General features: G+C 42.4%; 1 long non-coding RNA gene across 6 annotated transcripts; it reads right to left on the minus strand.

Annotated features, from left to right (window-relative positions):
• Nucleotides 1–25,787: 25,787 nt before the first annotated feature.
• On the minus strand, nucleotides 25,788–59,615 carry LOC125633482 (uncharacterized). Of its 6 annotated transcripts, XR_012667845.1 has the most exons (7): nucleotides 52,269–52,528; nucleotides 41,969–42,037; nucleotides 40,498–40,586; nucleotides 32,510–32,617; nucleotides 31,285–31,353; nucleotides 30,642–30,760; nucleotides 25,788–27,115 (listed from the first exon to the last, which is right to left on the minus strand). It is a non-coding gene; the product is annotated as an uncharacterized LOC125633482 (long non-coding RNA). The 6 variants fall into 6 exon arrangements; XR_012667846.1 differs by lacking the exon at nucleotides 32,510–32,617; XR_012667843.1 differs by lacking the exon at nucleotides 30,642–30,760.
• Between the last annotated feature and the right edge of the window lie 9,014 nt (nucleotides 59,616–68,629).

Below are 68,629 nucleotides of genomic sequence, written 5' to 3' on the forward strand. Positions count from 1 at the left end.
GGCAAAGATTATCCAACAGGTTCTAGGAATGTATTGGAGACAATTTTTTATTTCAGATGGTGGAGAAAGCTACTAGGGGAGAGGCTGTTCTAGATTTTGATTTTGACAAATAGGGAGGAACTGGTTGAGAATTTGAAAGTCGAAGTCAGTTTGGGTGAAAGTGATCATGAAATGGTAGAGTTCATGATTCTAAGGAATGGTAGGAGGGAGAACAGCAAAATAAAGACAATAGATTTCAAGAAGGCAGACTTTAGCAAAATCAGGGAGTTGGTAGGTAATATTCCATGGGAAGCAAGTCTAAGGGGAAAAAACAATTGAAGACAATTGGCAGTTTTTCAGAGAGACATTATTAAGAGCACAAGAGCATACTATCCCACTGCGTAGGAAAGATAGGAAGTATGGCAAGAGACATCCCTGACTTAATCAGGAGATCTTCTATGATCTAAAAATAAAGAGTCCTACAAAAAGTGGAAACTAGTTCAAATTACAAAGGATGAATATAAACAAATAAAACAAGAATGTAGGGACAAAATTAGGAAGTCCAAGGCACAAAATGAGATCAAACTAGCTAGAGACATAAAGGATAACAAGAAAACATTCTACAAATACATTAGAAGCAAGAGGAAGACCAAAGGACAGGGTAGGCCTGTTACTCAATGAGTGGGGGGGTGGTAAATAATAACAGAAAATGTGGAAATTGTTTCAGTTTTCACCAAGAAGGTTGGTTGTGATTGGACGTCTAACATAGTGAATGTCAATGAAAATGAAGTAGGATCAGAGGCTAAGATAGGAAAAGAACAAGATAAAAATTACTTAGACAAATTAAAACAATGAGAAGTCCTTGTGGCACCTTAGAGAATAATACATTTATTTGTGCATAAGCTTTCTCGGGGTATAACCCACTTCATCAGATGCTACCCCTCTTAGATAAATGAGATGTCTTCCAGTCACCAGGACCTGATGAAATGCATCCTAGAATACTCAAGGAGCTGACTGAGGAGATAAGGACAATCCGAGGAATTACAGACCAGTCAGCTTAATTTCTGTACCCAGAAAGATAATGGAGCAAATAATTAAGCAATCAATTTGCAAACATCTAGAAGATAATAAGGTGATTAGTAACAGTCAGCATAGATTTATCAAGAACAAATCGTGTCAAACCAACCTGATAGCTTTTACTGACAGGGTAACAAGCCTTGTGAATAGTGGGGAAGCGGTAGACGTGGTATATCTTGACTTTAGTAAAGCTTTTGATACCGTCTCGTATGACCTTCTCATAAACAAACTAGGGAAATGCAACCTAGATGGAGTTACTATAAGGTGGGTGTAAAACTGATTGGAAAACCATTCCCAGAGAGTAGTTATCAGTGGTTCACAGCCATGCTGGTAGGGAGTGGGGTCCTACAGGGATCAGTTCTGGGTCTGGTTCTGTTCAATGTCTTCATCAGTGATTTAGATAATGGTATAGAAAGTACACTTATAAAGTTTGCAGACGATACCAAGCTAGGAGGGGTTGCAAGTGCTTTGGAGGATATGATTAAAATGCAAATTGAGCTGGACAAATTGGAGAAATGGTCTGAAGTAAATAGGATGAAATTCAATAAGAACAAATGCAAAGAACTCCACTTAGGAAGGAACAATCAATTGAACACATACAAAATGGGAAATGACTGCCTAGGAAGGAGTACTGCAGAGCGGGATCTGGGAGTCATAATGGACCATAAGCTAAATATGAGTCAACAGTGTAACACTATTGCAAAAAAAGCAAACATCATTCTGGGACATAGTAGCAGGAGTGTTGTAAACAAGACAAGAGAGGTAATTCTTCCACTCTGCACTGATTAGGCCTCAACTGGAGTATTGTGTCCAGTTCTGGGTGCCACATTTCAGGAAAGATGTGGACAAATTGGAGGAAGTTCAGAGAAGAGCAACAAAAATGATTAAAGGTCTAGAAAGCATGACCTATGAGTGAGGATTGAAAAAAGTTGGGTTTGTTCAGTCTAGAAAAGAGAAGACTGAAAGGGGACATCATAACAGTTTTCAAGTACATAAAAGGTTGTTACAAGAAGGAGGAAGAAACATTGTTTTTCTTAACCTCTGAGGATAGGACAAGAAGCAATGGGCTTAAATTGCAGCAAGGGAGGTTTAGGTTGAACATTAGGAAAAAATTCCTAACTGTCAGGGTGGTTAAGCACTGGAATAAATTGCCTAGGGAGGTTGAGGAATCTCCATCATTGGAGATTTTTAAGAGCAGTTTAGACAAACACCTGTCAGGAATGGTCTGGATAATACTTAATGCTGCCATGAATGCTGGGGATTGGACTAGATGACCTCCTAAGGTCCCTTCTCGTTCTATGATTCTATGATAATCCTGCTATAGAAAGGATTGTTCCAAAAGAAATCTATTAAAATCTGTTAAATTTCATTGGTCTGTAGAATAAATTTTATATAGCCCTATTATATTATTTGACTGTTTTCATCCCTTTTAAATTCCATAGGACTTTTCCATAAGGGTCAGTGTAAAGCAGCTGTGTCCTTAAAGTCTATAATTGTCACTGGCTCCTTCACAGAGGACACATGGGTGGGTAGGAAGAGACTTCTTCCATCCTCTGTCCCCTGGCATGCACACACACAGACCAGCTGTAATCTGGCCCTACACAGCATACCTCTAGATTATACCTGACTAGCAAAGGGGAAAGCATATTACTTTCCGAGTCCAGGAGTGCTGTTCTGTGGTCTGTAATTGTTTCTCCTGAAGATTAGTGATCTCCTTTCCTCTTAACTCCATAGAAAGAGCTTGACCTCACAAATCTTTATTCATCTATGGAGTCTGGCTTAGTTCAGACAGATTCTGTATTCAAAGCTTGTTCGGGTTACTTGGATGAGTGAAGCTTTGCAGACTCAAACCCCTAAGAAGGAGGAAGGAAGGAAAACTTACAATGAAGAGAGAAATAATAAAGCAATAAATAATAAACTGTACCAGGTTCAGTGGGATTACTCATAGCTTCAGTCATGGCTTTGCTAGAAACTCTGAGTAAGGACCATTGTGTAGCTTCTCTGCTCCACAAGCGGAACAGAGTGTGAGTCAGAGAGTCAAAATCTGGTTCCCCTCTTGCTCTAGGGAGGAAGTTATCTGTACCAGCTCTAGATAACTGGGGCAGATTCCTTCCCTCAGTGTACTGGAGCAACTGTGCCAACCAGCCTGTTGGAGAAGTGAACCCAGGCTCCACCCATGCTCTGTCCACTAGCATAGGGAGGGGAGTAGTTGCCCGCAGCTTCTGCTTTCCCTGCCCACACTGCTACCCATGATACAGGTAGCCTGTGCAGAGGAATAAGGGAGTGTCCTATGCCCCCTTACTTCCCTGCATGTCTGAGCAGGAGTTTTGGTCGCACTGCATATGAACAGCAGTTTGCAGTGTCCCGGCATGCACATTGGATCTGGCTACTAGCAATATGCACTGTTTTCAACTGAGGAGGGCCTGAGTGGGCAGACCAAACTGTAGGTCCTAATCAGTTTAAAATATTTTTAAAATAAATATCAGTCCTGATCCAAAACTCATTGAAGTTGATAAAAAGAGGCTCTTAAATCCAAATCCTCACAGGTATTTGAGGTATTAAAATCAGTGGAAGTTAGAAGTCTAAACCCCTTTTGGGCTCTGGGCCTTAGTGCTTTTGAAAGGTGACCCTGGAGTGATGGCCCTGAAGACTAATGCCCTCTATTTATATGAAGAGCAGATGCAGAGCATCAGCCACTTAACAGATACGGAACTACTTTTAATGACTTTTACAGTACATTGTATAATGTTTCTTGCTTTGTGAATATACTAGCAAACCACAAAGACAGACAACACATTGTTAAGTAGTTTCCCCATTTTGTACACAATGCAGGAATTTCAATGCTCCCTTGCCATACAATCTACAGTAGCCTATAATAAAATCTGATCATTATTAGTTTTATACTAACATGGTCTGCATGTGTAAAAGCAAAAATGCAGCTAGAAGCTTATGTGCTGCGTGGCTTATTTATAAGGAACATTTAGATTAGTACACTGGGAACCTTTTGCCTGGAGTTTGGGTAGTCTCAGGCCAGTGTACAGATTCACACTCTATGGAAAAACACGTCTTTATGATTGTATAAGAAGTGTGTGTATGTTGCTTTTGGAACGTACACAGAGCTTGGATATCAAACAGTGTCAATTCTTCCCTCCTGTTCACTGATGATCTGTGTTGAGAGTGCAGCAGAACAGTGTGAAGATGGCATTCTGGGAGGAAGCATGACACTCTAGTAGCTAGGCTTGTCACAAAAAACATTTTGCCCTTTTATGACAATAGTATTAATGTTTTGCTGTTTACTTTTTTGTAGAGAAGCTTGGGACATACAGAGATCTCCCATAATTTCAACACCTCCTGTGTTTCAGTTTTCTCTTCTTTCCCCCTGCCCTTTTTATCTTTTGGGATTTCTCTAAAGGGCATTTTCTTGGAGGTTTACTTTTCCTACCTATAGGATCTTTACCACTGATGAGGGACTCGTGGTTAGTTGATATTGTTGTGTTTCAATAATCCACTGTACCCTGGATGAATGGCTTAAACCTTTGTGAAGGTGTAATTGATTGTACTTGACAGTACTATTATTTAGTTGAAGATATTGCTTATGATGGTCATTTGGATCCTATCAAAGGTTCCCGATGTCATTTACGTTAAACATCAGAATGGACCTTGAAACTAGTACATTACGTCTGTCAGCAGGGAGGGAGAGGATAGTGTTTGTAGAAGGTGGTAGCATTATAAGATCATAGAATCATAGAATCATAGAATATAAGGGTTGGAAGGGACCCCAGAAGGTCATCTAGTCCAACCCCCTGCTCGAAGCAGGACCAATTCCAGTTAAATCATCCCAGCCAGGGCTTTGTCAAGCCTGACCTTAAAAACCTCTAAGGAAGGAGATTCTACCACCTCCCTAGATACTACTGTATGCTCCAGGTAGATTCTTTCGGTTATGATTGCCAGAAGGAGTCTGGCCACAAAGGGGCGAAAGCAGAGACGGGAGCACACACATTGTTAGGAAAAAGGTGAAACTCATTCCCTACAGTGAAGTGAAAAAGGATACTGCCTCTCTGTATTGTCCCCCCAGGGCCCCTGCCTGAATAACAGCAGCCATTCTTTTAGTAGCATACTCTAAATAACCCTCAGGATAACATCTGCTCTAACCAAGATTAAGGAAAGACTTTTAGATTGAGCTAGTCACAACTTGTTCTTTGCATAGCTTCATGCCAGAAAGTCCTCACTGCATGCTTGATAGAATATCCCTCAAACTGGGAATCTTGGTTCAGAAATGCTTTCGCTATCCCAGAAATGTAACGTTTGACATGCTCTCCTGGCATTTCTGGACCACTGGCAGTGAGAGCTGACGTTCAGAATGAGCCTCTTTTTGAACTCCTTAGAGCTTTTATTGATAGGACACTTCTTTGCTTTTATATAAGTCACTGCACCAAGTGTGCTGTGTCCTGAAAACCTGGACCTGCTGTATGTGTGGCTGAAGCCTCTATTAAAATGGGGGGACATTGTAAATACAGTAATTTAAATTCCATTATTCTAAACCCAGCCAGAGACAGAATCTGTATGTTACCTATATCTGAATGGTGCAGGTCTTTTTCATCCAAACTCCTAACATCATACCACTGTGCATAAATAAATAAATAAAAAATACTTAATCAGTTGTGAAGTGGCCTTTATGATTATGTTCAGGCTGGCAATAATGTGCCCCCCAAAGGGAATGAGACCACCGGCCTAGCTTAAGTCTTTGGTTACTAAGCTTTTGCCTGTAGCAATGCTATATTTTGTAAGCACTGTTAACTCACCACTTGGCACCACAAGGTTAGGGCAGTGGCAAGTTGTCCAATAATGTAACTTGTTTGTTAATGCTAATAGACATTTGTAAAACTACCACACGCTCTGGGCCTTCAAGTTGAAGTGTAAGATAGTTGCTAGGGTTGTGAAACGTATGATGTAAAACTTGGGATGTTTTGGTTATAATATATCTCATTTAATTTCACTGTCATCACCCGCACTGGTATATAATACCTGCTACATGTAGAGTAACATATTGCAGATGGTTTCAAAATAATATTGGGCTATGGACAAACCAAAAGGTCTCTTGTGCTCAGGGTCTGGTTATTTTCAATTCAAAGCAACTAGTCAACAAAAGTTTCTGTATGTATGTAGTTTAAAGGAGCTGGATTCCTCTGTGCTGACTCATGCTTACACTACCCACCTAACAACTTACCACTGAGAACTTTACAAGAGAATCTAGCTGTTTTAATACCCTCAGGATTGAAGAACAAAGAGCAAAAAGATAAAACTAGTTATAACTATTCATTAGTTTTTGGTACTTCAGATAATTTGTGTAATAGCTTCAGGGATTTAATTGAATCACTCTTCCCACCTTGTCTTAATTTTAATTGCTGCATAATTTTTTTACCAACCTGGGCAAAGGGACTATATGAAAATATGACATATGACTGTGTACATTTAGCTAAGCTTTAGGACTCTTCTGACCTACAGGCAATTAACTGCTGCCTCCCAGCACTCAAACAACCAATTAAAGAGTTAACAAAATGACCTCCAAATCACCTACATGTTCAGGTTTTTGGACTGCAATGAATATTTCACTTCAACTGATATAATTTTTGACTGACCGATTTAGTAAATCTATGTCGGCTAAAATTCTAGCACTGTGCCTCTAAACGCAAAGAATCAGATGTGATGAGGTTCTCTCATTGTCATTAAAGATGAACCCACCTTAGCCCTTTGCCTAACAAGACAATCACGCAGCAGTCAATGCAAGACATGATCCCAGCTTGTCATCAGGGAAAAATTGGCTTGTTAGGTCAATGAGGATTGTACAAAATTCATCTCAAGGATGTAAGATATCCATCCAAGTGGCAACAAGTCAGGCGCTAAAAATGAAACCAAATCAAACCAGCCACAACAACAAAAAGCCATAGGGTTGAGTTTTTTAAAACTCAAGTTTTACTAGTAGCCTCCTTCTGAAACTCGTAGGCATTAGAATAAGATTATAATCAGAAATGGAAACACTTGCCATGAGGCTAGTATTTGCTTTTAGACAACAGCTCATTAAAAATCAGAAACACCCATATTAGAAATGACCCTGAGATAAATAACTTCCAATGAAAAAAGAAAAGGAGGACTTGTGGCACCTTAGAGACTAACTAATTTATTTGAGCATGAGCTTTCGTGAGCTACAGCTCACTTCATCGGATGCATTCAGTGGAAAATACAGTGGGGAGATTTATATACATAGAGAACATGAAACAATAGGTGTTACCATACACACTGTAAAGAGAGTGATCACTTAAAGTGAGCTATTACGAGCAGGAGAGCGGGGGCGGGGAGGGGGAGCCTTTTGTAGTGATAATCAAGATGGGTCATTTCCAGCAGTTGACAAGAACCTCTGAGGAACAGTGGGGGCTGGAGGGGATAAACATGGGGAAATAGTTTTACTTTGTGTAATGACATATCCACTCCCAGTCTTTATTCAAGCCTAAGTTAATTGTATCCAGTTTGCAAATTAATTCCAATTCAGCAGTCTCTCGTTGGAGTCTGTTTTTGAAGTTTTTTTAAGTATTGCCACTTTTAGGTCTGTAATCAAGTGACCAGAGAGATTGAAGTGTTCTCCAACTGGCTTTTGAATGTTATAATTCTTAACATCTGATTTGTGTCCATTTATTCTTTTACGTAGAGACTGTCCAGTTTGACCAATGTACGTGGCAGAGGGGCATTGCTGGCACATGATGGCATATATCACATTGGTAGATGTGCAGGTGAACGAGCCTCTGATTTTGTGGCTGATGTGATTAGGCCCTATGATGGTCCCCTGAATAGATATGTGGACACAATTGGCAACGGGCTTTGTTGCAAGGATAGGTTCCTGGGTTAGTGGTTCTGGTGTGTGGTTGCTGGTGAGTATTTGCTTCAGGTTGGGGGGCTGTCTGTAAGCAAGGACTGGCCTGTCTCCCAAGATCTGTGAGAGCGATGGGTCATCCTTCAGGATAGGTTGTAGATCCTTGATGATGAGTTGGAGAGGTTTTAGTTGGGGGCTGAAGGTGATGGCTAATGGCATTCTGTTATTTTCTTTGTTGGGCCTGTCCTGTAGTAGGTGACTTCTGGGTCCTCTTCTGGGTCTGTCAATCTGTTTCTTCACTTCAGCAGGTGGGTACTGTAGTTGTAAGAATGCTTGATAGAGATCTTGTAGGTGTTTGTCTCTGTCTGAGGGGTTGGAGCAAATGCGGTTGTATTGTAGAGCTTGGCTGTAGACAATGGATCGTGTGGTGTGGTCTGGATGAAAGCTGGAGGCATGTAGGTAGGAATAGCGGTCAGTAGGTTTCCGGTATAGGGTGGTGTTTATGTGACCATCGTTTATTAGCACCATAGTGTCCAGGAAGTGGATCTCTTATGTGGACTGGTCCAGGCTGAGGTTGATGGTGGGATGGAAATTGTTGAAATTGTGGTGGAATTCCTCAAGGACTTCTTTGCCATGGGTCCAGATGATGAACATGTCATCAATGTAGCGCAGATAGAGTAGGGGCATTAGGGGACGAGAGCTGAGGAAGTGTTGTTCTCAGTCAGCCATAAAAATGTTGGCATACTGTGGGGCCATGCAGGTACCCATAGCAGTGCCGCTGATTTGAAGGTATACATTGTCCCCAAATGTAAAATAGTTATGGGTGAGGACAAAGTCACAAAGTTCAGCCACCAGGTTTGCCATGACATTATCGGGGATACTGTTCCTGGTGGCTTATAGTTCATCTTTGTGTGGAATATTGGTGTAGAGGGCTTCTACATCCATAGTGGCCAGGATGGTGTTTTCAGGAAGGATGGATTGTAGTTTCCTCAGGAAGTCAGTGGTGTCTCGAAGATAGCTGGGAGTGCTGGTAGCGTAGGGCCTGAGGATGGAGTCTACATAGCCAGACAATCCTGCTGTCAGGGTGCCAATGCCTGAGATGATGGGGCGTCCAGGATTTCCAGGTTTATGGATCTTGGGTAGCAGATAGAATACCCCAGGTCAGGGTTCCAGGGGTGTGTCTGTGCGGATTTGTTCTTGTGCTTTTTCAGGGAGTTTCTTGAGCAAATGCTGTAGTTTCTTTTAGTAATCCTCAGTAGGATCAGAGGATAATGGCCTGTAGAATGTGGAGTTAGAGAGCTGCCTAGCAGCCTCTTGTTCCTATTCCGACCTATTCATGATGACGACAGCACCTCCTTTGTCACCCCTTTTGATAATGATGTCAGAGTTGTTTCTGAGGCTGTGGGTGGCATTGTGTTCTGCACGACTGAGGTTATGGGGCAAGTGATGCTGCTTTTCCACAATTTCAGCCCGTGCACGTCGGCAGAAGCACTCTGTGTAGAAGTCCAGTCTGTTGTTTCGACCTTCAGGAGGAGTCCACCCAGAATCCTTCTTTTTGTAGTCTTGGTAGGAAGCTCTCTGTGGGTTAGTATGTTGTTCAGAGGTGTGTTGGAAATATTCCTTGAGTCGGAGGAGTCAAAAATAGCATTCTAGATCACCACAGAAAAGTTTTTGTAAGGTCCAATGAAAAGTATGTTTGAATGTGGTTTTTGCACAGAAATAATACATACTCTGTAGGAGAGGGAGGTGAGGTCTCGTAATCTGACCAGGAAATCCTGAGTTCCAATCCCACCTCTGACAATAAATTTGTGGTTTTGTAATCTCTCTTCCTCTTTTTCCCCCACCTGGCAAATGGGCATAACAATAGTCCCTTACATACATCACAGGAAGGCTGGAATGCTCAGAAAGTGCTTTGAAGATGAATGAATTGCCTGTAATCAACGACCAATGTCTTAAGCACTGGGTATTCTACCATAGTTAGCAACATTCTGCTAGTGGTAAATGCTACTCAGCAAACTCAGGCTTAGGGCATTTTACAAATCAGTTATCAGTCTCTTGTAGGAAGGGTGTGGCCAGTAAAAGATGCTGGATCAGTACCCTAAGACACAGAATCAAGATTTGTAGGGCCAGATCCTCGGCTAGCAACAATTTGTGTTAACTCATTGAAGCCTATGCAGCTATGCCACTTGACACCACTAAGGATCTGGCCCACAGTTTTAGTACTTGACAAAATCTTCCATAGTGTGAATTGGGAGAAACTTTCTATTGCTTTATTGTTTTTCTTGGTCACAAAGAGGAAAATTCAGCCCTGGTTTATATCCTGTGAAATGCGATTGACTTCAATAGGAGTGGAGAGTGTGACAATCAGGACAGCATCTTCCTGCTTTGCGGTGTGAGGGGTAGCAGTTCCATCACAGGATTCTGAATGTACAGCACCCCATTGCACACAAACGAAACAAACAAAAAACGTGGTGGATGCAATTAGAGGCGAAGGACGGGGCTGCCTGGTTCTGAATGGTATTTCTTCTTCACCCTTTGTAGTTTCATTGCTAAGACAAGGCCCATAGGGCATCTTGGCCTAACAGCTTTACTATAAAAATATGGGGTAATTTGAAGTGAATGACATCACAGCAATAAATGAACTGGACAGTCCAGTGACTTAAGGCTACTTGTCTTCCCTGTCTCCCACGTGGGAGACCAGTGTCTGGCAGCAGCAACCTCAGTTCTCCCTGCTTTCCAGGTCAGTGGAGGCAGGGAGCATCGCAGAGGTGACACTCTTGGCCTCAAAGGGGCTGGAGAAATCAATATTTGCAGCACTAAGGGCACTTCATAGTAGAGACAAAGGAGTGGCCAGACAGGGGGAAAAGAGGTAGCCAGGAATGGCCAGGTGGGCAAAAACGCCCCTCTGTCTTCCTGGATCGGCTTGCTACCCAGTCCGGTAAAGGGGAGGAGGGGAGAGATACTGCTTTGATGCCTGAGCCTTCCTTGATGCAAGAAGTGAATGTGGAAACTAAAATAATGATGGAGAGCAGGGATCGCATTGAGTTGTTTATGTATTTGTGATGATGTGCATGCGAATACATGTGATTATGTAAAAGTGTGACTGTGTGTAATATAGCATTAACACCAATTCATAAGCTGCATGGCTTTATGAGTTGCTATAGTTAAACATAAGAAAAAAGAAAATCAAGCTAGATTTTTGCCCCTTTATTCTTCTCAAATATGATGCAGTTTTCAGATGCCTGGTCCTTTTTTTGGGAATAATTCTAAAACCATCATTCAAATATCCTTTGAGTTAAATACATGATATACATACTATGAATACATATAATCACAGCACAGTGTTTTGTGGAAGTTCTGGAAATAGCATTGGAAAGAGCTGATCGTGAATTTCCATCTGAGGATTTGCATTTTGTTAGCATGTGTGAACAAACTCCATTCACTCATCTTATAATGGAGGCTATGCTGACATCTTTGGAGTGTTGAATCATTCCTTGTCATCACATGAGTAATGGTCCCTACAATGGTATATTCTGCGACTGGTGCCAAGGAAAGGTGCTTAGGCCCATTGGATTAAATTGTTTATTTGGGAATTCAGTTCTGATGAAAAGTTTCCACATCCATGCAGTGTCAAAAACCCGGTCTATTCATGCTGCAGTCACGTGCTGGGCCAAGGAAGGGTAAGACTCAGCGAAAGAGAGGTATTAAACTACCACTTGGTCTTCCTAGCCTTCTTTCACCAGTCACCTAGAACTGACATTTATGCCTTAGTTGGTGCAGGTTTGTGTGTTTGGGTTTTCCCCCCCTCTCCATAGATCATGAGAGTTATTCATGAATAACCCTCCTTTATTAACTCCAGGCCGCATCTTGTAATATTAACTCTTGTCCCTATGATCCACCCCCCGACATGCCGTGCAGAGGAGAAATGGAGGAAAGGGAGGTAATCATAGAGAAGATCAGCGAAAGTCAGCGAGGTGGAGAGTTGCAACGTCTATAGAAACCAACTTTCCCTCCACACACTCCCCTGTGCTGAACATTAAGCAAATTATGTGTGACCATGACTGCTGCCAAATGAGAGCGTGGCCAATAGTCTGGTGGAAAGAGGGAACATGGAGGGGGTAGATTTCAGGGAAGAACACTCTTAAGTAGCATGTTCCCCTAGGAAACCAGCCAATATTGCATTAGTTCTGTCACGTGGCCCAGACCACATGATGCCAAGACAAATTTCTCAAAACTCAGCTCAGGTTTGCAAAGCTTGGTGAAATTTTCAGTGATTCTCGCCTGACTTAAGGTAGAATGAGACCAGGCTGTGTTTTGCCTTGTTTTGGGTTTTGTTACCAGAGCTCTAGTCTAAGCTTTTTATATGACTGTGAGTTTCATTTGTATTCTCACTCATTGGAGTGAACCAATTGTTACGTTCATTCATAAGGCTCTCCAGTTAACATTCCTCTCTGGTTTTGAATAATATGGTTGCTTCGTATGAGGAAAGTTCAGGAGAGAAAAGGGAGGACCAAGAGTCCCCCAAGCCAAACTATTGGCATACTTTTCTGAGTACTTTTGCTTATATCTCATGTGCTACAGCAATGATCCAGCTTCACAGTGGTGTACTGGAGAAACAGAAACTCCATTTACAGGGAACCTTCTAGTTTCTATCTCCCATGATTTGAATATTTCAAAAGCCCAACAGGTAAAAAATTAAATCACAGTTTCTAGGATCATGGTCCTGAAACAAAATCCACTGAAGTCAATTCAGTCTTTCCACTGGACCCTACTGGCCTTTGGATCAGGCTCCATGTCCTGAGTTTCAGACTCCAAATATTCAGGAGTCAATGATGAGCCTCCTATCACACCCACATGGGGGGGGGGGGGGTATGAGGGACAAGGCACCACCAAGCTCCCCTGTGTGGATTACTCCCTCAGCCTGTCTTTGTATGGGGGACAGAGCAGCTGTCACAAGGGCATTACTCCCTTTCCCACATAGGCAGACCTAGAGTAGGCAGATAGGAATAGGGAGGGGGCAAAGCCCCTTGACTCCCCTCCAATCAATGCACCAACCAGCTCTGCTGAGCAGAGATGATCTGGGAGGTGAATTGAACCATGTGGCTGACACAGAATACTCACCCTTGAACAAGGGAGAAGCAAGAACTGTAATGTGACTCTGGGCCAGAATGCTATCCCTTGTCTACTCCAAGGGCAGCACAACTATGTCTTCTTCAGGGGCTATGGTAGCTTCACAATCCAGTCCATCATGTTTAGTGCCATAGGGACTTCTGGTTTCTGCACACCAATTACACCAATTTTTTCATTAAGTTCTTAAAAATGTACCAGATTGGAAGATCGTCACACTTCACGGTACTAGAAATGAAGACAGAAGGCCTGATTCTCCTCTCACTCACACTGGTTTAACATCAGTGACTTCATGGACTTGTTCCTGTTTTACACTGGTGTAACTGAGAAGAGAATGAAGCTCAAAGAGCTTCCCGTGCTAAAAGCTAATCATCCTGACCTATACTCACAGATATATATATATATATATATATATAATGCCCTTTTAAATTAGAACTTAATACATTTAAAAAGTTTAAAATAGCATCATTTATTTATTTTTTAAATCACAAGCTAATGCTGGTGAGTGGGTTCTTTATTTCCTTTTGCTGTTATTCATCATTAACCCTTTCAGCCTCGATGCATACTTTTTCTCATGGAAATCAGAGCTTTAAAAAGGTTCTAGGGACCTGAGAAACCCTAGCCTGGAAAAAGGTTCATCGTTTCCTTTCATCCCATGTTAGATACAGGAGGCCCGATGGATCAGCTTTTTCTTCAGGAAAGCCAGGATTAAAGAGGTCAGGTCATTAGTGTGAGAATGCCTTTAAGAACAGTGTGGGAACACAAGGTTTCCTTATTAGCACATTAATGTACTGAACCTGAAGCTCATTTAAACAAGGTGGGGACGGCTGACTTTTCCCCATTCCACTCCAAGACTGCTGTGTCCTTAGAGCTGTTTGATCTGCCAAGTTACAAATCTCAGACACCTTGTGTTACTTGAAATCTCATAAAATAGAACAAATAGGACATTAGGATTTACTGACCACTGTAAAGATTTCTCTTAAGCAAGGATTTTATAGCAGAAAAGCCTTAACTCCAGATTATAGAAGGTGAAAATGTGCTGGATGTGAGTCCGCTTGACTTGCAAATGTCTTAGCATGTAAATAGCCATTATTCATAGATACTGTACTGAACTTGTAGCATCAGCCATATTGCATTGTCCTCCCTGTGTCCCATCCATAACCCTCTCAATCCCAGTTGAGATGTACACTGTACTTAGTGCTCACTACACCTTCCTACAGAAAAGTCTATTTTAGGGAAAATATTCCTTGCCAAACAACAGAATTTCTCCTGTTTCACCAATTCCTTGGCCCACAATTCCAGCTACTGGGTCAATTCCCTCCCTTACCCTCCTCCTGCTGTTTTTCAAAGAAAAGATTGACAAGAACTTCTGTGACCTCCCTACATCCCGCCTCCTCAATTCTTCTCACCCCTTCATCCAAACCCATCCTCCTTCTTTGTCACTGACCCTCAAATTTCTTATTTGCTCTAACTCTTATACCTTTACCTTTGTCCCTACCACCTTCTGACTGCTAATCTCCTCAGTCCCATCTCTGAGCCCCTCCATTGCCATTCTTCTTAACCTTTCACTTTCCTAGGCTTTGCTCAACTCAAAATACAAACATTTTCACTTTAGTTCATCCTCAGAAGCATCACATTCTTGACCCACCTGATTTTCCTACCCCATCTCTGTTCTTCCTCTTACTTCTTAAACAATTGAATACACTGTTTATAGACATTGCCTTAAACTCGCTGTCCTCCATTCCAGATTATCTTCAGTTTGGCTTTTGCCTTCTCCACTCTACCAGAACTGCTCCTACTAATGTTTCAAAAGTCTTTTCATAGGTCAGATTCTAAGGCCCGTGCTCCACCCTCATCCTTCTTGACCTCTCTTTTGTTTTTGTTACTTGGCATTAGAGTGTGCCTCTCTTCTCCTGGTTCTTGTATGTTATCTCTCTGATGGCTTCTTCAGCATTTCTTTCATAAGGACACCCTCCTCCCCCTCCCATTCTTTGTGGTGGTCCGGCAGGGCTCCACCACTGGCCACCTCATCTCCCCTCTTTACACCTTCTCTGTGGATGACCTCACACAGAATTAGCTATCACCTTTACATCAGTTACTCACATTTCTGCCTTTCCCTTCCTCACTTGCTCCTTCCACTGAGCCCTGTGTCTTTGCCTTTCTGTTGGACATCTCCATCTGCTTGTCTAACTGTCTATTCAAGCATTACATGGCCAGCACTGAAATCCTGATCTTTCCTCCCCACATTCTCTATCCCTGTTGCCACTACCACCCTTTCTCCATCACACAAGCCCATAACCTGGAGGTATTCTTTCAGTTGTCCTTCTTTCTGTCCCACACATCCAGACTGTGTCGCAATCCTGTTGATTCTTCCTCCATAATAATTTTAAGATCTCTTCTCTTCTTTCTGTCTACTCAACTATAGCTCTTGTATTAAGCTCTCTGCCTTGATTAAAGTAGCCTAAGGAAAAGAAAGCTAACACACCAATACTAAAAAAGGCTGATGTACTCGCTAAGATTCCAGTGGCTGGGAACCACTGAACTTCATGATGTTGTTGGGTTTGGGGTTTTTGAAATCAGCTTCAGAGCATATGGTAAGAGAATGAGATGCATCATCTGGGAGATGTGAAAAAAGAGCACAAAAATGGTACTGTAAATGGCATAAACTGTATGTGTAATCCTACTCTGTTGCGGATGCAACCAGAACAGCTCTCTGCTGTGCTTCACAGACCTTATCCCTCTAAGGGCTGAAGGAGGCTCTGCTTAAGGTTGGAATGGAAGAATTTGAGTTCTAGCTCCTTGGTCATCATGGAGTTTCATGTGGCCATCACATGCATCATAATGACAAACATGAAGTTCTTAGGTGACCCTGGTATATTTTAATCAGACCCTTGACACTTACAAGCAAATTTGGCTCAAGTATTTACTATCTGACACCTCTGTGGGTAAAAAGTCAAGGATGTTCTAGATCAGCGGTTCTCAAAGCTGGTCTGCCGCTTGTTTAAGGAAAGCCCCTGGCAGGCTGGACCGGTTTGTTTACCTGCCACATCCACAGGCTCAGCCAATCACGGCTCCCACTGGCCGCAGTTCACTGCTCCAGGCCAATGGGGGCTGCAGGAAGGGTGGCCAGTATGTCCCTTGGCCCGCGCCGCTTCCCGCAGCCCCCATTGGCCTGGAGCGGTGAACCACGGCCAGTGGGAGCCCTTGATCGGCTGAACCTGCAGACAGGGCAGGTAAACAAACCAGTCCGGCCTGCCAGGAGCTTTCCCTGAACAAGCAGCGGACTAGCTTTGAGAACTGCTGATCTAGATCACGTGAGAAAGTGTTCTATACTACAGTTGTAAAAACAAGCTACTGTTTCTTTTCAGATTGACAAAAATCATCCTGATCTTCCTCAATAATCTTTTAAGAATGAAACAGTCAGACTTGGCCATCCCGCACACATATTATATATGTCATATCTCTGAGACATGTAAATGGCATACTATTGAGCAAGGGGATGAAATGATTAACAGGACCGCATGCTACATCAGAAGACGCACCGCAGTGTCTCCCAAACAGTCAAAGGGAGAAGGTTCTGATGATATCAAAGTTGTCAGGCAAAGCTGATTTCTTCATAGAGGCATCTTTTTTAAAGTTAATTATATCCCAGAGCAGTAAACATATCCTGTAACACATATAGCACTGCTGCTCATGCATTAAGGGCCTGAACAAACTATGATTTAACTCTTGCAATGTATAAAAGCCATATCATATTTCTCTGTAACACAAGAATAAATTCATCCTCTGTCTTCTGAAATCTTACAATGAAAATAAAGTTTTCATCTGCAGATGTAAACCCTAACGCTATGTTTTAGGGTACCTGCCAGAGCATTTTCCATCATTAAATGACTATGACAAATGTAAACAGCAAAATGTATCAAGGTTAACACAAATGCCCTGCACATAATTTTATACCATCAGGAATGCAATGGAGAAATTTTCCCCAGGAACTGAGTTTGATAGCAAGCAAGACTTTGGCACGCCTCTGTCCAACAGGACCACTGAGTAAGATAGTTTCATTTAGATGGGATTTGGTACTTGACTCCAAGATACATATCATAGTGCACATTTATACCCATTGCATTTTAAGCCTAGCTTTAGCCAATGTGAACTGTCCTCTGGAAGCTTGAGATCGTTAGCTTCCCGCTATGCAAATTGGCTTAGCTCCACTGAAGTCAATGGAGCTACAGCAATTTACATCACCTGAGAATCTAGACCATCTTTTTAGCACCTTGTTCCATCTATCCATGAGACTGTAGTATCTCCTAGACCATTGCTTGCACTGCTTTTTCCATTGTTGCCCACCAACAAGAAAAAATAAATAAAGAGAGACTGTTTCATCAGTGAAAAGCCGAGTGATGAGGAGAGGGGAGAAATAACAGAGTGAGAAAGGAAAACAGGAGATAAAAGAAACCAGCAGGCCCAAGCCTATGAAACAAAAGAAACGGTGTGTTTTGTATAACAGCACTGCTATTGACTGCCTAGATTCTTCAGTCCTACACAGTTGTCTTCCCTTTGTGTATTGTCTTTGCTTTAGAAAAGCTTTATAAGCATTTTTCAATTCTAAGATTGCTAGCCTTGTGGCCTTGTTGCCCTGTTAATATGCTAGTGAGGACATTACCACAACTGGTCCTGCTCTCTTCAATATTGCTATACTAGTACAATAGCATTAGCATCGACCCCCTCCACTATGTATCGTTGAAAATATATGCAGGTGTAAATAGTATCTCAGTATCTTATAGATAAATGATTTGGAAAGAAATATCTATTCTTATCATGAGGAAAGATCTACAACTCACTCTTAGTCTTTCATCACTTGGAGGAAATATACTGCAACTTACTTTTCTCTGCATGTGTATTTCTCTCTCTGTCTCACCCTTTATCAATCCACTAGTATTTACCCAAACACACAGTTCATATGCTGCCCAAGCCAGCCCTCTGATTTCAGTGTGGGAGTCTTGTCGTCTCTTTCCTGATCTGGAGGCTATATATAAAAGAGGGGGAGGATTCAGCTAGTTTCCAGATTTTAAACTACCTTTAGCTGCCCACCGCTGAAATTCCATTCTGATATGAACTGTGTCACGTTCTCCTGCATGATGTGATGCTGTGCTTTTAAATTTGGTATCATATTGTCTCTGCTTCCAAAGAGGGATGGGCCTCAGCCACAAAGTCCAAACCTGGAGCTGAACTCCCCCAAAGTTTGTGGGCGTTCACATCTGGGGCTTTATTCAGACTCATTTTGATTTCCAAGTTGTTAATGTTCACTGATTATGTAACAATCTCCCAAAATCCCCACTGGAAGAACCTATACCCTGGTAGAAGAGACTAACACCAGCTGAAAGTTCCAATTCAGTCATCACCTCAACAGTTTCCAATCTAGTATCAGGCTTAAAATGTGAAAATACATTTCTCACTTCCCATTCCATGAGGTAATTAACCTTTTGTCACCCATTTCCCTCAGAGCATATTTCAGTACTCTCCCAAACACGCCCACACAGATACAGCCAAATCAGAATCTGTAACTGCACTAGGATCAAATTCCAGTGTTGATAGTCATCCATCCATTCACAAACAACAAATACATAGGTTCCTCCATGCACAAATATGAGAGCTGTTTTTTCAAGAGCTTTGCATTATGAAGCCAAGGTCCAGCCTTCCATCTGGGACACTTTGTGCCCTTTAAAAAGTACCTAAATTACATCCACTCTGCACGGGGCTCAAACAACAATTCAAGGGAAGCATCAGAGGGGGAAGCATATGATTGTTAATTCGGCATTGTGAGGAGAGAAAAAAAGAATAAGCATTTAATATTGTGGCCTGGAAAGGGTTTGCCAGAATTCAAGGTTTTATGTAAAAGTAGCTGCATGTCCACATCAGTTAGCTTCTCTTGGAAACTTAAAAAAATAATAATATTTTTGATAGCTTTACCCTGCACTGCCCAGCTACATTAAGATAACAGTAAACTACATTCTTATGGTTGTCATAACATTTAGCTCTGTGCTGTTTGCAATGTGAGTAATCTATTAAGATATATAAGGTGCAAAATGCCGCTTTTATGTCTCGGAGTGCCTGCAATCAGCTGTAACAACCAAGTGCAATTACTGCCAGCATGGAGCACGAGCTGCTTCCTGCCACTGTCTCAGACGACCAGAGGGCCTGTGCCAGTGACCCCTGGCAGCCTTGGCCAGTGCTACTGGGGCTGCTGAGAGTTGCCTTCCTCCCGCTGCACTTCCCCCCTCCTTCCCTTTCCCAGCCTGTCATCAATCTTACTAAAATGACAGCAGACAGATGTTAGCCTTTGCAAAGATCAAATGAAATCTATGGCTTTAGGGCTGTTCACCAAGGAGCAGGGTAGTCTACACCAGACACGGGCACCAGCAGTCACCTCCTCCGCATCAACCCTCCTAGAATCAATTTGGCAGCCATCACAGTCATCTCTCCACGGGCAACGGGAGTCCTGAAATAGATTTTGACTAACTTGAATGCGTTAGCTGCTCCAAAGAGATATTTCTGTAGACGGATTGCTCATCCTAAACTTTTAGGGCTGGCATTACTTTCCCCAGCCTCATACTCCTTCTTCCCCCATTGTGTTTTTTGCAGACCCTCTGAAAAACAACCAGTCAATAGGAGTTAATTTGGATTCAGGCTGGTTGGACCTTACCCGTTCAGTATCCTGAATGCTGTTAGTGAGAGAAAGATTACTCCATGGCATAAATATGCTGTATGTGCCCTTGTCTCATGCAATTTCTTTACTTCGATGTGTAGGAATATTGATCCCCAGTAGAAATGTTTAACTAATCTGGTAAATGTCAAGCCATATGATGTACGTTGTAAGGATTTCATCAGTGCTTTTTAACTCCTTCTGAAAGTCTCTCTCTTTTCATTTGTCCTTTGTTGCTGACCAGGTAGAGACTATTACGAAAAGTGTGAATGGTATCATTGGTATTTGCTGTACCTGGCAGCTGATGTTCCCAGGTTATATAAGCGGCACTAGTCAGAAATGCAAAGTTTGAGGCGCTCTTTTATGAAGAGTTAAGGGATATTCTGAGTGTAGTTTCTACATGCAGCGACCTGCAGAAAAAGATTCCTGTATATTTTTTATAACAAACTGTCCACCCCAACAATATACAAAGTACCCAGGGGGCTCCTATGCCCCTTATCACATCCTTTGATTAATCAAGCCTTAACAACAAATAAACAGCAGTTCCCCAATACTTTCAACTAAAGAAATGTTTTGGTACAGTAAGTATCTACAGTATCTCTCAGAAAGATAGAAAGCAATTTACAGTAAGCGATATCAAGAAAGAATAAACCATTATGCTTGTGCCAATGCTTATTCATGGTTTTATAACAAGACATATCTGTTTTCTTCATATAAATCTTGACTCTATATTTAGAGTTTGCAAATAATGACTCCAGCATTTGGCTGCCTGCCACGTCTGATAGAAAACTAGGATAGCTGCAGCACAAGACTATAATGTTAAGAAAAGGTCCGCTTGAACTCCATGTACTCCCAACAAAGTGAGAGCAGAATCTATTTAGTTGTATTAGTAACAACTGATGTGGATGGACGAACGAGGTCAGAGACTGTAAGAACCCTTCTGAAGTTCAGTTCAATCTTACACTGACTTCAAAATCCTTTTAATTAAAACAATATGCTTACTTAAGTACCCCACCCCCTTCCTGACCCTCAATGGGCCACCAGCCACTGTTATATCCAGCTATCTATAGGCCTGGCAGTCTCTGTTGGACATGGCTGCTGTCTTCTTGTCGTATGAGCTCCAGGACTCATCTAGGGTCTATTGACAGAGTCTCCGAGGGCAATGTATTCTGGGATACCTATTACCTACAAAACATTTTAACAGAAAAAACAACCAGATTCTATCACCATTACACCTATCCCTAGGACATTTAAAGTAGGAAGCTGGTTGGGGGGCAGGAGGGGGAGCTGTAGGTGAGGGAAAGGATAAAGATCTGGCTGGCTTGGAATGAGGAGAGAGAATAAAGAATGCAGTGAAAGGGGTACGCAAGGAAAAGCAGGGAGTTGACAGTGTTCAGATAAATTTGGCTCAGCATCCAAACTTCTAGGGAGAAGCTATATTTCCTGCATTGAACCTCTGAACTTTCTGAGACTCTTACAAGTGATTTACCTATAAAGAGGACTGGAAAAAAAGAGAATTGAAATAAACAATTCTCTGCTATTCAAACAACCATTCCCGCCCACACCCCGAGGGTCAAATGTTCAGCCACAGGGACACAGAAAGAAAGAAAGAAAGAAAGAAAGAAAGAAAGAAAGAAAGAAAGAAAGATCTTTACACAAATGCATTAGACCTAGTTTTCATTAATATAGCAAAAGTATATCAACCGTTAGTACAAAGTGCCTTTCCCAGATACCTGCCAACTCCCTAATTCCAAAATATTTATTGTTACATTATATTAAACATTTCATCATTAAGGACATCGACAAGTAATAGTACTACAGCTACTAGTGTAGCAATCTGAGCTTTGTTTTATGTGTGAGCATTTTGGAAGAGAGAGACAAGACTAAGTGGTAAACAAATTGGAAGAAGAAGAAGAAGAAGAAGAAGAAGATATTAATAATTAACAAGAAGCAATTGTCCAAAGACTTTTGCTGTGAAAGTAATGAGATGAATGTATCAACTAGGTCACTCTGTGTGTGTGTGTGTTTGTGTGTGTGTGTGTGTATACACAAATATATATATATACTTGTGCTAATGTGTTTCTAATAACAGCATTATCTGGCTACATAGACTGCTCATCTCTGAGCAACCTCTCAGTATTCAGGAAGTTGTTGACAAGAACTTTTGCAATAGCCTGTGCAATTTTGTGTTATTTCCTCTAACTGAACCAATAAGACCCTCACTTGTGCACACATGACCTTTGCACTGAAGTCTAATTTGAAATTAGGATAGTCTGAAAGTAAGAGATAGGGAGAGGCATTTTAGTTTAACATGCAGAATTATTTCCATAGTAATGTGAAATTAAGACCAATTTCAGTGCTAAGATCCTTTCAGCCCTCAAACCAATCTGCTGTCAAAGGGATCTTTGAAAGAACAGCAGAGAGACAATAAAGTATTGTGATTTTCAAAAAAAGTTAAATAAGCTCATCTTTGTCTCTGTGCTGAGTGTTTCAAGGCTTGTAATAAAGATGAAACCTATGACTTTCAGTCCTTGATGTCTCACCCACTAGGACATTCAGAAGTCTCTTTGGAAAACTTATATAAGAGCATACAATATGTCATTTCAGTTTCATGCTTCTTTGTGGTTCCTACATTTTTCTGGCCTGGCACTGGAGGCTGCAATATTTAAGCCATAAGGGGTAGCTTGGGGGTTGGATAAGACAAGCTGGTTAGTGGGAGAGGAAGGTTTGGGGAAAGAGGAGAAAGGGTTGTTTTATGGTGAAAGAGAGACAGAGATAGAGACTTGGATGGATGGATAGATAGCTGGATAGGTGTATAATATTATGGGTGCAACCATGGAAGACTGGTTAAGATCCAAATGAAAATCTGACCGATAATCTTTTCTTAATCTTTTAGTTGGACCCGTGGCTTGTCCTATTGATGCCTAATAACCTGAAGATACAGGCGTGGCCTAGTGGTCTGACCACAGTTCAGGAACAAAGTCCTCCTGAAGTGTAATCCTTGCTCTGACACTGTTCAGTGTGTGGCTGTGGGCAAGTCATGGAGGGCTCTGTGCCCTTCTGAACACAGTCCACATGAGCCCATCCCAAAGGAGAAGAAAACAGTGGTGTCCCTTTTCCCTGGTCACACCCCTTATGCCTGGTGGCCAGGAGGAAAAAATAACAAAGAGCCACTGTGCTGGCTTTATACCACCTGCTGTGAAAGAGGCAGCTGGGAAAAGGATAAGGATCTGGAGGGCAGTTAAGCCAATAACATGGCCCTTTCACACTTCTGGAGCTCCATAAGGGGACATTGAGATTCTGACCTGGCGCATTACTTTTCCCTAAACAGTAATGGTCATAGATATCTGATCCTGTAGTTGCTCCATACATGGAACTCCCTGTGACATCAACAGGAGCTGCTCACAAGTGTGTCTGCAGCAAAAGGCCCAGGAATTGCTGACTGAAAAATAAATTTAAAGAAAAAAACCCTTTAACATGGGTAAAACAGAACAGGAAAGAAAACCAAAACAATCCCAAATATCATATTGTTCCCTGTATTTACACATGCATATATTGTCAGGCTGACACGTTACAGTAATGTGAACAGTTCACTGTGTTTTGGCAGATGATTTTGTCATAATGACTAAAGTCTGGTCATTTTTCTCTGCAAATTATGACATTGTGAATCTTGTGTTTAAATTCTAATACTCTTCTATTTTGTTGCTTTTCTTGTTTGAATGATTAGAAAATTAGGAAATGATTCTTTTTAAAGAGATACTCACAGCATGTGAACAGCATTTGTGTCATATTCCATGAATTCTGAAGCCACTGAAAACATGAACAATATGTCAGCTTGTTCCTGTCTTTGCGAGAGAATTCAAGGTCAAGCTGACCAGTGAACTCCAAAATTTAAACAGACTAAGTCAGCCCTCATGTATAGCACTGAAACTGCCTTTAGGAAATATTTTAACCCTCTGCTGGGCCCCTTGACAGTACACTGAGTATCATGGCTTTTAAGGCAACCCTGTTGCTGTCAATAATATATGGACATACTGCATATGTCCACGGTGCCTAAACAAGTGTTCCTTCTTTCGATGCATATTATCCATCTGAGGCCCTCAAGGGGTTAATACATGCCATTCCAAAGTTCAGGGAAGGGACAATAAGAACTGAACAGCGGGAATTTCAGAATGTTAATAGCCTGTTCTCTTCCGATTGGCCCAGAACGAATGCAGGGTACAGTAAATTGTCCTTGTCAGCTTAGCTCACATGATGATATGCTTTATTTCTAGACATGCCTTGAATCTGTCCCTTGAATTTATGTTCAGAAAATAAACACTTCCAGACGGCAATAAAGCATTCAGTTGTAGCTGGCTGTTGCACAGTCTCAAACCAACCGCAGCTCTTTCCTTCAGAGTTTCTAGAGCTTGCACAATCTCAGTTCCGCGCATGTATTTCCTTCACTTAACTCTTACTTTAGCAAGTACCCCACACTATTCCAGGGAATGTTCCACCTTATCCCAACACTGTAGATCAAGAGACTTTAAGTGAACTTCCATTTGAGCATTATCCTGACACACTACATCAGACAATAGGGTCCATGCAAACCAAGGCACCTGACCCTTCTTTTCTGTACAATAAACCATGCTGGATCAGTGAAGGAGAGGGGAAAGTAGCAGCAAATTGCAAAAATAAAGATATCAGTGATTCAGGATATGAATTTTTCCATCATAAAAATTAAATTAAACAGCTGTTACCTTTTTGTCTGATGGGCTAAGGGAACAACTGGAGGCTGGCTGATTTACTGATTAGGTAGCGTGTATGCAATAATCTCCAGATGTTACTGATATACACCCAGATAGTGCTGCAATGTTTCTTGCACCTAGTAATTTTTATGGCCATACTCTCTCTCTCCACCACAGTTCTTCTGGATATCACTAGTGTATAACTCTGTGTATCTACAGAACCAAAGAACTTGACAAAAATCAACAGGAAATGTGCATAAGAGGCAAGAAAAGAGCAATGCAAATAAAAGGTTCAGTTTATTAAACATGCAAATGTGTGGGTATTAAAATGCCTTTTCCACCCCAAAGGCACCAAAAGAAGAAATGTTAAATGGTATCCACAAAGTTCAGGGCTGGATACTACCTGGAAAACGCCTGTTGAAATGAGTTTGGTGCTATTCATTTTGAGCCAATTCAGCAAAGCATTTAAACTCATACATAAATCCATACCCATTCACCAATACACTGAAACATGATGATGGGGCGATCACTCGTTACCATTGGATGCAGCCAATGAAGTGAGCTGTAGCTCACGAAAGCTTATGCTCAAATATGCTTGTTAGTCTCTAAGGTGCCACAAGTACTCCTTTTCTTTTTGCGAATACAGACTAACACAGCTGCTATTCTGAAACCTGTCAAAAGGAAATTAAGTATGTCCTTATAGTTAAGCATGTACTTATGAGATTTGCAGAATCATGGCCTTAGTAAATATGTTGTTAGAATGTTTACTGGTCTGCAGGGCTGATACCATGTTTCTTCATCAGCATTTCTGACCTGACTCAGAAATGTTACTTGAAGGTACTCATGGGTACATTGTAAGTGTAAGCAGTGTCAGGATGAGCTCCACCCTGACATCTGGTGGTGAGGTGTGGCAAGTTGTGGAAAAGAACTTCAGGGGCCGATCTCATTTGCATAGGCACACCCACCACGCCTAGAATGAGACCGTAGCTGCCCAAATGGTCACTTTGGCTGCTGTGGGATCCCCAGTGTCTCTGTTATTGGGGCAGGAAGAATAAATTGTTATTACCCTGATTATGGGAACTGTGCTTGGAACTGTATGTGGCCTTTTGTTATGATGGAGGGATTCACCATCAACTAAGTAGCACTCGCTAGGCAAGGGTCATGGGTTCCAAAACTGTGTGAATGGAGAGAGGCTGGGGACAAGTAGTAATACTTGGTGGCATGGGCCCCTTGGTGTGGGCCTTACATGCTAATTGCACTTCCTCCTCTCTCCACTGTGGAATATCAGAGCTAATTTTGATTTCATTAGAAGTCTAGTTATAGGCTGCTGAGCTCACTTTGGGCTGACAGTGCACCAGCACTGGGGCTCCCCTACTACAAGCTGAATTCACCTAAGAGCTGAAATCACTGAGTGTTGTGTTAAGTAGTGGGGGGAGCCTGAAGATATATTGTGGAGCAGTTTGCGGGACGGCTGGTGAAGCAGTTTGACGCGGAGCAGTGTGTGGCTGGCAGGAGCTGCTTGTGGGCCGTGGAGCTGAGCGAAGGAGTTTGTGGGGCGGCTGGCGGAGCGGAGCGCAGCTGAGCGAAGGAGTTCGTGGGGCGGCTGGCGGAGCGGAGCGCAGCTGAGCGAAAGAGTTTGTGGGGCGGCTGGCGGAGCGCCGCTATGGAGCTATGGGGCGGTCAGCTTCAGATCATGTAAGGTGCCTCTTACCCCCATCCCATTTCCACCCAGGTTGGGAGGTAAAGCTCTGCAGATAAAATTTCGAACTCTGGGGCTGCCCTGACCAGGGACAGAGACTTTTGGGGCATTGGACTTTTGGGACTTTGGGTGATTTGAGGTTGCTGGACTCAAGAACCAAAGGGAAAAGGGCATGCCCCAATTTGCCTGGGGTGGGTTTGTTTTTTTTTTGCTCATGGGTTGTGTTATGAATCCTGTTGGTGGTGTTTCCCCAACATAATGCCACATTGTTTCTCTCTGTTATTAAAAGGCTTTTGCTACACTCAGACTATGTGCTTGCGAGAGGGGAAGTATTGCCTCTTGGAGGCGCCCAGCGGGGGTGGTATATATTTGTCCCAGGTCACTGGGTGGGGGCTCGAGCCGGTTTGCATTGTGTTATTGGAATGGATCCCCTAGATATTGAACCCGGCCCTTGTTGCTGCCAACTCTGACGGGCAGAAGGGTTACATAAGCTAAATATCTACCTACCAATCCACCTAAAAGTATTCCTCAAATAACTGTACCTTCAAAACAGGTCAAATTTCTATCATACTGGGATAAAACCTTGTGAAAATAATTCATGATATTTCAGTTCCATCAGATCCAAAGCCTAATCTCGTTAAGGTTTTGAACCAAATCCTAGCTTAATTTTGCTCTCACATCCAGATATCAACCCTCCAGTTTAATTTTTATTATAAAGTAATTATTGCTTAAAGCAGGGTGCCCAAAAGAAGTGCCTCCAGAAATAAACTACCTCATTGTGACTGGGATGCCATTATGGTCTCATTCCAACCAGCGTAATGTCCTCTGGAAGTGGGAATTCTGGGGATGATGCACTGGAATTTGGCAGGTTCCAGTAGTTTGTAATGGTTTTTCCTGTAAGTAAGGTATTTGTGGGGTACTCCCTGCATCCATTGCTTCTAAAATAGCGAGAAAGAGAAAAACACATTGAGAGATAAGTTATGGCAGGGATCGGCATACTTTTGGCATGTGGCCCATCAGGGAAACTTGCTGGCAGGCTGGGATGGTCTGTTTACCTGTGGCACCCACAGGTTTGGCCAATCGCAGCTCCCGCTGGCTGTGGTTCACCATTCCAGGCCAATCGGGGCCTCAGGAAGTAGCGGCCAGCACATCCCTTGGCCTGCATCACTTCCCGCAGCCCCCATTGGCCTGGAACAGTGAACCAGCCACGTGAGTACTGGGGTATGGGAGAGTGCAGAGGTTCAGTGCCTGAGTGAAAGCAGAAGAAGCAGGCATAGTGCCTCCAAAGCCTTTCACGGGAGTGTACTCAGAAGCAGCAGGTATTACACCCTGAAGCAGCATGTGCTGCCCACAGTGCCCGCTTGTGAGTGCTAGTGTACTCACTCAGTGTGTGCCTCATATCCCTGGCACATATCCCCAGTCCACAGAGGATATGTGCCAGGAACAATAACACTTGGAGAGTATTAGCAGTTTGTACTTTTAGCTCTGGAGGGTACCAGTTCAATCCCCACCCAGTGCATCAACCTAGATGGCAGCCATCACACACAGATCATAGAATCATAGAATATCAGGGCTGGAAGGGACCTCAGGAGGTCATCTAGTCCAACCCCCTGCTCGAAGCAGGACCAAATCCCAGTTAAATCATCCCAGCCAGGGCTTTGTCAAGCCTGACCTTAAAAACCTCTAAGGAAGGAGATTCCACCACCTCCCTAGGTAACGCATTCCAGTGCTTCACCACCCTCCTAGTGAAAAAGCTTTTCCTAATATCCAACCTAAACCTCCCCTGCTGCAACTTGACACCATTACTCCTTGTTCTGTCATCTGCTACCTGCTAGTCTAGAGCCATCCTCTTTGGAACCCCCTTTCAGGTAGTTGAAAGCAACTATCAAATCCCCCCTCATTCTTCTCTTCTGCAGACTAAATAATCCCAGTTCCCTCAGCCTCTCCTAATAAATCATGTGCTCCAAACCCCCTAATCATTTTTGTTGCCCTCTGCTAGACTCTTTCCAATGTTTCCACATCCTTCTTGTAGTGTGGGGCCCAAAACTGGACACAGTACTCCAGATGAGGCCTCATCAATGCCAAATAGAGGGCAATGATCGTGTCCCTCAATCTGCTGGCAACGCTCCTACTTATACAGCCCAAAATGCTGTTAGCCTTCTTGGCAACAAGGGCACACTGTTGACTCATATCCAGCTTCTCGTCCACTGTAACCCCTAGGTCCTTTTCTGCAGAACTGCTGCCTAGCCCCTTGGTCCCTAATCTGTAGCAGTGCATGGGATTCTCCCGTCCTAAGTGCAGGACTCTGCACTTGTCCTAGTTGAAACTCATCAGATTTCTTTTGGCCGAAACCTCTAATTTGTCTAGGTCCCTCTGTATCCTATCCCTACCCTCCAGCGTCTCTACCACTCCTCCCAGTTTAGTGTCATCTGAAAACTTGCTGAGGGTGCAATCCACGCCATCCTCCAGATCATTAATGAAGATGTGAGAGGGAAAGCAGGGGGAGATGTGCCATGCCCTCAGCCCTCTCAATCATGCCCCTTTTAGTGCATGCAGGAGCAGAAGGAGTGCTGGCTCCCTTCACTTGTACTCAGAAAGCACTCATTTCAGATCTCTGGGGCTGTCTACAGCATGGGTACAATGGAGGCAAGAGGTTCCCTACATTCCATGCGCCCATACAGAGAAAACCCCAGACCCGTACGTGGTTTATTTATACTTTCAAAGGGTTTTGATAAGGGCCATCCCAAGAGGCTATTAAGGAAAATTTGGCAACCAATATTCTGCCATAGATTACAAACTGGTTAAGAGATAAGAAGATAAAACTAGGAATACATGACCAATTATCAGATTGGAATAAAGTTAATAGTATTGTGGTTCACGAATGAACTGAAAAAGGTGGTGGCATAGTAAGGTGGCAAAATCTGCTGACTGACAGAAGTGAATTGTTTCTATTGGACAACACTAAGAAGGATCACTAGAAGGACCTAACCGAGTGAGACACCTGGGGAATACGATGGCAGGTGGAATTCATTGAAAAGAATTTCCAGGTAATACACATAGGGAAAAAAAAGTAAACCACTTATACTTGCTGCTGGGCATCTGAATTAGTCGTAGCTTTTAAGGACATTATCTAGGTATTAATGGGTATGTCTACACTTCAATTAAAAACCTGCAGCTGGCCCATGCCAGCTACTTGGGCTCATGAGGCTCAGGCTAAGAGGCTGTTTAAGTGCAGTGTAGATGTTCAGGCTCGGGCTGGAGCCCAGGCTCTAGGACTCTGAGAGATGGGAGGGTCCCAGAGCTTGGGCTGCAGCATGAGCCCGGGCTGCAGCCTGAGCCCCAACATCACCAGCAACGAAAATACTACAGGCCAAATTAGGCCCTCAGTTATACCTGTTCAACCATTTTGTTTTCAAATTACGCTCTGTGTGACATCTGTGCAATGCCATAGTCTTCAGCAGGTTTGCACAGGTACAACTGATTAGAAGCAAACATCTGTTAACGATGTACAAGAAAGGACAATACCCTGGTCCCTCTCTGTAACAAGTGTCAGCTTTGAGCAAAAATCAATAAAAAAAATGTCTTGTTATCAAAGTAAGCAGATGTGACTCTGTTGCACAAAGAGAATGGATCTGTTGAGTAAGAAGATGTCATTTTTAAATAGGGCCCAACTGTGCAACCCTTCATTGCTGAGGACCGACTCATGCAGTTAGCCCCACCAATATCAATGGAGCTACTCATGTGAGTAAGAGCTGCACAACAGGGCCCATACTGTCCTTTCAGAGTGCTACTCCATAATAAGGTGCACTGTGGAGGGCATGGAAAATATTACAGTGTCCATGTATAAATCAACGGTAGCTCCTCAGCTTGAATACCAAGGATGGTACTCACAACTATTTGCCTTCAGGAAAGATTCAGATCTCCAAATGGGAATATAGCCCCCGCTCACCACTCACTGGGCCTAATTATTTCTCAGTACCTGGCTCCTGGATGGTTCAGGAAACCACTGAGTGCCAGGAAATGAGCTATCTCTAGCACTTCTGGGGGCCAGAGAAGCCGCTGCCAGGAGAATGGAAGAGAGCTGGAGAAAGGATGTGGAGCTGATTAGCACTCCTGTCTCTATCATTTTAGGTGGAGTATTCCTTATGTTGGCCCCAATTCAGTTCTAGGGGACTATTCATGTGCCTTACTTTAGGCATGTGCTTAACAAACTCACTGAATCGGGGCCTTTAAGAGGCTGATTTTATCAAAACAATTGTAAATATTTAAGAATATGACTAGATGGGGTTGAATAATATTTGATAAACAATTTCTTTCCTTCATCCTCCCCACCCCCAGCTCCATGTCTGATACACCACAAGCAGGGAGAATGTAGGAAGTGTTTTCTTTGCTAGCATGGCGTGTTTTATAAAGCATGTAGAATCCTACAGGAAGCAAAAGGGTATTTACATGAAAGATACCCACCTCCTCTTTTCCCCTTCTACTTCTCATTCACTCTCTTTCCCTTCCCACCTTCTTGTTCCCGTCTCTTCTTCCCTTACTCCTCCTATTCAGGGACTCCAAAGGACTAATTCAGCACTGCACTGGCAGAGATAATTTAAAACAATGAGTATATTTTCAGGTAGGGGAGAGTTTTAAGGGTGGAGTATTGTGCACATTTTACAGAAGATAGGGACTTTACCTTCACTAGATACACGCTCCATCATTAGCCACCATTGGCCCATCCTATCTCATCAAATTGAATTCCATATTTTCAGCATAGCTCCACCATATTTCTAACATAGCCCATTTAAAACATATATTGTTCAAAATGTGCATTGTACTTCAGTCAGAGCAGTTTATAGAGCGCATGCCTTAAACTCCTTTGGTTTCTTGATGTAGCCTGATTACCATAATCAAACATCCCTACACATGTGTAACAGATAAGTAAAATTCTTTACATTCTTCAGTCCTCACTTTATTTTATTCTTTCTTCCCTCCTTTTGACTATTCAGTTCCTGAGGGTTCAGGACCAGAAGCACTGGAAATTGAAACCCTCTGTTTACCCACACAAGCAGAAACAGTCAAAGCTTCCTTACCACGCTGCAGAAATGACCTGAACACTGACCTGAAGGGACCACCCTCTTGAGAGATGAAAAGTCATTCCGTCTCCATGCAAGATCTGCTCAGGGGATCTCTTGAAGAGAGTGAGAAAGATTGCAAATCATCCAAACCGTGCCACATTATGTGTGAAGGTTTTGTAATGCAGACTACTGTCCACTAGGGATTAAATTAAGAACATCAAACCCAAAACACAGAGAATCTCATTTTATACTTAAACTCTAGTTGTAATGTTTTATTCAGTTCATTACAACAGCCTCCTCTCTCCAACATATCTACCCACTACAAAATATAGGAAGAAATTGTGTAATTTTTGAAGATGACCCTATACATCTACCAAGAAAGACTCTTGCTTTTAATTCACTAGCCAGCACACATTATGGAATCACAAATTCCTATCTGAGTGATGCAGTCATTCCTATTAATACAAAAAACAAACTACAGTCACTGTATTCATACACTATTTTTGCTATCTAAACATGCACGAAACACTTAAGTTAAAGGTCAGACATAAGCACTTGACACCAGGATGCTCAGGCTTAAGTTTGAAACACTAGTATTAACTAACCTTATTGTGCTCAGATATTTTAAGTTACACATTACTGCATGCCACAGCACTCACTGCTTCAAGTCCTGAGAGAGGACTGTTTTGGCTGAAATAACTAGACACAATCGGATGGCTTATATTTCAGGCTTATCTTTAAAGTAAAGTACATTTTATTTCCTAGTTACAGTAACATAGACTCTCAACTTTATTTTAATATAGTTTTTACCATGTGTATTTCCTCTAGTTTAGTTTTTGGAGTATTCTTCATGTTATTAAAAACAAACAACAACTCAAAGGTGCCGGAGCGGGGAAGGGGCTAAAATCCCGCGTGGGAGGGTTGCATGTTGTTTGCCTGGTTGTCTTTGATGGGTCTAACAGAGCTATAACAATGTATCAGGCAAATTCTCAGGGCTCAGTTACCCTTGTGCAGCGAGAGGTGCACGGTAGGTAGTATACTTGGCCAGGAGCAGAACTTCCTGCATTTTTACAAAGGTGCAAAAAGAAACAAAGGGTTATCTCAGCTTGCCTGATCACTTTTTCTATGGGGTGCTCCAAGCCCCTCTTTTGTGCTAGGTGCGGCTAGCATCAGCATTCTAGCTGCCTTCTGTGCAGTTATATAAGGGAGGAAGGGGACTCTCCCCCTCCAGCATACCCCTGCAGGGGCAGTCACAGTTTTCCCATTCACCTGTTTTTATAATGTGAGCATCTTTGTGGCTTCTAAATATATGGACCATTTCCCTGACAAGACACTTTTGGAGCTTCCTTTAAATCATTGTTTTCAGGCCTGTAGACACTGGGTGGAAAAGAGAAGAGAAGGGATTACTGTTAATAGCTATCACAGTCTGTCATCCCTATCCACCTTAAAGTACATGGGAAAGTCATGCGGTCTAGTAGAGCCGGGAAATGGGAGTCAGGAAACTTGGGATATACTCCTGACTCTACCAATAGCTCCTTTGTGTCCTTGGATTTAACCTCTCAATGTCTCCACTTCCTCATCAGTAACAGGGGATAAAATCACAGCACACAGGCAGTGGGTAAAGTACTTGATGATCCTCAGATCAGAGATGCTGTGTCTCTGGTGGGAAGAACACCTGGCAATGGAGTAGTGGCACAGTGCATCTGCAACCCCTGCTGTGACAGAGGCACTGGACATGGCCACTGGTGAACTAACAGTGAGTGAGGCTCTGCTGGCTGGGGAGAGATAACACCCAGCATGCCTGAAAAATAGATGGATTCAACATGTCTCCCCAGCAACATGCACCAGCTTGGGTGAACCAATGGATACTGTTCTGAGGGTCCATGAATCGTGGTGGGAAGGAGTAAGCAGAGGAGAAACTGAGGCAATTCAACATGTCCACCTTCCTCCCCAAAATATTCAGCCACAGTTGAGTTACAACGTTTTTGTTAAAAAAACAAAGCAAAAAACAAAGCTTAGGAAGACACTGGATTTCCATTTGTGCAGCTACTTCCCAGAATGGTGAAAGGGTCTGACTGTTATCCCCCAACCCCCACAAATTTTGTTTAAACAACTGAAAAATCCTGGGCTGAGACTGCATACCCCAAAGTACAGTATAGAGCAAGCATTTATGGTTGGGTTTTGATTAGTTGAAAAGAGGGGTTCAGAAAAGTGACTGCAAGAGACCTTTTACATGCACTATAGAACCATGCAAAACTTTTCGTCATACAGTTTGCATCAAATTATAAAAAATCCCTTGACGCCTTCAGTACCTTTTCATTCTCACACTGTAAACCAGGGGTGGGCTAACTATGGCCCACAGGCTGGAGCCAGCCCCTCTGGGCTTTGGATCCGGCCCGCGGGATTGCCCCCCGTGGTGCCGCAGGCCCCGCGCTGGCCCCACGTCCCTGGGAACAGGGAACCGCGGCCAATGGGAGCTTTGAGGGAGGTACCTGGAGGCGTGGCAAGGGCAGTGCATGGAGCCCTGTGCTCCCCCTCCCCCAGGGGCCGTGCAGGGATGTGGTGCCGGTGGCTTCCCGGAGCGGTGCTGCGTGGGGCTAGGGCAGGCATGCAGGAAGCCTGCCCTGGCCCTGGTGCGTGCTGCTGCCACCCCGGAGCAATTTTAGGTAAGCGGCACCGGGCCGGAGCCCGAACCACTCCTGCCCCCTCCCCCCCAACTCCCTGCCCTAAGCTCCCTGCCTGCACCTTGCGCACCTCCTGCACCCCAACTCCCTGCCCAGAGCCCCCTGCTGCACTCGGCACCCCTCCTGAACCCCAACCCCCTTCCCTGAGCCCCCTCTAACACCCCACACTGCTCCTCTGCCCCAATCCCTTGCCCTGAGCCCATTCCTGCACAGCCCCGTCCCACACCCCGCACTCCCTCCCGCAACCCAGCCCCCTGCCCTGGCCCTTTCCCCACCCAGATGTGGCTCTCAGCCCAAAACGTTTGCCCACCCCTGCTGTAAACTATTACAGGGAGGTCTTTTTTCCCTCTTTCCTTTATTTTTAGTCTTTGCTACTAAAATTATGTATATATTATTATATATATTTATTAATATTATATATATATTATTATTAATCTTATCTTATCTTATTAATCTTATGATACACAAAGTGAGGGCTAGTTCTAGCATGAGGCCAATTTCATTGCATCTTTGTGTAGCATGCTCTAAAATCATTTGCCTCCGTTTGTTATATACATGTGTTACACTACTTAGCACAGCAGAATTAACTAAAGACAGTGTGCCAGGTGCTACCCTCACTTCTACCGGTGTAACTCTAGAGCAACTACTTTGAAATCAATGGTGTGACAGAATGGAGAATTTAGCCCAGAACATGGTTACATTGGAATAATTTTCCTTTTGGTGGTGTGCACAGTATGTATCTCATGGTTTCCTTAAAGTGCCACATTTTTTGCAGACTCTAAAGAGCATAGACAGTTAGAAGCAGCAGAACCCACAAAAACTCACTCATGCCCATTACTCCCACAAAATTCTGTATTCAGGCAGGGAAACAAGCACTTCCCTAACACACATCCAATTACCCACTTTTACCCACTGTCCCATGTTGGTAGGCTATGTAGAACAGGGCCATCTCAGTGAGAGCACCAGGAGGCACTGAGTATAATCCCAGACACACAGGGTTAGAACACCCACTGCCTCACCCTTTCAGGGTAGTAGCCATGCTGCTCACTTCCTGCATCTGACCAGTGGGCAAGCCATGACCCTGCCTCCTCTTCAGTCCCTTTTGTGCCCAAGGAGGCCCAACAAGGCCCTGCTGTCAGCAGAGCATAGAGTGTGGGAAAGTGGAGCTGGAACAGCATCATGGTAGGATGGTCTTTGTGAAGGTGCTTGGTGGTCCCTGAAAGACCAGGTTTCTATTCTTGGCTCTGTCACTGATTTCCTGTGTGACCTTGAGCAAGGCCTCAATTCCCCAGCTGTCACAAGGGGATAATAATAACCAGTTTGACAATAATGAGGGCAATAAAGAAATATTTGGAAAGAGAATGAAAGTCTAATGCTAAAAAGAGATTCAAAGGATGGGGAAGGAGAATTTCTGGTGCCCTCCCCCTGCTCCCCTTCCCCCTCTCCCCCCCGCCCCGATCAAACATGGTGCATGGTACAATCTGGCCTATAGTTTTTATTAGTAAACTGGTACTGGTGTACAGATCACAGAACTTTGATTTCCTGCAGACCCTGTAAAAAGTAATTATTTTTAAGTATTCATAATTCAAAAGCATTTCCTCCATATTTAATAAGTGTATAAACAGTTTCTAATAATTGCAAGCCCAGTAGAATGTAGCTGCGGTACCTTTTATTTTGTATGACGCTTTGATACCAACCAAACACATGCCCTACTAAAGCAGGCTTTAATCTATTGATCTACCAACCTACATATCCACACAACTATTTACTACACATGGGATACATTTCTGAGTGCCATCAACTTCAGTTGAAGTTAGTTAGCCCAGGCCTGAAAGGTCCTGAGTATCTTGAACTCACACTGCAGTCAATGGCTGTTGAGGGCCCTCAGAAGCTCATAGTAGCTGCTCAGCATCTTGCAGTATCAAGGCTTCATTCTCTTTCCAAATATTTCCCTAGGTACTTATATGAAACTCAGTAACATAGTATTTGAGTGCTTCATAAACAATGAATTTAGCCTTATTCAACCTTTGTGAGGTAAGCATGCATTATTAAGCACTATTATACCCATTTTAGAGATGGGAAACTGAAGCACAGAAAGACTGAGAGACTTGTCCAAGGTCACAGAGGCAGTGGTGGTAAAGTCAAGAATAAAACCATGATTTCTTGAGGAGCAAACCAATGCATTCACCACAAGACTATCCTTCTCCTTCTGCAGTTCATTTGCTTTTGTTAATTTATCTTAGGAAACAAAAACAGTATTCTGAGGAGTATCTGAAAGTAGAACACTGATGATCAAGTAGAACACTGATCAATGGCTTGATGTCCAGTTGGCAGCCAGTATCAAGCGGAGTACCCCAGGGGTCGGTCCTGGGGCCGGTTTTGTTCAACATCTTGATTAATGATCTGGATGATGGGATGTATTGCACCCTCAGCAAGTTCACAGATGACACTAAGCTGCGGGGAGAGGTAGATACACTGAAGGTTAGGGATAGGGTTCAGGATGACCTAGACAAATTGGAGGATTGGGCCAAAAGAAATCTGATGAGGTTCAACAATGACACTTGCAGAGTCCTGCACTTAGAATGGAATAATCCCATGCACCACTACAGGCTGGGGACAGACTGGCTAAATTGCAGTTCTGCAGAAAAGGATCTGGGGATTACAGTGGGTGAGAAGCTGGATTGAGTCAGCAGTGTGCCCTTGTTGCCAAGAAGGCTAACAACATATTGGGCTGCATTAGTAGGAGCATTGATTATTCCTCTCTATTCGGCACTGTTGAGGCCACATCTGGAGTATTCTGTCCAGTTTTGGGCCTCCCACTACAGAAAGGATGTGGACAAATTGGAGAGAGTCCAGCAGAGGGCAACCGAAATGATCAGAGGGCTGGGGCACATGACTTATGAGGAGAGGATGGGGGAACCGGGCTTGTTTAGTCTGCAGAAGAGAAGAGTGAGGGGGGATTTGATAGCAGCCTTCAACTATAAATATATCAGAGGGATAAATACCAGAGAGGGAGAGGAATTATTTAAGCTCATTACCAAGAACAAATAGATATAAACTGGCCATTGGGAAGTTTAGACTTGAAATTAGACAAAGGTTTCTAACCATCAAAGGAGTGAAGTTTTGGAATAGCCTTCCAAGGGAAGCAGTGGGGGCAAAAGCTCTATCTGGCTTTAAGATTAAATTCGATAAGTTTATGGAGGAGATGGTAAGATGGGATAACATGATTTTGGTAATTAATTGATCTTTAAATATTCATGATAAATAGGTCCAATAGCCTGTGATTGGATGTTAGATGGGGTGGGATCTGAGTTACCCAGGAAAGAATTTTCTGTAGTATCTGGCTGGTGAATCTTGCCCATATGCTCAGGATTTAGCTGATCGCCATATTTGGGGTCAGGAAGGAATTTTCCTCCAGGGCAGATTGGAAGAGGCCCTGGAGGTTTTTCGCCTTCCTCTGTAGCATGGGGCACGGGTCACTTGCTGGAGGTTCTCTGCTCCTTGAAGTCTTTAAACCACAATTTGAGGACGTCAATAGCTCAGACATAGGTGAGAGGTTTTTCGCAGGAGTGGGTGGGTGAGATTCTGTGGCCTGTGTTGTGCAGGAGGTCAGATTAGATGATCATAATGGTCCCTTCTGACCTTAGTATCTATGAATCTATGAATCTACCTGAAAGGGGGTTCCAAAGAGGATGGAGCTCAGCTGTTCTCAGTGGTGACAGATGACAGAACAAGGAGCAGTGGTCACAAGTTGCAGTGGGAGAGGTCTAGGTTGGATATTGGGAAACACTATTTCACTAGAAGGGTGGTGAAGTACTGGAATGGGTTACCTAGGGAGGTGGTGGAAGCTCCATCCTTAGAGGTTTTTAAGGCCTGGCTTGACAAATCCTTGGCTGGGATGATTTAGTTGGTGTTCGTCCTTCTTTGAGCAGGGGGTTGGATTAGATGACCTCCTGAGGTCTCTTCCAACCCTAAACTTCTATGATTCTATGAAAGCCTCTGCAATAAGATCATTTGAATGGCAGTATCCAGAGCCTCATTGGCTAAGGTGAGTAAAATATATTGAAAGAGCAGAATGTTATTGTTTTATATCAGCGTTTCTCAAAAGGGGGTCTCAAGGCTACTGTAGAGGGGTCACGAGATCACAAAAAATATTGCCAGGGGGAAGTGGTAGAGGAGTACAGTAGCTGCCGGTCTCTGGCTGCCCAACTCTGAAGGTAGCACTGTCCCCAGCAGCAGTGCAGAAGTAAGGGTGGCAATACTCCTATGAGTATGCACAGTAATTTGCTATCACTCCTTTTTATGGGGGGAGGTCACAGTCTGAAATATTTTCAAAGGGGAGCCCAGCCAAAAAAGTTTGAGAACCCCTGGTTTATATAAACGTGCACACTCACCAAGCATAGTCCCTGAAAAATCTACATGTTATTGTAGTAGGTGAAACAACATCTTCTACAACATGATATGATGCCATTAATGCTTATACTTGTATCATCCTCAGTACTGATTTATTGTGACCTTGTAAGGCAGTAAAATCCTGGAATTTCATATGGCTATGGAGCCAATCCTGAATTTGGGCCTTGTACAAGGCCCACTGGAGTCCATGGGAAACTTTCCATTGACTTTTGTGGGTTTTGCATTAGGCCTTTTTTTTGAACATTTGAAACTCCCATGTAGAGACATATGGATCAGACCTTCATATAACAAGCACCCGAAGACAATGGTCACCATTGAAAAGTCAGCATTTGCCAGTGGATACCACACAGCGACCAGTGATTTCTGATTCTAGCTACAGGGATAATTGTATCTCAGCTATTTCTTTGTGGTAACTGTTGACAAGTGGTAACTTTTTGTGGAGATGACTCTTGTCATAAATATAAAGGGAAGGGTAAACACCTTAAAATCCCTCCTGGCCAGAGGAAAAACCCTTTCACCTGTAAAGGATTAAGAAGCTAGGATAACCTCGCTAGCATCTGACCAAAATGACCAATGAGGAGACAAGATACTTTCAAAGCTGGAGGGGGGGAAACAAAGGTTCTCTCTGTCTGTGTGATGCTTTTGCCGGGAACAGAAAAGGAATGGAGTCTTAGAACTTAGTAAGTAATCTAGCTAGATATACGTTAGATTCTGTTTGTTTAAATGGCTGATAAAATAGCTGTGCTGAATGGAATGGATATTCCTGTTTTTTGTGTCTTTTTGTAACTTAAGGTTTTGCCTAGAGGGATTCTCTATGTTTTGAATTTGATTACCCTGTAAGGTATTTACCATCCTGATTTTACAGAGGTGATTCTTTTACTTTTCTTCAATTAAAATTCTTCTTTTAAGAACCTGATTGCTTTTTCATTGTTCTTAAGATCCAAGGGTTTGGGTCTGTCTTCACCTATGCAAATTGGTGAGGATTTTTATCAAGCCTTCCCAAGGAAAGGGGGTGTAGGGTTTGGAGAGGATTTTGTGGGGAAAGACGTTTCCAAGCAGGCTCTTTCCCAGTTATATATCTGTTAGACATTTGGTGGTGGCAGTGATAAAGTCCAAGGAAAAAAGGAAAACAGTTTGTACCTTGGGGAAGTTTTAACCTAAGCTGGTAAAAATAGCTTAGGAGGTTTTCATGAAGGTCCCCACATCTGTACCCTAGAGTTCAGAGTGGGGAAGGAATCTTGACAACTCTGATGTAGGTTACTTGGATCCTCTTTCTTTTCACTTAGAGAAAGGGGTGAAACCTTTCCATTTATTTACTTATTTTTACTAGAAAGTGAAGAATTTGTTTCGCCAGCTTTTAGACCTGCAGATATCTTTACAAAAATTCCAGGTAGACACACTGTTGGTGAAAATCCCATTAAACTAAAAACAAACTCACACTAATTTCTTCCTTCACTATGCATAAAGTCTCATCAGGTTTTAAAGAGTACCGTGTATATTTTGCCTTAGAAGCCTGTTTTTCCTAGCACACACACACTCTACTTCTTGCCTTTTTGAGTGTCCTTCTGTTGGCCTTAATGTAAAGCATGGTCAAAACCAAATTCTTTGAGACAAACACTTCTGGTTTTGGGGTGTGTTCACCACAACACAAACCAACATCACCATTTGGCAAATGACACCAATCTTTACGACAAGGCAAACTAAACCTCTGGATCTGAATTCCCCTGAAAGTCATGGTATTTGAAATTAGGGTCTGTAAACGGACACATATTTTTTTGGTTTGAGCCCCTCAGTAATCTAATGATGGTGTACCCCTTATAGCCAATCTCCTATTTCCTGTTTATTGCGGCCACTACAAGTCCCCAGGGCTCACATAGACTACGTGGGACTCTATGCCTTGCTCATCAGGACTGAGTAGCAATAAGGCTGCATTGTTTGCTTGTTTCTATTCAAACTAAACTTTACTGAGAGATCAGAGCAACTCCTGCCTGGCCCGTCAGAACTACTAAGTTATAGACTGGAGGAGAAAGAAGGGAATGGCACATTTGACCACATGGCACTCCCAGTCTCTGAATTTCTTTGTTACTCTGTACAGGCCCGTGTCTTGTAGCCTAAAGGAGGCCGAGGGTTTCACAAAGTTTAAAAATAAAGCACCCTCACCATGTTGCCTTTTCACTTTATGTGCAGAATGTTTTGCACAGCTCTAGGTGCTGGTGCGCCTCTAATCAGCCAGTCATGCATCTGGAATCCTACAGAGAGAAATAAACAATTCTTCAAAAAGAATCCAGTCAGTCCTTTTCCTTCTCTCTCTCTCTTTCTTTTTCACGATAATCCTCAGTCTGGCCTGGATGTTACAGCTTCAGAGCTGAGGACTGTCATCTGTGGTCTGCCACTCTCATAGCCATGCCATGAATGACACTTTAGTTCTGTGTTAATTGCCCTGCTGCAGCTCAGCTATCAGCCAGCCCCGTCTCAGATTTACTGATTGCAGACGCAACCTGAGCGAGTGAGCAAGCATGCAGCGGTCAGGGCTCAGAGAGGCCAAGTTCAAGGGCACACACTGGTACAGATGTATAAACAAGGGAATGGTATGTAAGCAATAAAGACACAAAGGTTAGGATCAGGGCTAGCAGTACAATAAACAGCTGTGATAACCCAGTTTGTTGATAGATAAAGAATTTACTGTAAAACCCTCAATGTGCAGGATACATTTTTTAACGCTTTAAGGGATGCATAATTTTTGACCCTCCTTTATTTTGTCTTCCACGTGCTCTGCAACTATCTATGAGCATCTTTAAATATATTTTTAATATATGTATAAATCAAGCTTGGGAAGTGCACGGCCATCACGCCAGCTAGAATTCTTTCCCATCAACGCCACTCCCCTGAAAATAATGCAACACCATTTATTCTGCAGGAGATTAAGATTGCTGCTGCAACAAATTCAGAGAGGCAGGTATTCTAGTCCTTAATACTTCTGTTTCCTATTAAAACCCCCATGTTTCAAGTAGGGAACTAATTTTTCCCAATTTAATTTTAATAAAATAAGAAGAGTAAGTAAAATTTTATCAGGGCTCCTGTAAATTTTGCCTGGTGTATATTTTGCTAAATTTACTTTTAAAATATATTCCAGGCAGTATCCAAGCATTTTGTAAAATTACTATTGTGGTTCTTAAGTGTCCTATGAGGCTCCCATCAGAAGTACAATATATTGTACTGTAACTATTGATCCAAATGGCTACATTTCTAAAACAGAAAATGATTGTGTAGTGAAAGCAGTGCAGAGGTGCAGTAAAATGCCCTCAAGTATATAAAGACATAAAGATTAAAGTCACCCTGCAGATTCCCTTTAACTCCTCCAAATCCACCATGTAATGTGTTCTTTTAGGATAAATCAAAAACTTTGTACAAATTAACATGACAGGTGCCAATGTTCATAAATAAGATTGCTCCTCAGCATCAGGGGATCAGGAAAAGTTTACTTTCCTTTAAATACATGCGAAGGCTGTTAATTAAATTCCCAGATGTCAGAGGAACATCTGAATATCTAGAAGGCAAAATAACACCCCAATATTTGTCAGACACAACACGTATTCTGGATAAGAAATTGAGACTTCAATACACAACTTACCCTAGAGTGTGCTTACCAACAATTTTCAGTTCTGTGGTTTGTCTTCAGTTTCAAGAAAGTTTAGACAATCTCAAAAAAAAAAAAAAAAAGACAAGCAATTAATATTCTGCAGCACCAAAATGTGATTGCTTAATTTTTATTTTTTAATGACAACCCTAGCTATTAGCATATATCTTAGATATGTTTAAGAAAATATAATTTGATACCAGGACAACTACATCCTCCTTTGCTCCTAAGGTTTACTTTCACATTAGCATTTGGATTTCTTTTTGGGTACAAAGTCCATTCCTGTCTTGAGTTCTCTGTAGCCCTAGAGAATAACCACTCGTACAGCAGCTAGAATAACAAGGCCCTGATCCTGATTAGGGCTTCGGAATGCCACTATAGGATGAATAATAAATAACAATAATTGGGAAAGATACAACCTTAAACAGCACAATATATGACTAGTCTGAGCTATGATCTCTATTTGGGGCCTGCGTCTCCTTCCATTGTATTCGATGATTAAACTCCCAGCACGAAATCCTGGCCCCAACAAAGTCAATGGTGAGACTCTTATGGGAATTTTGCATGTACATGGCCTTCAGGATCTCGTTAATGAAGCTAATAAATGTTATCAAAACATCTTTATGAGTCAAGTTCTTTGGCCAGAAGATGGAAAAAGAAGCTCTGTTATTGTGAGGCCATAGTCTGACTGGTGCCTTGTCCCTTCACAGTCAGCCTGAGCAGGTTATTTATGAGCAGCATGAGTAATTTGGACAGGAGTATATTTGTCTGGACCAAAGTGTGTATTATTAATTATTATTTGTATTGTGGCAGCACCTAGATGCCCCAGTCAAAAATCAGGACCCCATTGTGGTCAGTGCTGCACAAAAACAAAATGACCAGGTTTTCCCAGCCCCAAATTGCTTACAGTCCAAGTTTATGACTGAAAAAACAGGTAGATACAAGCAGGCAGATGGGGCAGATATTACACAAGGTAACAGTGAGAGGATTACAGTTAAAATAATAAGCAGTCGATACAGCACACCAGCTGTCTAGCCATAATCAAGTGTTTTGGAGGAATCATGATGGAGGTGAGTTTTAAGGAGAAGGAGGTAGTGGATTTTTATGGGGCTCTCTTTCTCCGTGCAGGGGGCAGCATGGGAGAAAGTGGGGTGGTGCATGTGGAAAAGTTGATTAACAGACAATAGAGGGTGACATGATGGGTGGACAAGAGGCAGGCATCGATGGCGCCATACCATATAAGGGATAAGGAGGAGGGTGGAGCTAAAGCCATGAAGGGCCTAAAAAATGAAGACAAGTATTTTGTGCTGGAGGTGGTGATAAAGGGTTAGCCAGGGGAGGGAAGCAAAGAGGGAGGATAACATGGTTGAAGCAATGAAATAGGAAGCTTATATTTATATTAAAACCCATGAATTGTGCCTTTTGGTGCTTGACCTAAGAGCATCCCACTTCAGTCCCCCTTGCAGAAAACTCTTTGTGTGTTTGAGGGAATAGAATCAGGGTAGAACACACCCCACTGTGTGTACCTTCTGTCTGCCACTTTCCAGAAAATATGAAAGCACAAGTCAAAGCCAGAATTTGGCTCAGTGTGTTGAAATACCACTGTATATCTAAATGAAACCATACATTACCTGCACATTCCAAGATGCTGTAATAATGAATTAGTATACAAAGAGCCTTCAGGTACTTCCCAAGAAGAGTCCTTTTAGAACCTAGAAAAATACCCTCAAACTTTCTCACAATTCGTTTTCAAGGATCCCAGGGACTATAGATCCATCCAGTGAGGTGCTATAGCAGCCTCTGTTGACCCCATCTCTCTCACACACTCTTCAGCATTCCGCAGACTGAACCAGAGACAAACACAGGAAGGAGAAACAGACAGACTGGGCAAGATGCATCGAGTTCCTAGCAGCAGAGTCTTACTTTATTCCACACATCTATCTGAGAAATACATTGCTGGCGGGGGACCCTCGCTGGTTGTCAGAGGGATCATTAGTGCCTACAGCCAGCCTCAAAGCTACTATTTTGGCACTTAGAAGAAATTAAGAGCTAAGAGGAAAAAATAATAAGGATAAATACCTGGATCTCACCTCCTCAAACATGTAATGTAGAGAAAGATTTTGTGTGTGTGTTTTAGCATGGAAATATTTTCTCCCTTTGAAATAGGCTGCCCTGTGCTATGGTGCAGTTATTATTTGGGAATTCAGATTTACAGGGATTTGCTGCCTGGCCGATAAAGCCAGGAGGAAATATAGACATGCATAAATGACATATTTTCATGCTTTGTGCAAACCACCCTGCAAAGCACTTTTGAGCAGCTAAGCAATTTACATCTAATAGCAAAGTGTTTTTTAATCAGTCAGATCAATTTGTGAAGAATTGGTACATTAGGTGTAACCATATAGCAGAGATCCTTATAGCAAAGATTTAGAAGTAATTGCTCCCTGACCCAATGAACAGTGTATTACTATAGAAGTTTGTATTCTATTAAGAGTTAATAAGTGACCAAGATCTAGACTAATACACTGTCAGGGTTCATTATCATTACAGGTTCTTGCTATTTTTTCTAGTGCCTTTTGCTCTGCCCTTCTTGCTACATATGGAAAACCTATATCAAGATGGTTGTCATGGCAATGAAAAGATTTGCATGTGTCTTATCTATCTATTTAAATACCTTCTTATGGTTTATAACTACCATAATACATCCCTCCAGCCTGGCTCATTGCTAATTTAGAGTTAGCCTAGTGTGTCTGAGGTCAGTGATACCATCTAAAGCATGTTGTCTAGACAACTCTGAAGCCACTGTCCATGGGGTAATTGTTTTATGCAAATAAAAAAGTACAATGGTGACATGTTCATCCACTACCCGTGCAATCTGATTGAGCCATGTTGGACTGTATGCAGAGAATTCGTAATCATGTACTCTGCGTAGATGTTTGTTCCTGCATTAGGCAACTACCTCTTGGCTGCACTTTGGAGGGCGGGGGGGCGGAATTGACCATTTTTTGATCATGTCTCTAATGTAGATATTGTACTACTTGGCTGGTGTGTGATACTAAAAATTGACACTGCAAAAATCCTTTTTAAAAAATTAGTTTGTCCTAAAATTATTCAATAAATTGAAGACAGCTTTCTAAAATTCTGCTCAATCACTTGCCTGGGGTGATTCATTTATTCTGATGGGCGAATAAAACAGCTTTCTCTCCCTCACTCTTCTACTCCCCCATGATTATCGGTATCTTCATGGTAAGGGTATGTGAGCAGATTTTGTGCCTAGGCTGGTAAGGTTTCAAGACAGTTTTGCAAGGGTGATTTCAATATGTTTAGCTAAAATTATTCAAGCTATATATCTGGCACAATTCTTAGCTCTTTCTTTCTTTTATGTCTTTATTCATATATTTCAGCCATTCAACTTCACTGAAATACATTGGGCTAGGTGAGCTTTTTGAAGAGACAGAGTGGAAAACGGAAAAGTATTTTGCTAATGGAATAAGAAGTGTTGCTCCTCAACAGAGAACCTATATTACTCTGTTGCTTTCTTTTTTTCTTTTACTTTCCTCTCCTTAAGGAGTTTGTGATTTGCTGCTGTATTCAAATGGTAGCAAAGGTAAATGTGGCTATTACTGAATAAATCCATCACACATAGAAAACATTGTGCAGTCTGAAAACATGAAAAGAGATGACAACAACAAATAAAGACCTCCCAAATCCTAAAAATGACTACATAGAAAAATGAGACCAGTTCACTCCTGTTTAATCTTGTTAGTTTAGGGCTGTGGTTTTGTTAAGAATTTCATTGATAAAAGCCACTTCTAAAAGTACTTTAAGAGCTACTCAGATGCATTTTCTGACAAATTATATCTTGATGCTCACAAAGATTAAAAAAAAAATACTGAGGATACATAGTACTTTGGTAATGGACTGATTTGCTATCTGCCTTTGAAATTTTTGACCGTGCTTGCAAGCAAAAGATTTTATTTTTAGATAATTTATGTCATTATTCATAGTCTTAGGAAAAGCTAACCTATTCTTGTGGTAGCAAATCATGAACCATTTACCCTGACAATACAGTTAGACAGTGTTTACATGTAGGACTACAATCATTGTTTGACTAATCCGTAAAGGGTAGATTTTCTATTGCATTTCAATAAGCTCATCTACTTCAGTCTGTTGAGAACTTTCTAAAGATGCGTTTTCATTTATAATAGCAGATCTTGGAGTGTGGTAATCTGGAATTGAAGTTTCAGTGACAGATTTATTCAACTAGCACTTTGCATGAGGCATTGCTGCAAACATTATTTAAGAAAATACATACATAAAACTGACAAAACCTTCCAAAGATAATTTCTGCAATTTAGTAAACTAAGGATTTCAAGTCAAGCTTCAGTTTCCGGGTGTTTTTCATAATGGCTTTCACAGCAGATGACCTGACAGCTAATCTCATGATCTGAATCGCGCTTTGCAGCATATACACAAACAAACCCCCGTCAAATACTCAAAGGATCACACTGCTTTCACATGACATGTCTGCAAGTTAGCGCTGCAAATGTCCAGAGGTCCAGACTGACCTCTTGACCTCCCGTCTGGGAAACATTCCTACTCCAGGCAGCTCATTCTTGACAACAAACAGAGCAAGACCACTGGGCACATTTTGAAAAGGAAAAAGAGAACAGCCATGAATGGAGTGTGTCTGGTACAACAATGACAGACAATGAGTGTGAATAGAACTGCAAACTGTGCTCCTGCTAAAAGAGCTGGGAGCATCTTCCTTGCTTCCCTCCCCCTTTGCACCATACACCCACTGCCAGTCCTTTTCAATATTTTTCCCTTTTACAAATATATTAAATACTTGAGCCACCTCAAATATCCAACCAGTTCAAGTAACTTTAATTTAAGAATGGAAATACAAGTGATAGTGCTGTCAATAATTTGGTTGGACTAGATGACCTCCAGAGGTGCCTTCCAACCCTGATATTCTATGATTCTATATGAGTTCTCAGACCTGTCTCCCCCTCTGCCCCATCTAATCTGTGTTTAAATAATGTTACAAATGGTGACTACAACAAAAACCACGACATGCAAAGTTGAAGCTTAACTCACGCAGCTGGAAGAGAGCAGGAGCAATGCTGCCACATTATGATGTCTATTACTAATACATACTGAAAAGTATGATCAGTACAGCAGTAAAAAAAACCCAAATGTTTGAATTTCTTGGCCTTTGTTGATAAGCGGCAGAAACTTAGCATTATTAAAATGTAGGATTTGGGTCTGAATTTCTCATTTCTGAATTTTGAAAAAAAACAGCCGTGTTCTGAGAAAAAAATAAGAAACCATGTGTTTATACAATATAGAATTCTTCTTCCACATACTCATTCTAAAGCAATATTTTGCTATGTAGTGAGGATTGGATGAATATAGCGCATAAGAATTTTTATAGCATATAACCAAATTCCAATCATATTTTATACTGGTCTAAATCCAGAGTCAATGAAGGAATTCCAGATTTACACTGGAGATGCTAAACTCAGTATCAGACTCATTGTGTTTGAGTAGTTTGGAAGTATTTGGGAACACTTCTTATACCTCTCTTGCCATTCTTTCTGATCTGAGAGAACTTAATATCTCCTTTACAACCATCAAGGCAAAAAAGAAGTAGAAAACCTATTTTGGTACAAATATTGATCTTGAGAATGTGCCTCAGTTGTCAAAAAGGGTTTGGATTTCCCCTCACAAGCTCCCCTCTAGGCACTGTAATACAACGTGGAACAAAATGAGGAAGAAATGGGGGCTGTCTCCATAGCATGCATCCTTCTGACCCGACCATGGGGAAGTCTCTATGAGAATTTAAAGGGATTATTCTGGGCCTGCAGAGAAGAAGATGCCTGGAAGTGACAGGCTGGTGGTGTGCAACACTGGACATAGTAAGCTTGTCTATGCAGACTGTGAATTTCCTAGTTGGTGAAACCAGCAGTAGCTCCTCCTCTATACCTGCAGTCCATTTTGGCAAGGGTAGCAGGGTGCAGGTTAGTGACTAAAGCCAATTGCTTGTAATGGGGAACCATTCCACTAATAAGTGGAAAACACCTTCAGGGAAAGAAATTAGAGTCCATGCATTCAGAGTAACTTTCACATTAGACTGACTGATTTGACTAGCATTCTCCTATGAGGAAGAGTATCTTTTATGACTGGTGTATTATCCTCCCATGGGTTTATTTTCTAAAGAATATTTTGTCAGCCTTATTTTGGATCATTGTTAGACAGTGTACGTTGGGCCTAATGTCCAGAATGTCCTCTTCAGATCCCTCATGGTCAAGTGCAATAACCTAGCTAAAAAATTATAGGTCATATTCATAGCCGTACATTTGGATATGCTCATGTTCACATGGGACCACAGCTTCAAATATTAAATATGTTTAGAAGAGAAAAATTCCAACAAAATACACAAATGCAATTAGCTCGTGTTGTGGCTAATTTGAAAGTGATGGGCTTGTTGGATTTTTTGTTTAGTTTTACCTGCAGAAACATCTTAAGGGCCAGTGTGTGGCCCTTGCTCTGGCTGCTTTGCACTGTTCTAGCACAGCAGAACTACCATAAAGCCAGTTTAAGCTGCTAACAGAGGATTTCCTTGTTTAGGGGGATCTTGGGTGGTGTGAGGCTGGTATACTAGTACCTGCACACACATGCACACACATATACACATATGGTGTAAGGGTGTGGCTGGGCAAAAGGGAGCATGGCCTGGAAGCTGTTATGTCCAGCTGAGCCTTGTCTGTCAGAACATACCCTTGGGATCAGGGACAGCTGGGTGTGAGATAAAGTAGGCTCAGGCTGCTTCAACTTACACAGTGGGTTGGCCCCAGATCAGGGGAGTGTAAAGATGGTTTAAAATTTCCTTTTCTTTCCCTCACATCTGGGTAAACCCTGAGGGTATTGTGGGAAGAGCAGAGAATTTGTCCCTAAAGCTGTCACCCTCTGAGGGGAGATGGGATGCTTATGCTCATGTGATTTGAAAATGACAAAAATATATAAGAAACAAAGGTTAAAATAAAAATACCTTTCTACCCAGAGATCATAGGGGAGATTTTCAAAGGTCCAGTTCCCAGCTGAAATTGAGTGTGATTCAGCCAGGAATAACATGACTCTTACTTTGGGGTGTAAAGAAAATCACTAAGATTTAGAGAATTACAAACTTATTATATTTCCTGAATGGGAGGAAACCTGTGGTTGGAGTTATTTATGTTTTAGACACGTTCTGACTTACGATTATTGTTCTTATTTATTGAGGACTGCTGGCACAGTGTTGTACAGAACACAGAGGAAGACACCAAGCAACGCAGTGTGCTCATAGTTAAATACCTACAGTCATCAAAAACAGCCCAAGACATTCTGAGTGCCTGCAACTTCCATGCATTTCAGTGATCAGTCTTCTGTATTAAATTCAGGGTTGTGTCCATATGCTGAATCAGCATTTTAATAAAGGTGTTACCATAACACTTTAGCTGAAATTCCTTGCATATTAATAGCCTACAATTACAAATACATCCTGAAAAGTATGATCAGTGTATGGCTTTGTATTCATTTTTAGCAGCAAACCCAAACTACTGTTTGTTATTATGTAGTCTTTATTTCTCCCTTCCCCCACCTTCTACTCCACCCCCACGCCCCACTGTCCCCAATTCAAAGATTAGCACTTTGATCCCTGCATCTTATTTCCAAGCAAATCCTGGCAAAAGAGCAATATGCACATTTAAACGCTCCCTGGTCAGCCTTGCAGGAAATGAGCACAAAACTGCACCCAATACAGGCACCACACAACAGTCTCAAGCAAACACATCCAGAAGCCACTTCTCCTCACACCATAATGAAAAAAGAAAACCCTCCCTGCCTTGTTACCATCTAAGTTTTTGTCTCATTTTGCCTTTTAATGCAACTAAGTAAATCCAAATAACTGGAGAGAAATGAATTATAAATGGAAGAAAAATGAGTGTACTATTAATACTACTCCCAGAAGGGGATAAAAGGGATCAGAAATTTTATCCCATGGTGCAGCTGAGAACTGACAGACAGACTGGGCTGACATTCTGAGGCCACACTGTTTTCATAAGGGAAAGAAAAATCCCTTATCGACGTGAAGTGATATTTTAACCACTCTTGTAGACGTATGTTTAAGAGCCTGTCTACAGCCCTGCACAACACATTTTGTTCCAGGAGATTGGGGCGTTTTTGAATAATATAATAGCTCGTAAGAGGCACAGTCCTAAAATGGAAATGTGGGATGTTAAAATGATGGTTAACTCTGCAAGCAACTGATCTCTTCTTTAAGTCATATGAAATATGCCCATATAAAACAGGGAGTAAACAAAATTCTGTGCTTAACAATCTCCAGGCTCTTCAGCTTTCCCACAGAACTGACCCCTATAACTATAACAGAGTGATATGGATGAATAACAAAGCTCTGCAGAAAAGTACAGATTGACCCAGCCGTGACCTTCCTGAAGCCAGGTGCAGCAGGGACACACATAGTCTGGCACATTCCATTTTAATTTTGCTTGGGTAAAGAGCTGATAAAGTCCCATCTAGTCCAGTGCTTTCATTCTGGTGGGAATTCCAGGAGATAAGAAGAGTATTTTCTAAATTATTTACTAATAGCAGATTTGGAAAAAGAAAAGCAGCCCAGTGTATTTGGCTTAGGGCTGGGGAGCTATCTTCTCCCCCGCTCCATCCTCAGCCAATAAGGAGATCACTGCTGATCATCCCCCATTTTTTTAATTCCTCACACAGGGCCTGATCCTGTTAGGTGCTTAGCACCAGCCGCTCCTGTCACCTTGAGCCCCAATTCAGGAGTGCACTTCAAAACATGCTGTAGTATTCCATCCCTGTTCGGGACAGAACTGAAGCAAGTGCTTAACTTTAAGGGCATCCTTAGTCAAATTGACTTCAAAGCAACTTAATATAGGGGCTTAAATTCTTTTGTGAATTGGGGATACTTTCCTAAACGTGGACCTTGCTCTGCACCAGTCAAAGTCAGGCCCTAATAGTGGAGGTTAATTTTAGGAACTGACACTTGTCACATTGCATTCAAAGGGGATAGCTTCCAAAGGTGCAGGATAGGGCCTTGATCTTAAAAGGGACATTGTCAACTTGAAGTCCAGTAAATTACAGAACAGGGATTAAAAATAGTTTCAGGTACTCTTCCTGGCCTTGAGTCTCCTTGCGAATTTGTATCGCTTTACAATGAGATTTTTCAAAGGCTTTTCTCCCCCGCACCTCTGCCCTGTGAGAAAAACCTACAAAAACCACAGGTAAAACTGAACTAACTCACTGACTGCAAAGTGGAACTGTGCTGGAAACTACCCAAAGTAAATGAGCTGAAGAAACAGAGAGAAATATTTGTTTTCCTCTAATATCCTAGTAATATTCAGTGTCACTGTAACAATAATAGGTAAAAAGAGTTCTGGAAAAAAAGTGTGTTTTAAGACACCGTGTCTAAGGAATTGATCCTGCTCCATTAAGGTTAATGGGAATTTTCCGTTGATTTGTATGGGAGCAGGATCAAGCCTTAGGAGTAAGTTGACAGCATCTTTTTACAATCATGAAAGCTGTAGGACAAGATTTACAAAAATGACTAGTGATTTGGGAGGCCTCAATTTTGGGGGCTCATCATGAGACCTCTGGAAGGGGCCTGTTTTTCAGAGGCAGGGTGCTTAGAGTTTTCTGAAAACCAGGCCCTTTTCACAGTATCTCTAGTTGGGCACCAAAAATCGCTACCTTCTTTTGAAAATCTTGGCTCTGTGATTTGGGGAAGTGGAACAGGTGAAGGATAATAACAAAAAAAGCTAATGACTCTGCTTTGATTAAGGTAAAGCTTATACATTTATTTCATCGCCTCCTTTGTATTTCACTCTTTGGTGAATTTACTACAAATAAATCATTTCTTGGCTGAAATAAACCCCAAACCATCCAAGGAACAAACATATTCCAATTGCCAACTCCAGAGGAAACAGGGAGACAAATAAACCTCCCCAGAAATCTGGTGAGTGGAGTTCAATTCTTATTAGTATTTTATACAAAAGGAAGAAAAAACACACAACTCAGACGGAGAAGGTCTGCTGCCTCTCAGCTCCCTCAATGACACTCAATACTGTGTTTCCTTTTGTGATCAGGTAATTATTCACTCTTACCACCATTTATTCACATAAAACAAGGAAGCACTATTCCCTCTACCTTAGCCACAAATAAAAAGGCAACAGTTTGTGAGAAGTACTAATCTGCAGGTTTGCGCTCCACAACTTACCTCCGATAGTTTGTCTGAATATTAATGAGTTACTTAGCTCATAATGACATGCTGGCCTATGAGATTCAGACAGACATGGACGCTGTGTGATTTTAGTTTCACCTACATTGAATTTGGATGGCAGAGCAGTCTTCCAGCAGGGTGAAATGCTGACGAGGACAGCAGCCAACAATCCTTACCCAAGAGACAGAACACAGCAGCAGCATGACCTCCTTTTACTGGCCCAGTGACCAAGAAGTACAAGACTAGTCTCAAACTCATGGGTTCACAGCAGCAAACTCTTTATCAGGAGCCAACAGGCTGGTCTCCTATAACATTTTCATCTGTGACCTTTCCTTGCCCCCTCCCCAGCTTTTCATGATAAGATGAATCTTCCTTAACTGTCAGAAGCTGCTCTCTTTAGCATGTTATGCTTAGTGTTTAAGGCATGAGTACATATTCAGTTGTGAACATGCTGAATTTTAAGCAGCTGCAATTAGTTGCAGGGGGAGGGAAGGGTGAAGAGATTTAATAGGTTCATGTTTAGTCTATAGAAGGCTACCTTTAATGTTCTGAGATATACTAAGTTCCTGTGGATCCTTCTGTGGATTTTCACTACAGGACCCCATTGACTTTCATGGAAGTTCCTTGCACGGAATGATGGTGGGACATGGCTTTGAGAGATCGGCAGCTACACGAGGAGACACACAATGTACAATGAAACCAGAGTTGTCAGATGTCCGTTTTTTGATCGGAACGCCCAGTCAAAAAGGGACCCTGGCAGCTCTGGTCGGCACCACCAACCAGGCCATTAAAAGTCCAGTGGGCAGTGCAGCAGGGGCCCAGGGCTAAGGCAGGCTCCCTACCTGCCCTAGATCCGCATGGCTCCTGGAAGCAGCCGCTGGGTCCCTGAGGCCCCTAGGCTCGGGGCAGTCAGGAAGGCTCCACACGCTGCCCTGACCCCCAGTGCTGACTCCACAGCTCCCATTGGCTGGGAACTGCTACCAATGGGAGCTGCGGGGGCGGCGCCTGCAGGCGCAAGGGCAGCGCGCAGAGCTGCCTGGCCACCCATGCGCCTAGAGGCTGCAGGGACCTCAGAGCCATGGTAAGTACTGCCGGGACCCTGAACCCCCTCCAGCACCTCAACCCCCTGCCCTGGACTAGAGTCCCCTCCTGCACCCCAAACCTCTCATCTCTGGCCCCACCCCAGAGCCCACACCCCTAGCCAGAGTCCTCACCTCCTTCCACACCCCAACCCCCTCCTGTGCCGCAAACCCCTCATCCCCGACCCCTCTCCCACCCAAAGCCTTCCCCCCCTCCCGACACACACACACTCCAATCCTTTGGCCCAGCCTGGAGACCCCTCCTGCATCCCAAACCCCTCATCCCTGGCCCCACCCCCAGCTAGAGCCCTCACCCCCACCCCTGCACTACAACCCTCTGCCCCAGCCCGGAGTCTCCTCCCATACCCCAAAGCCCTCATCCCTGGCCCCACCTCAGAGCCCACACCCCCAGCTGGAGACCATACCCCATTCTGCATTCCAGACCCCTCAGCCCCACCTGAAGACCTCTCCTGCACCCCAAACCCCTTATCCCCAGCCCTACCCCAGAGCCTACACCCCCAGCTCAAAGCCCATACCCCTCCCACACCCCAACCCCCTGCCCCAGCCCAGTGAAAGTGAATGAGGGTGGGGAAGAGTGAACAACAGAGGGAGGGGGAATGGAGTGAGCAGGGAGCAGGGCCTCAGAGAAGGAGCGGGACAGGGGCTTTCAGTTTTGTGTGATTAGAAAGTTGGCAACCCTAAATGAAACACACAGGGAAATATTTGTAGTCTGATTATCAGTGGGCCAACCTCTATTTCCATGCAAAGCCTGCATAATTGAGCCAAGTGCCAGGAAGAGCTGTGGAGGCTGATGGGGAAATTATCTGCACGCTGAGGCTGTGAACAGCAGTAGAGCTGTTCCACAGCTGTGACACCTGGCTGCAGTAACTTCTATAGTTCCCATGCTCCCTCTCTTCCACGCTGCCTATTTATACCCCTTGACTCCCTCCTAGAGCTTTCTGCCTATAGTGCCCCTTCTTCCCGCTCTGTACAGAGTTTGCTGACAATGTCTACCATGACCTGTTTTCCCCTCTCCACTTCCAACAACCTCTTCTGTTTCTGCCCTGTCACTAATAGCAAATGTTCTCCATACCTGTGACCCCTTCACCTGTCCCTTGCTCACCTCCTTTCTGAGTTCCTGAGCTCCCTCATGTTCACCTTCACCCCCTCCCTTGGCTCTCACTTGTCTCTGGTTCCTCATTGTCACAATACAAGCATGACTTGATCTTCCCCATCCTCAGAAAGTCTTCTTTTTGACCCTCCTTGTCTCTCCATCTAGTACCCCATTTTCCTTCTTCCCTCAATTCCCAATTCACTGAACCTCGAGTTCGTCTCATCCTGCACCATCCTCAACTCCTTCTACTCTCGTTTATACCTCTCTGCTCCACTGGAACTGCTCTCACTAAGATGGCTAATGACTTCTTCCTGGCAAAATGCCAGAGACTCTATTCTGGCTTCATTCCCATCAACTTCTCTGTTGTTTCTGTTGATCTATCTTTCCGTCTCACCATCTTATCTTCTCCATGACTCCATTGTGTCTTCATCCTCCTCCCATCTCTTTGATCATTTCTTCAGCAGCAATTTCAGTGTGTCCTTCTCCTCTTCCATCCATGGTTAGAAGTAAGCTGTGTTCCCAGCTTCAGTTATTTTCAAAACTTGCCAAACACAAATGTTTGTATCTTTAAAAGTGCTGACCTGATTTTCTTCAATCTTGACATTTTCTGAAGATCTCATTGAGATCTAAAAGTGAAGTCATATTAGAAAAAAAAATCAGTTCCATAATTATAAAGTTATGGTGATTTATCCTTGACAAGCCATAGGGCCACCTTTACTTATGGGTGCTAAAGGCTTAGTTTGACTCCCATTGACTAAGCTCTTCTAATGGTACCTGTAAGGGCATCAAAGTACTTACATGCTTTTGTCATCTTTTGGTCAGCTGGTGCGTTATAAGCATCCTTAGGCAGCACTAGTTGGTCTTTGGCAAATGGTTCCTTTCCATGCCAACTTGCCTCTGTTCTTCTTCTTTTCTAGCCCAGATTCATGGGTTTTGCTTCAAGTGGAAGTGAGCATGAAGCTTGTCTTTTTTATGTAATTACTTTTTAGCTTCTGTATTGCTGAAAGATCTGAAACCTAGGTATTGCTTTATTTCAGGATGCTTCTCCACCCTCCTGCCCAGGCCAATGAGGATTAGGATTTGGTTCTTTTGTAGAAGGAAGTGCACAGTGATTGACACCCTATAGCTAAAATAGTAGCTACTTGATTATCTAGGTCCTGATGTGAAGCCATAGATAGAGTCCCACTGATTACAATGAACTTTCTTTAGATCAGTAGTATTGCTGGTAGCTTTTGAGGAAGTTATTTGTGTGAATGGGAAGGTGACATGGCAGCCACCTCATAAGAGGAGAGAAAGCAATGGAAGGACACTTCAGGATGAATATGTAGGCATTAGCTATGATTGAGATTTCAAAGAGCCAAATACAAATAAATACCAGAAGACTGGTGAGTATGCAAAGATTCAGAAGTGCTCTCTCTCTTTTCTACCTTAGTATTGAATTTATTTTGTGAAGGCTGATGGGATTCCCCAAAGAAATGCCAACATGAAAAATTTATTTTAATATATTTTGAGAAGTCTTGATGATGTTTTGTCGTGCCATAAAACTCAGTACAGTATTTAACATGTAACACTGTGTGTTTTTGTGCACTGTCAGCAGATCTGAGTAAGTAAGTAATAGAGAATTATGTACCCAGTGAAATTAACTTTTTCCCTGTGCATCAGTTGTCTGCAAGCAGTTTACAGATTTCTAACATTTCTTTGTTATTTAAAATTATTCTGTGAATAATGTGTACAAGAATCTTTTCGTCTGAAGAACAGATTGTTCGTAAGCAGTTTGTTATGAGATGTTGATATCTGAGCTGCACCAGTTTGTTTTGATTGGACACATAGGGCACGCATTTCTATTGCTGCTTCCTGACTGACTGAGCTAGAATCTACTAAGCACATTCATGTTAATGAATTTAAAATTTGATTTTTGCAAAGCGTGTTAATATTTGCTTAAAGTTTGCTATATCTGCCAGTACGGCTGCCATGAACTTGTGTGTGAAAAGGAAAGAAGGGCCCAAACCCAGCTGAGGCAGATTTATTTATTTATGCTGGTGAATATTTACAGATTTTTTAAAGATATTTGCTCAACCCTAATTGTCAGGTTATGTCTGCTCAGGTCATGGAAGAGTGGGTCAAAAATTATGAGAAAAAAATTGTTTTAGGATGATATTTCAATTACAATTTAAAGAGTCCCACCATATCCTGGGATCTGTCTGTTGCACAATGTGATATTGCATTCCCCACTGCCCCGAGCATGGGTAGTAAGGGAGTGTTCCAGTAATTATGTCAAATCCCCAGTGCATTTTGAAGTAAACTATCTAGAATAACAAATGTTAATAGCATGTCACTCTTCCATCTCCCAAGTATAAATGAATAAATTGTGGTGATGCTATGGGGATGCCTGCTCAACTCAGTGAACTGGGAGGTATGTGCCCAGTGTCTGCTTTATTTAACAGGAGTTATGCATGTAACTTGCTGCCCCACCATTATAAATGTGTGGCCCTTTATTCCTGCTACTCACATTAGGTCCAAGTTGCTGCATCAGTCCAAACAGCTTTTCATTCTTACTCTGCCCTGCACTCAAACAAAGTAGTATTTTTTTTACATAAACTGTATATAAAATCCCAAACATGAACTTAAGCCCCCAAAATGTAGCTTTTTAATTTTAATGGTGAAAATGTTGCCTTTGGAGAAAAAAAACTTGAAAGAGATAAGCAAATTAAATTACATTCCTCTGTGGACTCAAATGTCTTCTCCTCACTGTGAAAGTTGTAAGGGGTATTCTTATAAAATACAGATTCCCATAGGGGAATTAAAAGCAATTAAAATAACATTAGCATTTTCCATAACTTTACAATGCTTATGTGTGTTATAAAATCATACAAATTATTGAAAAGTTATTTGTATTAAGATTATGGACTATGGAGATAATTTGCATGATTTAGAGGCTGCAACTACAAATTGTGAGTAGGCGAATTGAACCATGGTTTACTAGATTGGCATCTAGAGTTGTGACAACTAGCCTATAGCTGGATACTTTGCTGAAAAATGTTAGCTTACAGTGCTGCAGAAGTAGCATTTTTTTAACTACATTAAGTGTGCAGTGACACTAAAAATCAGTTTCCACAAAAGCTACTGTATCAATTGGGATAAAGGCCAATGAGTTCAAGTGGAAAAAAACTGACCCTTAGGTATATATGGTTAGGCTGCTGATGTGGTGAAGCCACTGCTTCTTGTGATGACCAATATTATCTCATTGTTGACTTGTACTCCCTCATCTGTTTGTATCCATACGTTGCCTTTTGTCTTGTATTTAGATTGTAAGCCCTTCGGAGAAGGAACCGTCTTTTTGTTCTGCGTTTGTATAGCACCTAGCACAATGCTAGGAGGAGGAGGACATACATACAGTCCTTATACATGGATAAAGAACCCAAGTATGACTGGAATGTAAACAACATTTCTGTGTTTCAATTTGGAAAAAAAATGTAAACTGTAGCTTATGCTGCTGTAGCACCAAGGTCCATTGTAGGTACTCCACCTCCCTGAGCAATGGTAGGTACATCAACAGAAGCATTCTTCCCTAGACCTAGCTGCATCTACAATGGGGGTTATGTCAACATAGCTAGGATGCTCAGGTGTGTGAATTTTTCATTATATTCACCACATTCATTTACAAGTAATTTACACCCACTTTAAAGCTACTTCATGCTGGCAGAGCGAAGTTAATGGCAAAATTCCAGCTTTCAGGATTTCACCCCTAAGGTCGTGTAAAGGGGATTAAGTATAAATGAAAATAAGGGAAGCAGATGCAAAAACTGCTTAACTCCTGCATTTTGTGTACTGCAGCAAGGACATATTTCAGATCCCCTGCTTTCTGCCTTACTCTGTGAAAGGCATTTGAAAAAAAGCCTTGAACACAAGCTGCAGGATTATGTACCTTATTCTTTCTTTTGGGGGCTGATCCTGAAGACTTTACTCATGCAAAACTCCCATTTCAAGTGATACATTGGAGTTCTTTGATTCTGACAGGTGAAATTACCATAGTGAAGCATCTGAAGCAGTAGGGAAATACCAGGAAAACTCAGGTAGAGATAGCACCTAATTTCTAAGGAAAACTAAGGGCAGGGAATAGGTAAATGGAATTCTATTTTCACGTCTCCTACGGGTCTCTTTTAGCCTGTTCAGCGTAACAAGTAGTTCCAGTAGAAGTGGTGGGAGACCTTCTCGAGGAGAAAACCTTCAAGATTATTACTACTTTGCTATATTTCAAAGGTAGTAAAAAGCACAGATAGTGGGAAAGTGTTTGATTCCGTCAACCTAGATGATAAAAAAAAAACCCTTCTCAATGCTTCTAATGGAAATGGGCATCAGATTGTTTGCAGATTGCAGACAACTGCCCGTTTGAAGGGAGTATAAATCTGCCAAGCTGCAGCTTGCAGCCAGTAATGATTTCTTTATCATGGGCATCATGCATTCATTAACCTCAAATCACAAGTTTGAAAAATAAAGTAGGCCCAATTCATCCCCATTGCGACTCCACCCAACAGAGCTGCACCAGTAATGAATCCAGCCCAACTGGATTTTCTTTCACCAACATTTTATCCTGCAAAGTAATTGTAAGACAGCTGTCCTGTTTTATGGCGGGGGGGGGGGGGGGGGGATGAGAAAGAGAAATGCTCAGAAGCAAAATGGTCAGGAAGAAAGAATCTTAAAGAGGAAAGGGGCTGTGGGTACAGGGAGGTATATTTCTTTTAAAGCACCTCAGGAAGTTATGTTGCTTTAAATTCTTCAGCCCTGGATCTCTGATGAAGCACACATTTCACTTTATCATGTAAAGGAAAGAATAAATTGAGTACCATAAATCGGAGTTGTGCTTATGGTTAAGGTGCTGTTTATCTGACTGATATTTAGACTGACCTTTGCTGGGTTGTGGAGTTTGTCTGTCTGCAAATCCTCAAATCTCAAACAGAGAACACTGCTGAGAACCAACTGACCCGGAGGGAGATGAAATATTATCTTCTTCACTGTATACAACTTTTTCTCTGGGAGCCTCACTGCCGCTGCAGCTTTGTTTTTAGACTTTCACAAGGATACATACTTATCTGCCATCGACACATTCCTGACAGGCTTCACCCAGGAGTGCCCACTGTCCTCAGTTCAAAAGGTTTGTCCATTTACTTTGAGCCAGCTCCACGTTTCATGTTCTGACAGTTCAAGGGACTCCTGCATGTTTGATCAGCAAATACAAAAAAACAGCCAATCCTAGGCACATACAAAGTTATGTCCTAATTTATCCTCCAGTTCACTCTTTCCTATTCTTTTCTCATCTACATGTTATATCATGATGCATGCTGCAAAATCTGGACAGAGCTCCACCTAAGGAAACATCAAACAATCTTGCTTTAATCTGGCATCTAATTTACATTGTAGCTTACTGACATGGACGTTTTTCAAGCACTATTGTTTGTCTTTAAAATACTATTTATTTAAGTGTGAGAGCAGCATTGCTTAGTACAAATCAGATACCAAAGCTGGTCATTAAAAGGCAATTTTCTTGTCCTGCAGAAAATGTGACTAGCATTGCTGGCCATGCCAGCCCATTTCCATGGTCTGTATCTATGATTTAGCATGGGAGCTGGACCATTTCACTTATTTCACACCTCCAAGCCTTTTACAAACATTGAATTAAACTTCCCAGCCTGCCTATAAGGTAGGTATTAATATATCCATTTTGCAGATGTGCACAGTGAGGCAAAGAACTTGCTCAAGTCCACCAAGTGTGAGTTATGTACACATGAATTAGTGGCAGAATCAGACACAGAACATATGAGCCATGACACTCCAAGTCCCACTAGACAACTGCTAATTTGATTTTCTTCCCTTTTATCAAGAAAAAACGGGACTTGGCTTTGGGTTTCATTTCCCAAACAAACCTTTTGGATCAGATCCTGAGCTGCTGTAAATTGGTGTAAGTCCAGGTGAAGATCTAGCCCTTGATTCTTAAACATTTAGGGAAACTGTATTGCCTAGAGGATTGGTTATGCAATACAGGGCTGGTCAGAATCTAGCCTCGATTTGTACTGAATACAATTTTTAATCACCTGGTGTGTTGTCTAAATGTGAAATGAGTTGGAGGGCACTGTTTAGTTTCTAGTGGACAGACACCCAAGTCATAATCATTCCCTTGTTGGGAGTTTTAGCAGGAAGGCCAAGGATGGAATGAGCATGAAGACTAAATTACCTTCTTACATCTACAACTGGTCCCTGTGATTGAAAATCCTATTACCAATAGAAGAGTCTCTTCAGAACACAGCACAGCATTGTGGGAGCCCCTTGCATTGCTGCTGTACAGTGATCACTCTGACAAATTTGTCTTTTTCTCTAAACAAACAGGTAAAATAACCTCAATATCAGCAATTTTTGTTACACCTCCTCTGTTTACTGTAGGAAATACCTCTAATACTACAATGATTGAGTTAACATTATCTAAGGTGATGGGCTGGGTTTGCGGGGAAAGAGAGGATTTCAGTCTATAGCATTGTCAGTCCAGCACTTTCACAAGCACAAATACAGGAAGATGGCGTGTTCACAGAAACTAAGTTTCAAACAAACTAATTAGTAATACGAATACTTCATCTAGATGGCAATGGAAAAAAATGGCAATATGTTGCAATTGACAGGGCTCTTCTTACTGTTTTCAGACCTCAGCTAAATGGCCGGAGAAACTTCCTTCCACTTGAGGTGAGAAAAGGGCAAAGGTCTCTGCTTTTGTGCTTAATTGTAAAGAGACCTGGGCACAAAGGGACAAATTTTGACTCTTGCCCTTTACTCTGCCATAAAGCAGGCAGAGCCATCCCTAGAGGCATACCCCAAGCAGAAGAAGGTTCCTTGGCCAGAGTAGAGCTCCCTGCTGACCACCTTAGCAGCCTGTACATTGGAGATGTTTCAGAGTAACAGCCGTGTTAGTCTGTCTTTGCAAAAAGAAAAGGAGTACTTGTGGCACCTTAGAGACTAACCAATTTATTTGACCATGAGCTTTCGTGAGCTACAGCTCACTTCATCGGATGTATACCGTGGAAACTGCAGTAGACATTATATACACACAGAGACCATGAAACAATACCCCCTCCCACCCCACTGTCCTGCTGGTAATAGCTTATCTAAAGTGATCATCAAGTTGGGCCATTTCCAGCACAAATCCAGGTTTTCTCACCCTCCGCCCCCCCCCCCCCCCCACACACACACAAACTCACTCTCCTGCTGGTAATAGCCCATCCAAAGTGACCACTCTCTTCACAATGTGTATGATAATCAAGGTGGGTCATTTCCAGCATAAATCCAGGTTCTCTCACCCCCTCACCCCCCTCCAAAAAACCACACACACAAACTCACTCTCCTGCTGGTAATAGCTTATCAAAAGTAGCCTATTTCCTAGGTAGCCTATTTCCCCTTGCTTTTTCCTACCCCTCCCCCCCCACCCCCCGATGTTCTGGTTAAACTTGGATTTAAACTTGGAGAGTGGTCAGTTTGGATGAGCTATTGCCAGCAGGAGAGTGAGTTTATGTGTGTGTGTGTGTGTGTGTGTTCCCGGGGGGCGGGGGGTGGGGTGAGAAAGCCTGGATCTGTGCTGGAAATGACCCACCTTGATTACCATGCACATTGTAGGGAGAGTGGTCACTTTGGATGAGCTATTACCAGCAGGAGAGTGAGTTTGTGTGTGTGGTTTTTGGAGGGGGGTGAGGGGGTGAGAGAACCTGGATTTGTGCAGGAAATGGCCCACCTTGATTATCATGCACATTGTGAAGAGAGTGGTCACTTTGGATGGGCTATTACCAGCAGGAGAGTGAGTTTGTGTGTGTGTGGGGGGGGGGGGGGGGCAGAGGGTGAGAAAACCTGGATTTATGCTGGAAATGGCCCACCTTAATTATCATGCACATAGTAGGGAGAGTGGTTACTTTGGATAAGCTATTACCAGCAGGAGACTGAGTTTGTGTGTGTGGTTTTTGGAGGGGGGTGAGGGGGTGAGAGAACCTGGATTTGTGCAGGAAATGGCCCACCTTGATTATCATACACATTGTGAAGAGAGTGGTCACTTTGGATGGGCTATTACCAGCAGGAGAGTGAGTTTGTGTGTGGGGGGGGCGGAGGGTGAGAAAACCTGGATTTGTGCTGGAAATGGCCCAACTTGATGATCACTTTAGATAAGCTATTACCAGCAGGACAGTGAGGTGGGAGGGGGTATTGTTTCATGGTCTCTGTGTGTATATAATGTCTACTGCAGTTTCCACGGTATGCATCCGATGAAGTGAGCTGTAGCTCACGAAAGCTCATGGTCAAATAAATTGGTTAGTCTCTAAGGTGCCACAAGTCCTCCTTTTCTTTTTACATTGGAGATGGGCTCTGTGTATGCTAGGACCTTGCTGTTCCCAGCCATTCTCATATGGAGGTTACGTGAGCTCAGAAGCTGCTCTAAGTCATCCAGGGGGCCTCACATGCAAGGCCTAGGATATAGGAGGAACAATAACATCTTATACTCACCTTTAGCCATGCCCCACCACTGCTTCCTGCACCAGACACAGCTCAGGAAGAATGCAGAATGAAGTCCTAAAACTAAATGATTAGCTTTGGCTGTCTCTGTAACAACATATTACCACCTGTAGGCACAACATCAATCAGAAAGGGAAGAGGGAATGGGGGGAAGAGATAGATCTTAAAGTTTATGCTTTAATAAAATAATCATAGAGTTGAGTAAGTCTCCTTTCTCAGCACCTTTCCTTATGCTTGCCTCAGTTGGTATCTCCTCTTTTACCCAGCCACTGATTGGTAAAAAACACTTCACTGAATGCTTGCGGTAGGCAGGGATATGTGTGTCTGGGGGGAGGGAGCGGGTGGCAAACTGAAGTTCTATTTTTTCCTTTTCTCTCTCTGGTATAAATTAAAAAGACACCCTCTAAAATTAGCTGTAAGAGTTAATTCTCCAACCTTTAAGCACAGATGAAGCTGTCACCCTTTTTCTTCTTTAAAAGCGCAATTGTTGTTCAGTTTCTCTCAGGTACAGATTCATTAGCTCTTGACTGGCTCTTCTTGTTTGCTGACTACTTGTGGAAAAAGCCATTTACCCTGGTGAATGTCAAGGTTAGTGCAAACCGTCCTTGTCATCAGTCTCTCTGGCAGAAGGTCAGGGATAAGCTTTCCTCAAATGGGCAGCATCAAACAAAGCAGATGCTGACTTAACTCACCGAAAGAAAGGGGACCTTCCCTGTGAGTCGATAAACATTCCAGTGGGCAAGGAGGACAAAAGATTAACCTCTCCCTTGCCATTTTGTGTATTGTGTACCACAAAAACAACTACAGCCCCTCATGGTTTTATAGAATTATTCATATTTATTCGTCTGGTCTGAGAGAGCAAAAGAAGACCACACATGCACAGCTATGGTTACAGCGAAGATACCTCTTTGAAAGATGTTTATAGTGGAGTTGCTAAGTTTACATCCATTCTTCTTGAGTTTTTATCCTAATGTAACACTTCCAGCATTGTGAACTCCAGGACTGTGTAACCCAAACACCTCCTGGGTGTGGTGTTCTCTCCCCTCTAGTGGCACTGAGACCACTTAGAGATTAATGAGTCTGCTCTACCGCCTTAGCTAAGAGCCATGTGGCTTTTAGCTCATGCAGTAGAGGCTCTTGAATTTAGCTTCAAAGGTCCCAGGTTCAATCCCGCCCGTCGATGACCGGGGTCTGTTCGTGTTACAACTGCATCATATGGGAAACAGCATGGCACATAAGCAAACAATAACCACGCATTTTAAACTTATTAACTTTGGTTTCTACAGTACATGCTGTAATGTCTTCAAGGTGCTGGTGGTGTCTCTCTATATGTGGAAAGAGAAGCACATGTGCTCAGTGAGAACCCTCCTCCCCCAAAGTCTTTATGCCTTTTTGTGTGCTGCGGGTGAGTTGACTCAAAGGATAATTAATGTTAAAAGGAAACAGTTCTGGAGGTAACACTCTGGATAAGAATACCAAGGATAAATTACAGGAAAAGCTCTAGCACCTGGAATGGAGCTTGGCAAGAGGGCTTTAGAATGAAAAAATTAATGAGAAAACAAAAGGGGAGATTTCATGCACTCTTTTCACATGGGAAGAATTAGACAAATTTTCTAACATGTATTTCTTTCAGGGGGAAGTGGGTGTAAATTACAATCCGCTTCATCACATAAAACACCAATGTTTTGGCCATTCAGACTTTTTCTCAGGATTACTTGCTTCCTTATAAAGTTCCACTGTCATCTTGCTTCAATTAATATCATATTTATTGGGCCCAACCCACACTCACCCCAACTTCCCCAATCAGACATCCACGTATAGGTGCTCAGATTCCACTCTGAGAAGCATGGTATAAATAGAGTAGGAAGGATGGATATATCTTCTTTTCAAAAATAAAGCATGCTGATTGTTTGACTTTTACACAGCATATACATTATTTCAGCCAAGTGGCTGGATCTCAGGAGGAAACAAAACAGATTTGGGCATACGTGCCTTAAGCTATCTTACAGCTGCTAAATCTAAGGTCAACACTGAGGGCTTTGCCATAAAACAGGCCTATGGGAAGCATTGTTGGGGAAACTCTAAAGAGGAGGAAGTGTTAAGAAATTAAAGTTGCCAAAATCTATCATCCCGTGGTAAATTTATGCTAAGAACTTTGGCAATCTCATTTCAAAACTGTACTGGAAATGTTAGCAAAGATGAAGAGAATCTCACAATAATGCAGGCTTCAGCTTAAAAACATTTCATGGTTACATTAGTTTTACATTCTTCTCAACCCATAAAAAACCCCAGCTCTTGGCCAGGTTTGATTTGTACAGTTTTTGATATGGAACTCATGGTTATCTTACGGGTAACAACTAATTTACAGTCAAACTAGACATCAGCCCAAGCTATAAAGTTTGGAGCCGAGATTTCTCAAAGTGGAGGGCCTGTTTGGATCCAAGTTTTAAGTAGAAATAGGGGTCAAGTACAAAATCTCGATCCAGATTCAGACTTCATGTGTACTGAACTCATCCTCTATACAACTAATGTGATTTTTGTATTTCTAATCCCTAAGAGACATGCAGAGCAAAAATTTAAATGATGTTAGCTCCCAGGTCAGGTAAGCAATATTTACATGTTTGTGAGGAAAAATAGAATGACAGTTCACAAAATGCTTCTTCCAGAAGTAAGAACTATTTCCGAATAAGTTGACAATGTGTTTTAAAGGAGTACTACAAATTCCATTATAGCACACTATCTTCTAACTTAGTGGCAGCTGTGAGTTAGACCCAGAAACTATACAGTTAAAATTGTTATCCAGGGGGATAACCTGGTTCTTTGGGGACCTCGACCAGCAGTTGTATCGGTGGCCTTAGACTTGCCTTTGAGTGTAGCATGTTTCAACATCTGTCTGAATTGCCGTGTGCTCCAGCATGCCAGTTTCTTTGGATTGCATTAAAAAGAGTGAGTGCATTTTATCCATGTGTAAATGAGATCCTGCAAATATCCTTCCCCTGTCTGCAAGTCTCCTTCTACACTAATGCTACACTCATAACAAACTTCTATAAAATGATGCTAGAGATGTCCAAGGTTAGTGCTGTCTTTTTCTCTAGAGATAGGGCTTACATATATCAGTTTGAGAGTGGATCAAGTCCTTTTTAAGTTCATTCACACACACCAAACATACACACATATAGGCTGGGCTGGAAGCACCACCTATTATTAAAGTTGCCTGATCCTTTTTCATTTGTTTATAACTTTGCCAAACTTTAGCCATTTGGACTGAAATGTTCCATGTCAGAGGCCTGCATCAGGATACCTTTCTTTTTCTTCTTTTTTAAATTTCAGCCAAAATGGCTCAGTCATTACCAAGAATGAAGCTAGAGAAAAATATATTATTTTGCAATGTAAAAAAAAAAAATTCAGGTTACCTGTCCTTTGAGAAGGTCTAGCACACCCATGCTTTGGAGCAGGGACTTGAATTTTGGCAGGGGAGTGACTTTTGTATCAGGATGTCTGCCATCCCAGTGAAACTTCACCTTAATCTGGCAAATTATAAGCCATTTGAAAACTCTCAGTTCACATACTGCACATGATGGACCTGCTCTGGGGATGAAGCAGAGTTGTACAGTGAAGGAGACTGCTATCTTAGTTGTTTGTTTGTTGCAGAAGTTGGAAGGTGTGTATAGAATGACACAGGGGATTGCAGGGAGACAAAGGATGTTCTCATGGCTAAGGAAGTTGATGCCACCATGGAGAACTGGATTTTATTCCTGTCTCTGCCAGAGAGTAACTTTGTGATGCTAGCCAAGTCACTTAAACCAGACTTTTCACTGATGATCAATAATTGTGTTTCTCCTTTTCTGGGTGCCCAATTTAAGAGCCTGGATCTGATTTGCAAGCTGCTGAGCACTCACAACTGCAACTAAAGTCACTGGGAGCTGTGCTTTGAACATATATGATGCTAAGTACTCTGAAAAATCAGACTCAAGACATCTCAAATTGGACACCCAAAATTAGGGGACAAGTTTTGGGGACAAGGATCAGTGTTCATGTCGGGAACCCCGTCGGTACCTGGCCTGGGCTGGGGAAGCTAATGATCCAACTAGCAGACCAAATTCGGTGATGAATACAGGTCACGTGCTACCTGAGGCACATTGCGCATATGCTAAGAAGAGTGGACATGTTTGACCTTTATGTCTCTGTGCCTCAGGCCCCATCTGTAAAATGGGGATAATAGCAACCTACCCTCACAGGGGTGTTGTGAACATAAATTCCTTAATATTTGGGAATCACTGAGATGCTACCATGATGAGCACCATAGAAAAGTCAATGAAAAAAATGAATAGTGCTGTGTTCAGGAAGTGTTTGAATAGCGGCAGTAAATAAGGCATAGGGACACACACTGAACAATGAAGATAAAACTAAATATTGAATAGTGGATCATTAACTGAACACTGCCCATCCTTTGCACTCTATGAGGTGGGGTCCTGTGGAAAAAAGCTGTTGAACTACTGGTACAGAAAGTCACTAAATATACAGTACCAATTGTGCAAAGTCATTGGGGACATGCCAAAGAGTCCCCCCAAAATAGTCATAGGTCTGGAATAAGTATCAGCCTTTCCTATGTATCCTGGTGTAATGAAAGTGAGATAGAATGGAACTCAAACACAAAGAGAGATTGGAATTTGCTAGCATTGGATTCAGGTTTAAAAAAATGCTGGTGTGCTCTATGGTAACACACACATCATAAATACTGGGTGACAAAACTTTACATAATGAGCTATTTCTATTCTAGGCTGCTTGAAAAAACATAAATGTAGGACTCCTACTTCTTGGAGAAGACACCTCATATATAGCCACATTATTGGCCATACACTAAAAGATACAAAAGCCATGCTTAGCGATTCGAGCTGGCAGAAATGTTTTCACTGAAACTAAATTTCAACTACAAAAATGGTGCTTCAAAGAAATGAAGATATTTCAGGAAAACATGGCAATTTCTTAAAAAGAAAAGGAGTACTTGTGGCACCTTAGAGACTAACCAATTTATTTGAGCATGAGCTTTCGTGAGCTACAGCTTCATCCGATGAAGTGAGCTGTAGCTCACGAAAGCTCATGCTCAAATAAATTGGTTAGTCTCTAAGGTGCCACAAGTACTCCTTTTCTTTTTGCGAATACAGACTAACACGGCTGTTACTCTGAAACATGTCAATTTCTTAAAAGTGTCTTCGGTTTTGAGAAAAAAAAATCGAATGAAAAGCTTTATCCAGCCAGGGTGTTTGTGGGGGCAGGGGGAAGGAAGATTAAGATCACGTCTGTACTACAGAGTCAAGGCAACTTAATTTTTTTTTGACGATCACGAGTTGCCTTATTAACATTGGTGGAGCATGTCCACACACCCCTCCTTGTGTCAGCTGAGTGTGTCCACAGTCGATGCTCTTGCATTGACAGAGACAGCCTTGCATCTTGGGTACCTATCCCACATGGCAACTCCCCACCCTCTGTCACCCTCTGCTGCTAGGAGCTCTGGGAACAGATCACGGGTGCATCATGGGAACATGCTCACCATCCTGTGATGCAGTTCTTTCCATCCCATCAGTCCATGGGCTTTGTACTTTCTACTTCTTTTCACAACATTTTTCAAC

The sequence above is a fragment of the Caretta caretta genome, chromosome 3, assembly GCF_965140235.1.
Source record: "Caretta caretta isolate rCarCar2 chromosome 3, rCarCar1.hap1, whole genome shotgun sequence".
In the NCBI taxonomy this organism is placed as follows: Eukaryota; Metazoa; Chordata; order Testudines; family Cheloniidae; genus Caretta; species Caretta caretta.